The sequence below is a fragment of the Cornus florida genome, unplaced genomic scaffold (genome assembly GCF_030987335.1).
Source record: "Cornus florida cultivar Cherokee Brave unplaced genomic scaffold, ASM3098733v1 CherokeeBrave_3.0.0_Hap2_Chr07, whole genome shotgun sequence".
NCBI classification, from domain to species: Eukaryota; Viridiplantae; Streptophyta; class Magnoliopsida; order Cornales; family Cornaceae; genus Cornus; species Cornus florida.
The window spans coordinates 29353790-29425878 of record NW_026775577.1 but is presented as its reverse complement, the minus strand read 5'-3'; the positions used below and the strand labels follow the sequence as shown (position 1 = coordinate 29425878).

The window sequence follows — 72089 nt, the reverse complement described above, 5'->3', positions numbered from 1 at the left end:
CATCTGCCTCTTAAAGGAATTTTCTGACATCTTTGCTTGGACTTACAGCGAGATGCCAGGGTTAGACCTCCAGCTTGTGACACACCATCTCAGCACCATGCTAGGTTCACACCCCGTTAAACAAGCGCCTCGAGTCTATCGTCCTGAGCTCGAGCTTCAGATCAAGGCAGAAGTCGAAAACTTGCTTCTCGCAGGTTTCATTAGACCAATCTTACACCCAACTTGGCTGGCAAATATTGTTCCCGTGAAGAAAAAGAATGGGCAAATCCAGATCTGCATTGATTTTCGCAATCTCAACAAGGCATGCCTAAAAGATGATTTCCCTCTTCCGATTATAGATACGTTAGTTGATGTAACGGCTGGGCATTCACTTTTTTCCTTAATGGATAGATACAGTGGCTACAATCAGATACGGATGGCTGAAGAGGACACCTACAAGACTGCATTCCAAACACCACTTGGCAATTTCCATTACACCGTCATGCCTTTCGGGTTACAGAATGCTGGAGTCACATATCAAAGAGCTATGACTGCCATTTTTCATGATATGTTGCATCACACGGTGGAGGACTATGTTGATGACTTGGTGGTAAAGTCCAAACAGTGAGAAGATCATCTTCAAAATTTACGTCAAGTATTCGAAAGGTGTCGCATGTACAATCTACGCATGAATCCCCTTAAGTGCGTTTTTGGGGTAAGTCGAGGCAACTTTTTGGGCTTCTTAGTGCATCGCCAAGGGATTGACCTCGACCTCACCAAGGCTCGCGCAATTGCAGATATGCCCCGCCCCTTCTCTTTCAAACAGCTCAAGAGTTTTTTGGGCAAAATTTTGTATTTGCGTAGGTTCATACCAGCATTTGTAGAGGTCTCTCACCCTTTCAGCACACTGATCAAAGGCAATGCCAAATTTATTTGGACAACAGCTCATCAAGCAGCCTTTAAGAAGATTAAGGCCATTCTTATGTGATACCCCCGAATTTTCGAATGTGGGTTGGCCAGTCCCACGCCCGAATACCCGAGGATATCAAAACAAATTGATAATAAACGAACACAGAGTACAAAAGAATAAAGAAGAATAAATAAAATGCTGACAAGAAACTAAAATGATAATCTAATAATAAACCTCATAATATATTTCCATTAATTAATAAACTCTTCTGATACAACTGATCCTCCAAAATACAACTCGGGAATCCATACTGTGTGGACCCCTAGAAAATCCAAACTAAACAAATGACAGTATTCTAAAACAGGAAACTGAATCATAAAGGAACTCCTATGTAGCATCGGAAGAATGAAGTAGATTGATCCCCGCTCAGCACGAACAACCTCTACTCGTGACGAACACCTGAAAAATAATGGTGGGTCAGGCCCACAAACAAGTTCTACTCTACTACAGTCCAAGCAGAGATCCGATACATGTATACATCCTAGTCAATCCAACAGTAACTAGTAGTCCGTATATATATATATATACACACTAAAGGAACCTCACTAGACTATAGGGTTGTCTCAACCTGAATAGTAGGCAACATGCAAAATGCACATATAGTGGGCATGAGTACCTAGACCTACCAGGGTACACAACTACACTATATCTAGCTACACATCCCTGGCGATATACGCACCCTAACCACTGATCCTGAGACTCAAGCTCATATCATGGCACCATACTTATATATATAAAATCTAGTGACCATCCTATCCAGTATAAATTAATCCTCCATAAGTCATTCAACTTGTTCAGCTGACCTGACTTGAATATAAGTAGGACTTAATATTTTAGTTAAGCCATTCCCTTATATAATAAATTAATCCTCTATAAGTCATTCAACTTGTTCAGCTGACCTGACTTGAATATAAGTAGGACTTAACATTTTAGTTAATCCATTCCCTTATATAAAATAGGTAGGACTTAACTGATAAGTTAATCCGTCCCTAGAATGCCACCGTCCCATACCGGTGCATTAAACCACACAATCCAACAATTGATGTAATAATTAAAGAAATACATCAAACATTCCAGAAATAACTATGATAATATGATATCAAGTTATCACAGAATATGAATGACTTATTATTTATTTAAGCTCATATATCATATGTCCTACACAAACTGAATCTTATACATGATGATATTTTATTATATCGTCAAATAAGCATTCTTCATATCCAATTCATCCTACACATTTATTCTCAACTGCTAAAGCATTTTAAAAGATTAAATCCATTCGTTTGTGTAAACATTTAAATAGCAAGCATCGTTATGATTGAGTGTATTTAAATTTATTTAAACCCAAACCTAGTCCCTATTTAATGTTCAGGAATCCTAGGCATGTTTCTACGTTCCATCATTCCACATATATGAAAAATACATAATTCAAACATATAAAAATTCACACCAGAAATCAAATCAAAATCATGCATTTTTTAATTTATAACACAAGAACAGATATGACCCAATTTCACAAAAACCTATACTTTAATCCAATTAAACATGCATAATTATTTAATTTTATGTGTTTAGTAAATCCTGGAATTTCCTAGGCATGTACAGAAACACGAATCAAAGGGAAAGAGATAGAAGAAGAACTTGCCTTAAACTTTCGGATTGAAAGTTAAACTTCTTCTTCCTTGATCTTCTCTCTAAAGGGTTTTCTCCTCCTTCCTCCCTCTTTCTCCTTCTCTCTCTAACTCTCTCTCTAGAATATATTACGTGATATATTTTCACTCCTTTTTCAACCTATAGTTGTGTATTTATAGGCTAAATAATAACCTTATTCCTTTTCCCAATCCAAGTCAACTTAATAAAAAAAATAAAAATGAAAATATTAAAAAGGTAACTTAAAATATGTTACGTATATAATCTATGTATATCCTTATTAATTAAATAAAATATATACATTAGATTATTTAGTACTACTAAAGTTACCATAATATTAAAAGGTAACTTAAAACATGTTAAGTATATAATCTATCTGTATTCTCATTAAATAAATAAAATATATACATCAGATTATTTATTTATACTAAAGTTACCATAATATTAAAAAGGTAACTTAAAACATGTTACGTATAAAATATATGTATATCCTTATTATATAAATATATAAAATATATACATCAGATTATTTATTAATACTAAAGTTACTATAATATTAATAAATTACTTTCCTTTTTATATATATGTATATACATATATATCTATATATATACATATACAACTATCCATGGATAATTATCCATACCCATCTAACCTCCTATCCAAGCAGTCCATGGGATCCAATTGGTTGGCCAATTACCACTAACCATAACCATAAAAGAAAAATAAAATAAAATAATAAAAGAAATGAAAACATTTAATTTACAATTAATTAACATTAATCAAATACATCATTTAAGCACACAATCTAATTAAACAAATAATACAAATAACACCTAGACAAAATACAAATAACACATAGATAAGTAGCCAATTAATCAAGTAACACTTAATTCAATTAAACACATAAACAATTAGTCAAATAATCAATTAAACAATTAAAAAATATATAATAAAAATAAATAAATAAATACCGAGACTATCATTTTAAAATTAGGGGTATTACATTCTTCCCCCCTAATAAAAGGAATTCCGTCCTCGGAATTCGCCCTTACTTTCTTCTATTATGCTTGGAAACTGTGAGCGAAAAATATCATCATATTCCCAAATAGACGCAACTTCACTATAAGGGCTCCACTTAACTCTAATATACCCAGTGGTATACAGAGTTCCTATATTTTAAGAAACACAATAATCATACAATGTGTAGGTTGTATCAAATAACAACGTAATCCTCCTATGTCGACAAGGGAATGATTTACATACCTCCAAGTGCCATAGAATATACGCACAAACTCCTATGCACCCAGCGCTAATAATTTGGTAACGCTAATTCAGAGGTGACTGCCTCAATTGCGAAACACAATCGTGTAAAAGTCAATATAATAAGTAAAATTGACCTTTCTCCAAAAATCGTCTTTCTTCCTACATAGAAAACAGAACGAGCAAACTACTCCCTGATAGAAAAACTCTAGTATACGAGTTCAACTATTTACAACATCCTACTGTTGCTTCCCAACCGCGCGCAGTTCAATATAAAGGGAAGTATCTATTTCCGACATATTTTTAAATGAAGTCAAGGTCTAATTGTACAACCCTTACTTCCATTTCCAACCAACAAATGAGAGGTATGCATTGTGAAAGATACAAAACCTCCAAAGTTGTCACACTGACCTCCTTGTGCCAACAATATCACAGACAAAATTCCGACAAGTGAAGTAAATTCTTCCAACAGTCTATGAAAATCTAGGATATACGCCTCAAACATATCCTTTATGGTCTAATTTAATCTCTCGATTAATTCCCCCGTCTATATTTATGAAGTAGAGCTGCTACTCTAAAATCTTCATAAAGCTCCTTCGAAATAGCACTTTGCATCCACTAATATGGACATCCACATGCTATAACACCACTATCACTGAACTATAAAACTACTATGAAGTTCTAAAATAAGCATCACTCAAATTTATGTCCTCAAGCAATCTTTCTCAATCCACCACTCGGATTCCATATGGAAAATTGAAATTCCAAATCAATGTCGATCATTCCCACCGACTATCACTCCTGTTTAGTTCAACTTCCATATTTGGTATAGGAAGTGGCTAAAGATTCCTATGATATCTAATGATCAACTTTCCACCTTTGTAGCAGGTTTTACACTTAGGGCAATTATAGACACGTCCCTATCCGTACCTGTTCACCAAAACCGATATTTGATGTCGTGATGTACCTTCTAACCGTCTGGGTGTACCAAAAAAAAATTATAAATTTCCATCTCAGTCGCTCGACCGTCATATCACTATTTATAGAAACTACTAACTCCTCCTCCAGTACCTTAAACTCCATCTGAGTAAGGTAACACCTTCTCGAGGGTCAGCTCCGATATTCAAAATTGAACTCCTCAACTACCGTAGTAATAACAAGTGTTATTATTACACCTGCTATAAATGCATCTAATAACTCAACAACTAATCGAAAGATTTAAATATTCTATCATTTGTTAAGAGCATCCACTTCCATAATTGCTTCCACCAGACGGAATTTGATATAAAGTGTGAATTACCACTTCTATCTATCTAAACCGTCTCGTGATCCGTTATATTCGTATGAACTGATATCTTACCAGCTCGATCAAAATAGATAAAATGAAACTGATTTAATTTTATCAGTCAACCAATATCCCATCTAGAATCCTGACCCTTGTATCAAATCAGCAATCCCTCAACTAAATCCGTGAAAATGCTCTGTCATTTCCACTTCAGTATAGAAAATAGCTGCAAGAATCCAGTGATCTCTGATGGTCCATCTCTACTATTTAATAAATATTAGACTTAGAGAAAAAACACTATATTCCTCTTCCTGCCTGTCCTCCAAACATCTGCTTCATACTGTGAAGCATCATGTTTCTACTAGGGTGAATAAAGAACTAAGAGTTGTGAAACTCAGTCTTTGCATCCTCCATCCAATTTGTCTGCAGAAAGTACTGTTAATCCGGTACCACCAGTTTTCGTCTGTACCCATTATTTAAATTGGAGCATCTTCAAAAGCAAATTCTGCAACTAAATCTATCCACTACTGATCTGTGATAAACTTACCGATATTGAAAGTCAATCGGTAATTCCATTTATCAATAGTCAACTATGACTTTAACTCAACAAAAGTCAACAAACTACGACCTTTCCATATATACCATGCACCTCATCTTTATATAGGTGTTTGGTCTTACCATCTTATCTTTGACACACCCTGCTTCTTTAAGACAAGTTAGTGTCAATCCAACTTCTTTGTCTAACTTCAAAAGAATATGAAATCTTTCCATCCTCCACATAAGTCATCAATTTCCTTGCAACAACTATTTGTTGCAAATTGTGACTAAAAAAATAATTCTATATTATTTATGGAAATAAAAATACTTAGCTTCCTCTTCCATGTGCAACACCGGTAAATTCCTCCTAATGACACACCCTCTTGAATAAATTCTTGATTAAGAATTTAGTGCTGAATATTTATTCAGTCTCCTATCCTCACTCGGTGTCATTCAAATAAGTACTTAATCCAGTACTAAATCCTCCTTCCGACTTGGTAACAACTTCTAAAATTTTCAAGAAGATGTTCAGCAAATCCAGCACCTCTGATATATCATCATGGCGTTTTAGTGATCTTTATTTACCACTACCTCACGCATACCGAAACATTAACAATCACCAATATCATGGCGTTGTAATATGATACGAATCCACACCTAACGTAAAGTATATCAAATTAATCGTTCTAGATTGTTTGACTCGTAGTGATGGTTTAATTATCCCATCCCAAAACGCACCATAATGACACATGTCCAGGTCCAATAGATTGGTTAGATTTATGTGTATCTACCAAATCCTATGACCGTATGCTCACAAATTTAGCGTAAATAGCGCTATGACTCCATGTTATTAAAACAATAATCGATTGATCACACACTTATGTCCCCAACTAAACCACATACCAAATCCCGAGTAATTAACAAAAAAAAAAAAAAAAAACATAAAGCACGTATGATAAACACAACAGAACAAAATATACTCCTACTTAGGACATCGTTCTTTCTAGAAAAGAAAGTCTCATTTGAAATCAACCTTACTAGATTGTTTCAAAATTTACTTTTATAGTTTTGTAAATAATCATTCAACCTCGAAACATATCCTTTAAAACATAGCTTAAAAGCAACATTTGTTAGTCTAAGCAAATACTAAGGGCTTAACCCTCATCCTCCCTATACACGGAATGTAAACTATCTAACTTGGCTTTATAAAGTGAATTAAAACGTCACAACATAATCCATATGCCTTTTTGTATGTGATTTAAAAATTATGTATTTCGTTCTGATAAGAACACATCCGATCCCCAAACTCCTGAACAATACTTCTTATATACCTCTTTTAGAGATGATAAGAAAGCTTAATTATTTGTAGATTGATCAACCCTAATTCTACTAATAACATTCGCCATACTATTAGTAATTCAGATCACCTCGTGCGATCATCCAGCTTCAAGATTTAGTACCCTCTCTACTGAATGCACATAAATCTCCTCCATTAGGATCCTCTTCGGCTCCTACTCTTCGCTTGTCTCCTTTTTGAGATCAACTGAAGTCGTGTTGGTCCCGATATGCGGTGACCTATCACGTACACCTAAATCATTCCTTGGCTTATACTTTTAAAGTAACGCCAAACGAACCTAAACCGTCAATCCTTAACTCTGCTTTCGGGCAATGAAATCGATAACTTACTCCTTTACTTCTTTGGGTTTTTATTGCTTTCGCCCTGAACCCAATCCTCTTCCTAATGCCAACCATTCTGTAACTACAGAATCTAATTGACATCAGCTCCTCCTAACGAACCGTAAATAGAGTACAACGAATCCTAATATGAGCTCTAAGTTTTAAGAGACGCAACGCGGAAGTCACATAACGAAAGACACTCCTAAGGACACTTGAACCTAGAGTGCTCTGATACCAACTGTGATACCCCCGAATTTTCGAATGTGGGTTGGCCAGGCCCACGCCCGAATACCCGAGGATATCAAAACAAATTGATAATAAACGAACACAGAGTACAAAAGAATAAAGAAGAATAAATAAAATGCTGACAAGAAACTAAAATGATAATCTAATAATAAACCTCATAATATATTTCCATTAATTAATAAACTCTTCTGATACAACTGATCCTCCAAAATACAACTCGGGAATCCATACTGTGTGGACCCCTAGAAAATCCAAACTAAACAAATGACAGTATTCTAAAACAGGAAACTGAATCATAAAGGAACTCCTATGTAGCATCGGAAGAATGAAGTAGATTGATCCCCGCTCAGCACGAACAACCTCTACTCGTGACGAACACCTGAAAAATAATGGTGGGTCAGGCCCACAAACAAGTTCTACTCTACTACAGTCCAAGCAGAGATCCGATACATGTATACATCCTAGTCAATCCAACAGTAACTAGTAGTCCGTATATATATATATATACACACTAAAGGAACCTCACTAGACTATAGGGTTGTCTCAACCTGAATAGTAGGCAACATGCAAAATGCACATATAGTGGGCATGAGTACCTAGACCTACCAGGGTACACAACTACACTATATCTAGCTACACATCCCTGGCGATATACGCACCCTAACCACTGATCCTGAGACTCAAGCTCATATCATGGCACCATACTTATATATATAAAATCTAGTGACCATCCTATCCAGTATAAATTAATCCTCCATAAGTCATTCAACTTGTTCAGCTGACCTGACTTGAATATAAGTAGGACTTAATATTTTAGTTAAGCCATTCCCTTATATAATAAATTAATCCTCTATAAGTCATTCAACTTGTTCAGCTGACTTGACTTGAATATAAGTAGGACTTAACATTTTAGTTAATCCATTCCCTTATATAAAATAGGTAGGACTTAACTGATAAGTTAATCCGTCCCTAGAATGCCACCGTCCCATACCGGTGCATTAAACCACACAATCCAACAATTGATGTAATAATTAAAGAAATACATCAAACATTCCAGAAATAACTATGATAATATGATATCAAGTTATCACAGAATATGAATGACTTATTATTTATTTAAGCTCATATATCATATGTCCTACACAAACTGAATCTTATACATGATGATATTTTATTATATCGTCAAATAAGCATTCTTCATATCCAATTCATCCTACACATTTATTCTCAACTGCTAAAGCATTTTAAAAGATTAAATCCATTCGTTTGTGTAAACATTTAAATAGCAAGCATCGTTATGATTGAGTGTATTTAAATTTATTTAAACCCAAACCTAGTCCCTATTTAATGTTCAGGAATCCTAGGCATGTTTCTACGTTCCATCGTTCCACATATATGAAAAATACATAATTCAAACATATAAAAATTCACACCAGAAATCAAATCAAAATCATGCATTTTTTAATTTATAACACAAGAACAGATATGACCCAATTTCACAAAAACCTATACTTTAATCCAATTAAACATGCATAATTATTTAATTTTATGTGTTTAGTAAATCCTGGAATTTCCTAGGCATGTACAGAAACACGAATCAAAGGGAAAGAGATAGAAGAAGAACTTGCCTTAAACTTTCGGATTGAAAGTTAAACTTCTTCTTCCTTGATCTTCTCTCTAAAGGGTTTTCTCCTCCTTCCTCCCTCTTTCTCCTTCTCTCTCTAACTCTCTCTCTAGAATATATTACGTGATATATTTTCACTCCTTTTTCAACCTATAGTTGTGTATTTATAGGCTAAATAATAACCTTATTCCTTTTCCCAATCCAAGTCAACTTAATAAAAAAAAATAAAAATGAAAATATTAAAAAGGTAACTTAAAATATGTTACGTATATAATCTATGTATATCCTTATTAATTAAATAAAATATATACATTAGATTATTTAGTACTACTAAAGTTACCATAATATTAAAAGGTAACTTAAAACATGTTAAGTATATAATCTATCTGTATTCTCATTAAATAAATAAAATATATACATCAGATTATTTATTTATACTAAAGTTACCATAATATTAAAAAGGTAACTTAAAACATGTTACGTATAAAATATATGTATATCCTTATTATATAAATATATAAAATATATACATCAGATTATTTATTAATACTAAAGTTACTATAATATTAATAAATTACTTTCCTTTTTATATATATGTATATACATATATATCTATATATATACATATACAACTATCCATGGATAATTATCCATACCCATCCAACCTCCTATCCAAGCAGTCCATGGGATCCAATTGGTTGGCCAATTACCACTAACTATAACCATAAAAGAAAAATAAAATAAAATAATAAAAGAAATGAAAACATTTAATTTACAATTAATTAACATTAATCAAATACATCATTTAAGCACACAATCTAATTAAACAAATAATACAAATAACACCTAGACAAAATACAAATAACACATAGATAAGTAGCCAATTAATCAAGTAACACTTAATTCAATTAAACACATAAACAATTAGTCAAATAATCAATTAAACAATTAAAAAAAATATAATAAAAATAAATAAATAAATACCGAGACTATCCTTTTAAAATTAGGGGTATTACATCTTACCTCCTCGACCATAATGCACTCACCTATCAGGGGGCAACTGTGATACCCCTTGGATCCAAGACACGGGTTGATCAGGCCCAGGCCCAAACCCGTGGGAATATCAAACAATTAATATATAACTGAACACAGAATACAAATTGAAATAATTAGAAATAAATAATAAATGGCTGAAACGAATTCTAATTGAAAATCCTCAAAATATAATTATTAAAATCCAAAACTCCAAAATAACTTCATAAGGTTAACAACTCGGGAATCCCTCAAATGGACCCCTATCAATATCCCAAACTGTAAAGTAAACGAACTGAAATTATAATCCAAAGCTAAATAAAGAAAATAATCCTAAGTAGTCGGTAGAATGAATGTCTATATCTGCTCTGCACGATCAAGCTCTAACCCTGGAACTGACGAGCACCTGAAAAATTAGAGAGTAGGTCAGACCCACATGCAAGTCCCATTCTACTACGATCCATACATAAACCAAATACACAAATATATCCTAGATAGACCCAACAATATCTAGAGTAGTCCATATATGTATAAGTACACACTATAGGACGCTCACTAGTCCAATAGGTCTGTCTTAGCCTGAGTAGAGATACCATACAAATCGCACATTATGTGGTCATGTGTACCTAGACCTACCAGGGAACAATACCTCTGTCTAGCTATCCATCTTAGGCGATATACGCACCCTAACCATGGTCCTGAGACTCAAGCTCATACCATGACACCATAACCTAGGTATATAAAGTCCGTTCCAGGTGTGTCATTCAAAAGGTTTATTGACCTGACACCTAGTTATAAGTAGGACTTAACTTTTGTAGTTAATCCATCTTATTCCAATATAGGTAGGACTTAGTATTAGAACTAATCCGTCCCTAGAATAGGTAGGTCTTAGTGTTCTGAACTAAGCCATTCCTAGTATGCCACCGTCCCATACCGGTGCATACAAATCTCCACATAACATAATTGTTAAAACAATAATTGTTATTTAACTACTATTATCCAGTATATGCATCATACAGTTTAATACATATATAATGATATTAGATAATCATTACAGATCCTAAAAATCACATTCCAATTATCTAAATTGCTACCATAAGTCATAGCATTTAAATCCTTTATAAAATCCATAAATTGATACAATTAATACAACATACATATTAATTTTGTTCCAAACCAAGCATAGATGATTTCACTAATTTACTATACTTGTAACTCTATTTAATTATAATTAGACAGTAAAAGGTTATATATATCAAAAGTTGCCAGTATCTGCAGGTAATTGAAATATCCGATACAGTGTGAAATCTACAGTTTTTCCCTAACTTCAACTTGTTCCAATCCTTAATCCAATTATGAATTAATGTTTTTCCATCATAATACCAGTCTGATACAGTCCTAAGCATCACTTAAAAACAATTTAAACGAAGTGCAGACACCCAATATAGCCCAAACAGTCCCTAAAACCAACCTTGTAGCAGTTTAAGGAGAGAGCAGGCTCTCTCAAAATTGAGAGCCTGCTTTGTTACAACTAGAGCCGGCTCTAGGGCTCTAAGAGCTGGCTCCAGAGCATCCAGAGCCAGCTCCCCTTCCTTGGGATCTGGCTCTAAGGGTTTGGGAGCCGGCTCCCTCCTCTGTTGGAGCCTGCTCTCACTCCTGTAGATGCTGTCGTCCGTTTTCTCTTTGTCTTCTTCGACTTCGGTGATTTCCAGGCCTCTGTAATGTGTTTAAATCCTTGTTTTAATGTTCATTTAACATTCTAGATTAATTACAAGGCAACCATATGCATCGTTGTTCTTAAACAAGCAAACTTAAATACATATACAGAATGAACCAATTAACAGAAACTTAAAGGATTTGCAACACAGTTTCAGTAAACGAGATTAAATACATATCAAGCATGCACAACAGATTATTGAAGCATTCATTAAATCCTTGGAGTCCACCTAAGCATGCACAGAACACAGGTTCATGGGAAAGAATAGAACAGAAACTTGCCTTGAGTTTCAGTTTGAAACTCTAAACCACCGTCTCTGAATTTTCTGACGAAATTCCCGACTGATGTTCCACCTCTGTTGCTCTTGGTTTCACCAACGAACAACCTCTCCTTCCTCCTCCTTGGTCCAACCTTAGTCTAGACCAAAACCTAGCCTTCCTCTCATATCTCTCTCTGTTTCTCTCTGTATCTCAACTCACTATAGTCGTTGTACAGAATTACGGTTTAAATTATTTAAAACCCTAAACCACAGCAACATTATATATTTATAGCCTCCAAACAATAACCCTACTCCGTGTAAAATTAGAGACAAAACCCTAATTCTAATCCTACACTAACCTTAAGTCGGCTACGTTGAATCATAAAATCCTAACTTAAGATAAGTAAAACAAACCAATAATTAAATCAATTAAATAATTATCCATTAAATAATTACCATAGTTAATTAATTAATATTATTACAACAGTTAATCAATTAATTAAATCAATTAAATAATTCAATCAAGTAAAATAGTTAAGTTAAACTAATTACTAAATACAACCATTAGTTAATGAAGCAATTACGCAAATAATCATACGAAAATAAAATAAAACAATTACGCAAATAATCATACGAAAATAAAATAAAGCAATAAATCAAACACATAATTCAATTAAATCATCAATTAAGTCAAATAAAAAGACAAATACACAATTAAACAATTAAAAATACAATTAAACAATTAATTAAATAACAGGACTATCTTTTTAAAATTAGGGCTATTACAGCAGCCTTTACTTTTTTATCTTACCTTGACTGAAAAGTCCATTGCACTATTCTCGAGCAAACAGTCGAAGGGCAAGAACGACCAATCTATTATCTCAGTCGCCTTGTACGAGAGGCTGAGGCTCGCTACTCTGCCATCGAGTGCCATTGCCTCGTACTTGTATTTACAACACGAAAATTTAGACACTATTTCATGGCTCACCGCGTCTATTTGATCACAAAGTGTGACCCGTACAGACACCTCATCTTTAAGCTAATTATCTCAGGAAAAGCGTCGCGATGGCTTTTAGCCATCTCAAAGTTCGATATTACATGCTTTGCACCGCGGGGTATTAAGAGCCAAGCTTTAACAGATTTGTTCGCCCAGTTCCCCGAGCAGAGGCACAAGCCCCTCGATGACGCATTACCCCTCGACGAACTCCAGGTTGCTGCCATACAAGACAGTCACAGTGTGTGGCAACTTGCTTTAGATGGGTCTTCCACTAGCAAGGGAGGAGGGGCAGGCATTGTCCTCATCTCTCCAGCTCAACACATCATAGCCACTTTCCAACTCGCATTTCGCTGTTCTAACAACGAAGCCGAGTATGAAGCACTCATTCTTGGCCTCCTCGCAACCCTTGACAAGGGCATCTCGAGATTATGCATATGTGGGGATTCCAAACTAGTTGTTAAGTAGGTGACTGCCGAGTACGCCATACGCGAGCCTTCGCTCGCATATTATCGTACCATTATTCAAAGGCTCCTCGCTAGATTTTCCTCTGTTCGGTTCCTGCATGTACCTCGCTCCAATAATAGGTATCCAGATGCACTTGCAACATTGGCCTCTAAACTAACAATTATAAATGACATGGCTCAAATCTACATCACCAAGCGCACTGGTCCAGCTACCATCATCGAGCTTTTCCCACCCAAATTGTTACGGACAATGACTGGCGAGCCCCAATCATTAGTCAACTCAAGCAACGAACATGATCACTGCCCCTCATGTAATTGAAATCATTCCAACTCTTGTAGGGTTTGCTATACTTCCACCTACCATGCGGAACATTAGCCAGATGTTTGGGCCCTCACAATGCCGAAGCAGCTCTTAATGTGACTCATGAGCAGCACTGTGCTACACTTCTGGCGTTGTATCGACGACTCCAGCGTCAGGGTTATTATTGGCTAGATATGGCAGTACAGGCTAATACCTTGCAGCGAACCTACCCGCAATGTCAAGCCATGATGGACGAGACAGAGTCTTGTATTCTCGAGGTGGGTGATTGGCGTCACCCATTCATTAAATTCCTCTCGCATAGCACCCTTTCAGACGATAAACAAACTGTTGCAAAGATAAAGAAGAAGTCCGCACGATTCGAGATTAGGGAGGGTGAGCTGTTTCGCCGTACCCTCAATGGTACGTATTTACAATGCTTGTCTCGCAGCGACGCCATGGAAGTTCTCAAGAAGGCTCACCAGTTGGAGCATCAGGGCTCGCGCAAGCTCTTTGCGCACTTGTTGAAAAAGGGAGTTTATTGGCCCACTATTGAGCACGACGCCAAGTCTCATGTACAAAAGTACAAGCCTTGCCAACTCCATCATCAGATTTATACTCCGGCTACGCCCTTCCACCCCATTGAAGTCCTTTGGCCATTTCACACATGGGGACTAGATCTTATTGGACCAATCCATCCACTGGTGCGAGGTCATATGTGGATCCTCGTTGTACAGAATTCTTCACTAAGTGGATTGAAGCGGTCCCCCTTAAGCATGCCATCGGTGGGGCCATCCCGGCTTTCATACAGGAGAATATCATTTGTCGCTTTGAGATCCCCCAGTACCTTCTTACCGACAATAGTACTCCTTTCATCAATCATAGAGTCAAACGATTGCTCACGCAGTACAATGTCCAGCATAAACGTTCATCATCATATTACCCACAAGGAAATGGCTAGGTCGAAGCCTCAAATAAGAACCTCATCCAAATCTTAAGTAGAATCCTCGAAGAAAACCCTACCATATGGGTGGAGCAATTGCCCCTAGCACTCTGGGTTTATCGTACTTTCAGCAAGCGTTCTACTGGTCAAACTCCGTTCTCCCTTGTCTATGGAACCGAGGCTGTCTTGCCCGTAGATATTGCAATCCCTGCGGCACAGCTCGTCTCGCGAATCGGGATTCCCATGTCTCGAGATAATGAATTGGAAACCCTCGATGAGCGACGCGAGGCAGCCCTGCAGTGTCTCCAGCAATACTAGCGCAGCATAGCGCGAGCATACAACAAGCATGTCCAACCTCGACAGTTCAAACCAGGCGAGCTCGTTTTTAAAGCTGCTCCACACATTATGCGAGGTCTCTCAGCCCCCAAGTTCTCACCTAATTGGGAGGGCCCCTATATTGTCAGAACATCTAGTGATAGTGGTTATTGCACACTCGAGGGCTCTGATCATAGCCCCATTAACAATGTTTGGCTGAAGCCCTACTTTTGTTAAGCCTGGTTATCCCAAACGAAAATTTATTTTTCTTATTTAGTTTGGTGCATGCCTCAAGTTTTTCGCAAAAATTAAATCATGGCAAGGGAAAGAGAGAGAACAAACAAATCACAATTTTTTTTTTTCTCATTCAATGTTGTTTGATTACAATTGTGGAGTCTTCGACTCTTACATACATCAATAACAAAAGAGCGACCTATGAGTCTAGTCCGCATACGAGGACAACAGCGAGTAATCATCGTCGAGCTCTTGTGAGTATGCCACCATCACCGCCAAGCTTTCTCGCTCTTGTGCGAGCTCCCCCTTTAATTTTTCAATGTGAGCTTGTGTTTCCTGAAGGCGTGGTGCGAGCAGTCGCTACTGAAGACATTTCTCAGCCACATATACTTGTTTTCACAGCCATGAAACAGGAACCTCGAGCCTCTGAACATCATCCAATAGGAGTGTGGCCTCCTTAACGAGGTCTTCATTGGTCGAGCCCTGTTCGACTTCCACAAAAATCTCCAAAATCTTGCCAACGCATAAGTACATGGATTATCGTACATATGCATGGCACGATGATAGAAATTGGGACACCTCAGGGTGGTGCGTGAGAGCTGTCTCGAGAAGCTGTACATAGGCCCGTGTGAGTGGTATGCCGATCCATTCCACCTCCGCACTAGCAACATGTGTTCTCATGCCACTATAAGCGATTTGTTCACTTCCCAAAGTTGGCTCACCGAGTGGGCGCGAGGCCTGTTCTGTTTGAGCAACAACTTGTTCACTCCCTGAGCCTGTTGTAATTTGCTCAACAATGGGAGGTGTGGATTGTCTCGACTGGGTACTCACAGCATTCACCACATGGGTCTCAGTTTGAGACTCAGGGGGGTCTCTCGATGTATGCAAGTCTGTCGAGGGAGAAAGTGGGGACCCCTCCTCTATTAAAGCTTCACCTTGTGTAAGGGAGTTTTGCTCTGTCCCTTGTGTCTCCAAGGGCAAAGTTTGATCCTTGCCATCAAGAAAACCATTTCTCTCGGCAGCCTGTTCAGCCATGTTTTTATCGCCAGATGGCGAAGGCCCTCACACCTCCATTAGAGAGCTCCGAGCTATTTTTGCACTTCCTCACAAGGGCACCTCTATGTTTTCACCCCTGGGTGACCCAACTGTAGGTTCGCTTTAATGAATTGTCATTTCAGGAGTTGGGGATTCTGACTGGTTCTCAACCCTCGCTTGGGCATCATCGCGAACCATATTTTCCCCCTCATAGGGAAGTGCTGTCTCCTCGATAATGTCAACACTCGTTCGAGGTGACTCTATAGCACTCACATACTCCCGCATCATTTCTGCCACCTCAGCGGCATGGGTACGCACAGGCACGTCTCAAATGGTGATGAGATGTGAGACATCCAGCACCAAATCTTCCATTTCTTCTTCTCTTGTTCTCACTGGGGTGTCCTCCTGACCACAACAATGTAGGGCACTCTCACCTAAGGCGTGTGTAAAGTTAAAAGTAGGTAAATTTGGAAATTAACTGTCAGAAGCTAGTACCTCGCCTTAGCTTATGTTGTGGATAGTGGTGTCAATTCCACCATATCGCACCCGGCAAAGCCTGTGCGCCTCACCTCACCCCGGCCCAAAAGCTGCAGCCATTGAGCCATGATCCCCAATGAGAGGCTGTTCCCCATCATCTTCATAAGTGTTAGTATCCTCACTCTCAGATGGTTCATCCACGAGTGGGGTTCTACTTGAGTAGGCCATGGGTCGAGATGTGTTTGGCGCTAGAGGCCTCACACTCTCCTCCCTCATGGTAGCAATGGCTGGCCCTGCAGCACTCACAGCTGCTTGCTTTATGGGGGGGCAATGTTCGCACGCGAAGTGGCTCTTGTCTTGCTCCTGTAGGCAGGCGCTGGGATTGCCTCGACCTCAAGAATAGTGGTTGTCGTGACAGGCTGCGAGGATTCCCCTTGCTGCATTTCGGCTGGTGCAGGATCAGGGGCAAAGCTACAGAAGGCACCCCTATCAAATGCTATAGGGGGCCTCAATGAGTAGTCCCCCGCGTAGATCACTAATGCTTTAGCACGCTGGGCAGGACTTTGACAAAAATCTTTCCAGCTCGTTAATTCTATGGCCCAGAGTAAGCGAGCTGCCTCTGTACACCTAGGGATCCTGCCCCTCCCTCACAGGAAGAGAGCGTCAATCCCTTCACGAAGCAGTCCAATATGATCTGCTACAAATCTCACAAAGCTGCTCTCATAGGAGTTCTTGCCCTTGACAAAGATGTATTGCGAGGGCACCCATATGTCATAACCAAATTGCAGAGGCACTCTACGAGGATTATAAGTCTTCAATATTTGGCCACTTTCCCATATGGCGGACAAATAACCAGGGGTGGTCATCAGCAGAAACACCAGCACCTCGTTCACGTTTAGTCGATGAGCACCTGTTGGAATATGCTCATCGTTGTCAAAATACATGGGCAGGGTCAATGCCCCAGGTAGGATCGCAGCATAAGGGCGACTGACAAATTGAAAGTTTTGGTCCAAGGCATATCCTAGCCTTCCTCGCAGAGAGCGCCTATGCCATCTCATCCCTCGCACAACTTCTTCATCCATAGCCAAGTCTGCAGGGATGGGGGCATAAGACTGGAACCTCTCGTACAGAAACATCTGTAAGAAGAGGTTAGAGGCATATGAGCCATGAACATAGCGACCCACAGAGCGCACCATATCCTCTCACATCATATCCAGGCGATGGTATAATGTACCCAAAAATAGGGGCACGAGGGCCACTTTCACACAACTCGCTAACTTCACTACGAGTTCTAGGAGCTGCAGCAGGGGCGCATCCTCCGGAGTGCCCTCCAAAATGTATCTCGTTAGCCAGCACAGCAAGTAAGCTACGAGACTAGAAGAGTGATCAATCCAGGGACCTGAAATCCCTTTTTGCCCCTCCTCCGAGAGATTTTTCTTCGACATTGGAAAATCTCTAAAGTAGTAGCGCACCAAAGCGCCGAGAGTGGCTTTGCGTGTACCCTTGCCTCGATCAGCATGACGGACACCCTGTGCGCCCCACAAGGTCTTAAAGTCTTTGGTCTTATCCAGAGCCGCCTCAAGGTCCTGAGCCAAAGCCTCTTCAGCGGGCGAGAATCCCCAAGAGCCAGGATTCTCCACACCTTGAAAGGGTAAACCCAATAGTTGGCCCACATCTTCGATAGTTGGTGTAAATTACCCCCATGCTGTGATAAAGGTGTGTGAGCTCGAGCTCCACCGTGAGGTCAACTCCCATAAACCTGCAGTGTCGCGAGGAATGTGTATTTAGCGAAACAACTTAATGTAAGGCAATAAGCTTGTCGCTTCCAAAATTGCCTTATATGCGGGATTAGCAAGAATCGCATCAGTCTAGAATTCCCAACTATGGCCAGGGATAATATGACTGCTGAAATTCACATAAGACCATGGATATTGTCCTTACTCGACACCAAATCTCAAAATGGTATCAGCAGGGATGCAAGGAGCGAGGCTAATCTTAACTTCTTCCTCCATCAACTCCACCACCTCCAGTGGTTTGCCTGCAACCACAACCTTGTTGGCCTGATGCCAAAACAGGTCTGTTTTCCTAAAGAATGGTGCTCACCGCCATTCTGAATCTGCTAGCACTTTAGAGGGAGGACAATCTTTTTTGGCTAGTTCTTGTTTCTTGCTAACCATGATGGGAATCCCACCAATCGAGTAAATACGAATGAAATTTTAAGTTTTGCAAGTTCTCTTCGCCAGCGATAATGGACACAAAAGCAAAAGTAGCAGTTGTTACTTCTATAACCCTTCATTGTTGCCCCCCCTTTTAAATAACTCCCTCACCTCGGGAACCCTAAAAATCAAAGAGGCAACAGACGGCACATTAATGACTGGAGGCGACCTTTCACGCTCGCGTCCTTTCAACCTCCTCGAAACAATAAATGACCTAGCCACCTAGTCTTGCACGCGCAATAATTCATTCTGAATCGTCGCACGTGCAGGGGCCAAAATGTGGGTATGACTTATTAGAAGTTGATGTGGCATGTTAACAAGTCAATACAACCCTAGCCAAATCCTCTGTGGCAATTTGAAAAGTCAGAAGCCTCGAAAGATCAAACTTCGAGCACCCTAAGCCCTGGCATCGCTCTAGGCCCATCAAGCCTCGAAAGGTCAAACTTCGAACACCCTAAGCCCTGGTATCGCTCTAGCCCATCAAACCTCGAAAGATCAAATTTTGAGCACCCTGAGCCCTGGTATTGCACCAGGCCCATCAAGCCCGGGCATCGCTCCAGGCCCATCAAGCCTTGAAAGATCAAATTTCGAGCACTCTAAGCTTTGGCATCGCTCCAGGCCCATCAAGTCTCGAAAGATCAAACTTCGAGCACTCTAAGTCCTGGCATTGTTCCAGGCCCATCAAGCCTCGAAAGATCAAATTTCAAGCACCCAAAGCCCTGGCATTGCTCTAGGCCCAACAAGCCTCGAAAGATCAAACTTTGAGCACTTAAAGTCCTAGAATCGCTCCAGGCCCAACAAGCCTCGAGAAGCCGATCCTCCAGCATCCTAAGCCCTGGCACCACACCAGGCCCATCAAGTCTTGAGAGTCTAACTCTCGAATACCTCGAGTCCTGGTGTTACACCAGATAATATTACTTTGAAAGACTGGAGCCCTAGGGGGCTCGCCATTAAGGGATTGCGTATAGTACGAGACGAAGGTAGGGTCTTCGTGCTATAGGAATCTATGTTTGGGAAACTTAGGAGGATCTTGGATTGGTGGATGAGAAGTCAAGAGGTGCCTTCGCTCTCAGCAAGGCCCAATTAATAAGATGATGGGATTATACATATCATGACAGTAAATCTTAAAATCACAATTAATGCTGTGTCAGGCTTGACCAACCGACGGCCAAACAACATTTAATGCCTATGATTAAGGGAGAAGTGACATGGCAACATAGGACAAGGCTCGAGGAAATGATTAGACCCTTCAGACTTTTAAATCTCCAAGATTACTCACGTAATCCAGATTGGGAGTAATGCATGCGAGGGACCATGCACGGAAGGGACCATTGGATAATAACCAATGGAATCCAGATCTATAAATAACACTGTCCTATGAAGGAATAAACAACCCCAGAAGAGGAAGCTGTCATAAGATATTGTATACTTGCCCTACCACCATCTTTATCTTGATAGTTGGTCTTCTTCTTCTCCTCCTACACTGAGCATCTCCTCTGTTTTCCTTCGTATTTGTATTCTTGATATCACCATTATATTATTGTTTATCACCCAGTTAAAAAAGAACCCCTACAAATCTATATCATGAATACTAGTAATTCAATAAAAGAAAATTCTTGATGAGTAATGTAAAAGTATTATACTCCCTCCGTTCCATCATAGTTGTCCATCTTTTTTTTTTTTTTTCAAACTTGATTATATATATATTTAAAGGGTAACTTTGTAATTTTTAAAGGGGATAATGCAATAATTGCATGTCCCCTTAAAAAGTTCTATTCCCCACATCTATTATGGAACGGAGAGAGTAGTACTTTTATTTATTTATTATATATATATATATATATATATATATATATACACAACATAAGAAAAAGATAATGGGAGCAACTCAACCACTAAGAAGGAGTTTGCAAATTATAATAAATTACAATGATTCGTTGTGACTCCGAGATCACAATTTGAATTGAAAAACGAGCTATCGCATATGGAGATAAGGTCCTAGACTTTACATTGACAGAAACTTCGTACACTCAACTAGCCCTTTTTTTAACCCTAATACCTAAATCAACAAGTAGGGATGTAGCAAAAACCAAGAGTCAAGAATTAGAGAAGATGTTTGTTAATCATAAAAAGAGGATTGCTAATTGTAGTCGGTATGTTTGTATATATATCTTTCTTCTCTCTTACTTTTTTTATTATTTATTTTTAATTGTCTTTTAAAACTGATTCATTCTTTAATTCTTTTTTAAAACCAATCATTTATCATATGGTATCATCTATACTATCTATCACTCATTAAACTATCTTATTTCTGAAGTGTGATTATCTAATCACCACTATAATTTTTCATTGGTCTTTACTAAATCATTAACTTTTATCATTTATAAATTGTAAAAACTCAATTATACAATTTTATTTTAACTAAAATTCAATAAGTGTGATTATCCCATCATCACTATACTTCTCTCTCCCTTTATATTTACTAAACCATTCACTTCTATCTTTTCCAAATAAACTAAAACTAAATTATACAATTTTATTTCAAAAAAAAAAAATAATTCTATAATTTACTTGTAAATTTAAAATCTTTAGTTTATTTATTTATTTCTAAAAATGTACTAAAATAAAGCCAAAACTCCCCTCCCCCGTTCACACGCACACACAAACACACGCACACGCACATGCAAACACACGCACATGCACAGTTGTAATAAGATGCCAAAATGTCTTCATCATCTTTAAAACTTGTTGAAATGTGTTTCGTTTCCAAGGTTGACCACAATTTTTGCTAGACCTATCCGTGACTTTCTCTTTGGTCACACCTCATGGCCAAATGCAACTAACTGAATTTTTAATTGTGTCATGTGCCGGTAATCATCCGATGCTATGCCCTAATGATCATCACTTTTTGACTTTAATTGAGGGTATACCCATTGTCATACTACGACCTTCTTAAGTCAAATGCCTTCCTAAATGCCACACACTATAGGACTCTATTTTCTCACATCCCAGTCAATGCATGCATGCTCCATTTCAAATTTAACATCCATCTTCAAATATCTCTCTCTCTCTCTCTTTCTCTCTCTATATGTAGTATATATACACACACATACATTGATACACACATGCTTATATAAGGGCCCAAGTTAGTATGTTCCAGCAAATCTGACTTTCTTATACTTAGGATAGTTAGGACCTAGCTCTATTACCAACCCTACATTAATACTATGTTTTTTTCAATTTACCCTGAAAATGTGGCATGATTTTTGGTCTTTTTGTTTGACTCTCAACTCTCCTAAATCTAAGGTCTACGATACTAGCTAGTGAGTGAAAATCTAAAATTACTAATTTAACCACTGTTGGTACACTTTTTCTTTTTTTTTTAATGACGTGAGAATTCTGGCAATTATCCACACTTTTGACTTGTAGCTACCAAGTAAACCCGGTTACTCACTCCGACCCCACAATGCAAGCAGTATTTTAAATCAAAGATAATAATTGAAATGGACGGATTCGAACTTAGGATGTTAGGGCGTCCAAGTCATTACCTACTTGTTAAGTGAATGTATTATGTGCATTTAGGTTGCATGATTTGTACAAAAAAAAAAAAAAAATGTTTTCTAATTTGAATTTTTGTTGTCACACTTTTCAATTAAAATTTAATACTAACAAAGATAATGATAAGGAGTTCGAATCTGAGTCTCACAGTTGAAAAAATTTAATTAATTTTATGTGAGTAAAGGATGATGTCGTTATCGTACCATGTGAATTAACATTATGATAATGTCAGTTCTCATATAAATAAATCACATGGAGTAGATCGACTTTTGAATTATAAATCATCTAAATCATTATTCTAAGTGACAGACAAGTGAATTAGGGTTTTTTCTTATTTTTGGGAGAGAGGTAAATTGATATGACAACACCATAAACTAATAAGGAATGTGTCTGCGAATCATAATGTCACCATTCATATTAATTGTACATGTCTGCAAGAATGTAAGGATTGTAATGCTACACATTCACACCATTGGACTAATGCATCAACACGTTACCTTTTTTTGCGCGCGAATAATTATCAAGTAAAAGAAAATTTGAAAACGAGCTCAACTATTTAAGTAGTACGATTTTATATTTGTGACATCCGTTCTAACCTGATTTAATATTAATGGTATACTAATTAGGGTCTGCTAAATATACTCAATAATTAAGTGTACAAACCAATCTTTAAATTCTGTACTCAGAGCATATTAAGGGTCATTGCATATAAACCGTCATCTCACAAGTGCGATGACAAGAGTTTGAATTCGAAAATAATTAAAAGTGTAATGACGCGAGTTTGAAGTGTGATGACAAGAGTTTGAATTCGAAAATAATTAAAAGCATAATGACGCTAATTTGAATTTAAAAATAGTCAAAAACCGTAATGACGCAAGATTTAATTTGAGAATAGTGGATTTATTCAAATTATTGCTAGAAGTTAATTTAGTCTCCAGCCCTTTTTCAGCAACATCCTATGCAAGAAGAACATGTATTAATGGTACGATGGCTCTATATAACATATTATTGAGGCTGCTGCATTTGTAAGAATGAGGATGGATTTAAAATATAAATTCTTAGAACTTTTGTTAATTTTATTTTAAATTCAAGTCTGTACTTGATATTTTATTTAATTTGAGAATGACAACTACACAAGGGGTCAATATGACTATATAAGGTAGTTGTTTGCTCCAAATTCTCTAGTCTTTGAGAAAAAAGAAAAAAAGACCATAATATATATGACATTTATATGAAAGTGGCAAGTCATATATACATATCTATGTACCATGGTATGGATGGCCATGGCCAGCTACCCTACAGCAGGAAGTGATGCTGACTAAAACAACCCATTGCGTGAGTATACATATATTTATATATATATATATATCATATGTCCCATGAAAAAGTAACTTTTCCATAAGTATAGCAATCATTAATGCTTATAGGATAGCACACAAGGGTTGTCTTACTTTTTTCAGTTTTTTTATTTTTTTATTTTATTTTTAATTCCAAAGATTTGACCAAGCGCTTCCATCAGACACCAGTAAAAGTCCTATTACTGAGTGAATGAAAAGGAGATTAAAAATATTCTCACACCCAATAATATAAATATCATAAACTATATTATGTAAAAAAAATTAAAAATTAAAATTTTTTTTTCTCATTAAATCATTGTAATAGATTGCTTTAAAAAGAAAGGTGAATGGTGGATTTAGTGTACTACAAGTTTATCAGTAGATGAACATAACAATATAGTTTAAGGTACGAAATCTACAATTATAATTATCACATAATTAAAAGTGATTTATTTCCAACTAATCAAGGCCATTAAACTATTCAAAATTGTCACAATTATATATTTCTATTATACTTTAATTTTAGATGAATCCAATTTGTAAAATTGAAATGCAAATAATTTTTATACACTGCATATCGATTCGATTCGGATCATTCTATCAATTCATTTTTGGTTCCATTTTAATCACTAGACAAATAAAAATGAACTCAAAAACGTGACATATATGCTTGATTTGTAACTCAGTTTTTAAACAACAATAAAAGACAATTATCTGAAACATGTCTTTTTATAATTGAATTTCCAGAAAACTGTTTTTAGAAAATTGAACTAAATAGAATTTTTTGTACAATTTTTTGTTTTTTGGTTTTTTAAAAATAGAAAATTATTCTCAGAATTACAAACCAAACAAGCTTACATTTTTATAACGTTTTCAAAAAACTAAATCAAGTAGAGTTTTTTGTACAATTTTCGAGAACAAAAAACTGTTTCAATAGTTACAAACTAAGCAGACCCTTCACTTATCATATACAAATATTGAGACATAGTGCCTTCAAAAACCAAAATCCTACGCGCCACTCACACATTTAGAAGGTAAAGAAAATATTATTAAACCATAATGCCTTTGATATTTAATACCATTCGGGATTCCTTCTAAAGCCTATTAAATATAGTAATTTTTACGGACCGTATTAAATAACCAATATTTTTTAAAATTATTTTTATTATTATTTTTACAGTTAATCTCACAACGCAGTTGGAATACTTAAACTATCTGCCTTTCACCTTGAAAGAAAATAAAATTGTCAAATAAGGAGCTAATAAATGATTAATCTCCCTTTTGTTACACAATGCAAATCTTAAAAATATAAAATTAATTAAAAGTTACACATATCATTTAAACATAAAATTTTTGCGCCAGGTGGGATTCGAATACAAGACATCAGTTTGCTCATGAAGACCGAGTTCTTCCAAAACTTTCCCCACAAATATTAATAATTGAATATACAATTGTCAATGTATAATTGCTCCACTAAATATCATCTATGATTAATAAGTGCTTCTTCTTTAATTCTCTGTTTGTTTACTAATGTTGGCATCACTAGTCCGAAATCACCAACACCACCTCCACTCAGCTCACAAGACAACAAATCCACAGGGGCATACCAGTCATTTCACCATATCGTTATTGCTAGGGACGAAAAGTCAAGTTGTAGAGGTACCTGTCCATCCACCGACCACCGACCTACCTTCCACCTCATTATAAAAACCTAAAAAAAAACTATAATATATATATATATATATATATAACAATATATAATCACTTTCTCTCTCCTCACCATAGAGCAAATGACAAATGCTTGTCCAAATTTGAATTCCATTTTTCACTAGCCCACAAACTCCACAACCCATCAACCCTTTCAAACCTCTCCATTTCTTTCTCTTCCTTTTCTTTTTCCTTCCATCCAAACAAACAAAAGAAACCCAGTTCCAAAGCGGCAAGCCGGTCACCTACTATATATAAAGATATACAATCGAATTGTATAGAGATTAGAGAGAGATTGTGTCGGTGCACACACACATATATAATTATATATATATATATATATATATATATATTATATTTTCTCTTTCAATTCAATTGAAGAAAAAAACGTGGAGGCTTGAGCAGATGACAAGAGAACCTTGGCACCCAAGAAGTCACAACACAAACCCATCGATTTTTTTTTGATGGGTTTTCTTCTTTCTCTCTCTATAATTTCTTCTTGAAGTCTGTACGCATATATATATATATATTATAGAGAGAGAGAGTGGGGTTTTAGAGAGAGAGAGAGAGAGATAGATGGAAGGGGGAGGGGGGAAGAGGAAGAGCGAGAGGCCGTACAAGGGGATAAGGATGAGGAAGTGGGGGAAGTGGGTGGCGGAGATCAGAGAGCCCAACAAACGGTCAAGAATCTGGTTGGGTTCATACTCGACGCCGGTGGCGGCGGCGCGTGCATACGACACCGCCGTGTACTACCTCCGCGGGCCGTCAGCGAGGCTCAACTTCCCGGAGCTGCTGGCGGCGGAAGGCGGCGTGGGACTCCACGACATGTCTTCGGCCTCAATTCGGAAGAAAGCCATAGAGGTGGGTGCAAGAGTTGATGCAATAGAGAGCACAACCCCTAATTCCATGGCGGTGGGTGTCCATGAAGAACCACCACCACCAAGCTCTACCGGATTCAAACCATGTTGGTTCGAGGAGAAACCCGACTTGAACAAGAAGCCCGAACCCGAGGACCCGGATTGTTGCGATGATGATTGGTAAAATCCACTTTTAATCAAATCCCAAGTACTCTCTCTCTATCTTGTAATATGTACACATATGTAACTATATTATGTAAGGGGGTGTTTTCGCTATTTTGCTAGCTAACACACACCAAGACACTTAATTTGGTGGAGATTACTATGTTTTTCATTTTTTTTTTCTTTTTTTTAATATGGATAAAGAAGTTTTGTTGCTATGTAACTTGTAGCTGGAATTAATTAGTGTAGTATTTAGTTTTCTCATTTTATTTTTTTGTTTTCGTTTGCATATACATACATATATACAATTGCTCTACTCTACTCTGACTTATCTATGTGATTCAAACGTCACATGTTCGAAACAGGAGACGACCTCTTTACTGTTTTTAATCTTAGCTTTGTAGCTGGACTAATCTGTTTTAGGCATATATGTGTGTGTGTGTGTATATATATATATATATATATATAATTTGGATATAGAGTAAGTGAGAGGGAATTTATTAGGGTTTTTGTGGATGATTGAGGGGGTGGTAGAGTGGTGGAGGTTGAGTTATTGGTGGTGGAAGGCAAAAGGGGGTTGTGTGGGGGTGGGAGAGAGGGAACATCAATGGGCCTACATTTGTTTTTGAGTTGATGCAAGTGGCCTGTATGTACTAACTACTGGAGTATTAAGTGATAAGATTTGAGTTAGGTATTTTTCTGGTTTCCCACTGTAGCTAAAGACTAGATTGTGGGACCCCCACACACACAAACACACACTTCCACACACTAGAGAAAGGGAGAGATGTTCCCTATTAATGGATGTCTTTGAGGTTAAGTGACTTTGTATTTTGTCATGATTCAATTTTACATCAAATAAAGTGTTTTTTTCTTTGCACCAATTGGTTAGGTGAGGCCAATTGTATATGGAGAAAAGGGTTTCCATCAAAATATTGAAGATGCCATTGTTCATGGGTACAGAGTACAAAGACACTCATGCCTTGGCATTTAATTTTGTGTCATTTTCATTATGAGAGTAGTGGCTACTTAGCTCATGGTTCACTTCATTTTATTTGCAATCCGCCGACACTGAGAATGATAGGTTGTGAGCCTTACATTAGGTGAAGTTACAATTTAAAAACTCCGGCTCTCACCTCACATCTTGAAAGTTCGAAGTTGGAATCTCTCTTATCATTTTTAGAGAGTTTTTTTTTTTTTTGACATTTAGTTGGTTCATGCAAGGACGAAACAAATACATGTGTCTTATACAAGGTGGTCTAAGAAGTTCGGTCGACATTAATATCGTCGACCAGGGATGGTGAACTATAAGGTGCTGCTTTAAGGAGTTCAGCCGACATCACTATCTTCAACCTGAAATGGTGAACAGGAATGATGAATTATAAAGTGTTAACGAATACATGTGTTTTATACGAGGTGGTCTAAGAAGTTTTGCCGACGTTACTATAGTCGACCAAGGATGGTGAACTATAAGGTGCTGTTCTAAGAAGTTCAGCTGACATCAAGGATGGTGAATTATAAGGTGTTGCTCTAAGAAGTTCAGCTGACATCACTATCTTCAGCCCGAAATGGTGAACATGAATGATGAATTATAAAGTGTTCTAAGAAATTCGGTCAACGATCAGGGAAAAAAGAATAAAAAAACAGATGCCGGTTTAAATAAATTGTAAAAACAGATTATTGTTTAGTGAGACTTGGCAGGTCAAAAGGTTTGTGTTTGAACACAAATTTGATTAGAAAATAAATTGTGATGCCATGGTATTCAATTAATAGTATTATTAAGAAAGAAACAAAGAGAAGACGTGCATCATCTTTTACTTTAGAATTGTAAATAATACTGTATTGAGCTCACCTGACAAGGACAAAGAGAGAGTCAGTCAAATGTAGATTTTAAGTTCTCAATTTCTTACTATTAATTATTTTTATTAAAAAAAATATAATCACCTGATTTGAAGGAGCCTGAGAATCCCTTATATATATACATATATGTCACTCTAGATTTAGACCTAATTATATACAAAAGATACAGAATCATTATGAATCAATATGCTTAACAAACCCTTAGAGCACCCCCGGAAAATTTTCAAGGCGAGAATTCTCCCGGTGCATATGCCCGTGGTAAATTATTGGGTGTTCTAAGAGGCCCAACACCATCATCATCGACGAAAGAAAAAAAAAGAGAACTCCCAACTATGCATAAAATGGAAACTGAAAGTGAAGGATCATAGAATGCAACAAAAGGGGCGATTTTCGAGCCTGCAAACAGCCAGCCGTGGACTATGCATAACATGGAAACTGCAAGTGAAGGATCACAAGGGGCAATTTTCGAGCCTGCAAACAGCCAGCACGCGCGGCAGCTGCAAGAGCAAAGACAAAGCCAGCACCTATTTTCTTGTTCAGACTTCGTCTCGTCACATTCCAAATTTCATACTGTTGTAAAGAATATTCTGTTCAAATTCTAAACAATCACATCAGGCAAACAAGCATCTTGGGATTTCAGTTACAGAAAACCCAATGGTCGGTTTGGCAGTTTATGGGTACTACGTTAATAAGTAGTCATGCTACAGTTGGATGGAACATGAATTTTGGAATGTAGCCAGCAAAGGTTACAGTAACTTGAAAATTTTAACAAAAATAACTATTTTTGTATCAACCCGAACACAACCAGAATATAATCCACAAAAAAGCCTATTATTTTAGCTAATAGAATCCATGTAATTAATTATGCCAAGAAACTCTGATGTTTTTCACATAACCAAAACTTTTTACACATAAAACAGTGGAGATCGATCGATCTTTTAGAAATATAAATGGGAAAAGCAGTGAGTTACTGCTGCAGCTATTAATGTTAATGATAGCTCGTTCCTTGATCTTCTCAAACTAGAGGAAAGGAAGTGCCATACCTAATCATGAAGAGAGCAACTAAATCTTTTGGAAAAGTGTGTATAATAAGCATGAATCCTGCTTGCCGAGTCAGAATGCCCCAATATATCTGAACATGAAGCTAGTTCTGGATGTTATGCTTCATTTCCACTAGCGCGTTTTATGACAAGGGCTGCTCTAACAACATTTCCTCTTGTAATTATCCCGACCTTCAAAATAGTAAAGTTGGCTGATTAAAACACAAAGAAGAAAGATGACATATAAAGTTGAAGGGGACAACAAGAAGCAGCAGCATGGATCTCACTTACCAGCTTACCATCGCCATCTACAACAGGAAGTCGACGATATTTTGTTTTAAGCAATAATCTGACAACAAATGAATCATTCCACAAGTCAAGTGCAATTATTTTAGTAAAGATGGTAAAACAGCTGTGGTGAGTAAAGAAAGTAGAAGATAAAAAAGAAAAGGAGAAAGCATGCCAGAACCTAGCAACGTCTTCAAGATTGGTGGATTCACGAACGACCATTGGAGCTGGTGTCATAAGATCACCAACCACTTTCCCATTGGTTTTACTGAGCAGCTTCTGTACCTCGTTGAAGGTCTGCAATGGTGGGAAACATATATACAAAAAATTATGTAGAACTGTGATATGAAAACATTGTGTGAAAGTATGATTTACGAAATATGAATAAACTAACATTTCCCTCCCCATTGGAGTCACTAAAAATGTGTCTAACTTCCCACTTATTGGGAGTTGTTCTGTGTAGATAATACTCCATAGTCCTAATTCTTTGAATCAAATTCTCAAAAACCTTAAGTGGACAATCTACAGCTGATTTTTCAGCCAATTAGCAACCAGGAAACTACACCACCAAGAGAGAGAGAGAGAGAGAGAGAGAGAGAGAGAGAGAGAGAGAGAGCATGTAACTTCTCCAATCTACTTTATTACTGATTATATCAATACATAGATAGAGTACATAATGGTTAATAAGTCTCAGAATTTCACCATGTTGCTATATGGTCAATGAATCACATAATTCCACCATGTTGCTACGTACCAGTGGAAAGTCAGAGACTCACAATAGAAGCATTTTATGCTGATCTTGCAATTTATTTCAATACTTAGGTGCTACACACATGGCAATAATTAAATAGGGATATCACACTAAGCTACTTCTTAAACAACTCCATTCACCCATCACCATCGACCCAAAAAAAAAACCACCATTAACTGGTTAAAAAATAATAATAATCCACTATTAAGAATTCATCAAGGAGTATTCCTTATTTAAGCAAGGTACCTATTAAATACTGTCCTGACATAAATGTCACTTTTCCTTCTTAGGATGTCTCAAAAAACTTCTCTCTTTTCGAAAAGACTCCCATATAAAAAAAGTAACTTTCCAGAAATCCTCCTTGGATTTTGAAAACTTTTCCAAAATTAACAATCTTAAATCATTATGTTTTGAAGGTTCTTTTTGAAATTTAAAGAAAAGAAATGCATGTCACCTTAAACAGTTGCAATCTACAATTTTTACTATTCTTCTAAAACCTTTTAACTTTTCAAATCATAAACATAAACATTGTTAATCATTTTTAAATATTCATAGAGATAACAAACATTTCTGAATCTGTCTTAATCATTCAATTAGAATTCTTAAAGGAAAATAATGTTGAACCACATAAAAAAGCATTGACGTATGGAGATTTAACCAACCAAACAGCCCACCCCACCACCCACCCCACACCTCCCAACCCCCAACCCCCAACCCCCAACCCCTCATCTTCTCAAGACCAACAAATAAAAAAAGGCTTAAATTCTGTAAAAGAAATAAGAGCGAATCATAATTAACCACCCACCATAAGATAAATATACACATACATACATATATATATATATATATATCTATATATATATATAATCCTGATGTGCAAGTGGTGATATTTTGACTACAAACATTTCTTAATATGCCTTAATCATTAAATTAATTTTTAAGCAAAAAAATGTTGAACAACAAAAGCTTGAAATTCTGTACATGAGAGTGAATCATAAATAACCACCTAGCACAAGATATCTATATATATGAATCCTGATGTGCAAGTAGTGATATATTGACTACCATAAAGAAACTACTTCAAAGCAGAGATGGTTTCTACATACTTTCCAAGTGCTGTCGACTTCTGGGAACAAGCTTGTATCAGTTTGTCCACCACCTAACAGAAATTTCATATATTAAACAATTAGCATCAAGTCAGGACTAAGAGACCATATTTATGCAAACACCAATTTCATTCTTCCATAAAATAGTTAAACAATGTGAATAAATGGATACCCTTGATAGATGTAATCAAATGCAGTTGAGAAGTCAGTAAATAAACTGTCTTGCAAATAAGTCAATAACAGTAGGAAAAAGAGGTGCACTCTTTTCACCCAAGAGACATCACTTCAGATTCTTGCTCAACCTCACAGTTAAAACACCACGAGGCAAGTTGTATTCATGCATGGATATTTTTCTTTATTATCCCTTACTAAAAAATCTCAATTAAAGGTGGTCCTGGTGGCAGCAAATCTTGCACAAACCACCTTCTGAAAAAAAAAAAATCTTGCAGAAACCACCAAGTCATGGCACAATGGTATGGAGACAAGGTACCTGATATAACTTATAGACCTTCAACTACGTAATAACATGTTGATACCATCAACGGTCAAGTAAGTAAAATGTGAGGTATTATCTTCAAACCTTCCAATATGGCTTAAAGATGCAAAACAGAAAATTTCACAATTCAAACCAATAAAATAAAAGGTTATGGAGTCTCCAATTATAAGCATAAAGACAGTTGCAAATCAAAGCCAATACTTGTTCTTTACCCAGCACTGGCCAAAAATGACCCTCGTCCGCTGCGATTGTTCAGAATAAGTACAGGACTGTTAATCACATTTGGGTTACGTTATCTGGCTTCAACCATAAGGCTTCTTCCTAAAAGATCAACAATTGATATGCTTGATACCAATTGAAATTAAAAGCATTGCTCAAGACCAGAAAACACTATATCCAAAACAGATCTAGATTATTTTGTTCAATTTTTAACTAACTGGTTTTCTAGAAATTTGTACTGAAATTCAGTACAAATGCAACAATATAAATTATTTACACTATAAAAAGCCAAACTAAAACAATCAAGCAATCACACATAAACACATGATGTTTCCTTGCAAAACACCAATTGGGAAAATTACCCAAATAAATTAAATCCACTATACAAAGAAAGGCAATAAAACCCTAAGGATCAAATTCTAAACCCCCATAAAATACCTAGTTACCACTTAGTTATCTCTAATCCAAACTAAAGTCAGATGTTCTTCTCGAACTCTGCTATTGCCAGTAAACAAATCCGCTCCTCACGCGATCCTCTTCTCCTTGTAGTGATCTCCTCGACTAGTCGTCCAACCTTCAAGTTCTTTGTGTCATTTAAACTCAACAAGTTAATAATCAACGTTTTGAATTATAACTCACCATCTGATGCAAGATGCTAGATAGTGGGAAAAAAAAAAATGCACTGTGTCTAAATACTCTTTGTAGAACTCTCTAGATGTGTACTCTTATATATTAGTTTTAGAGCTCTAGGGGTGTTTATATATTACTTCAATCCAAAAGAACTAGGGCCTTAGAGTTGTGATTAAAAGATGAAACTATATTCCGCACCACTTGATCAATCTATCTTAATTTTGAGAGATCGAACTCCCTCCAATGGCCTTCAAGCGATGTGCCCAACAGGATCGGGCGATCCACCCGTAACTCGATGCTTTTTGGAGTTGGTTCAAATGATGTTTTGACCAATCCGTCTATCACTTGAAGCTCACTGTTTTTCAATAAGAACTTGTCTAAAAATGTTCGATTGAATCATCACAATTTCGATCGTTCGATCGATGAGTTGTACTTTGATGAATTAGGTTTTCTTGATAAAAAAAGTTTTATGACTTTAAAAAATCTATTTAGTAAATCAAAACATGTATACAATGAGCCCTGAGCCCTGAAATGATTAATGATATGAATGCATAAAATAAAAAACCCTAATAGGCGATTTAGTAATTCAAAAGATAAATTTAGTTTTTTACCTTCTTGATCTTGTACCTTTCTTCAGAGTCCATGAATCCTAGATAAATTCTATCTTTTACCAACTAAACCAACTTTTGAATTATATGTGGTAAAAATAAAAATTACAGACTTTTGTCTTCTGTCACTGAATTTGCCAACACTAAGTTCTAATATTCTCCATCCTCCTTAGAACCCAAGGACACAGGTAAAAAATGTAATGAACAAACCATGTTCAAGTAAGTCCAAAAGCTCATACTCAATGACGTTGCACAATAATTTTTTGGTAGGGAAATTACATATCAACCCATGGATATAGACCCTGTAACATGGACACTCCTCAACACTACAAAATGTGACATTAGTACTGTTGGAAAACAGGTCTCTTGCGGAAGCAAAATTAATTTCCACTCGTTTTTCCAAATCATAAATTAAAGAAGAACAATATTATACGACCTTTGGACGAACAGTAGATTATCTAATGAAAGAAATCTCTTTCTTCAAGGAATGGGCTGGCACTTTAGTAGCGCTTCTAAACACCCCCAAATCTTCACTCCTATGACCTTGAATGGAATCCACAAGCTTTGGAAGAGTGGGCTCCAAGAGAGTATAAAAACCTTAGAGAGAGAATATGTCTTATGAGAGTACAAGAGATTATGAGAGACAACACACATACATATAGGGAGAGGGGTGGGCCGCCCCCATCTCTCTCCCTCTCCTTGTTTCCTTCTAACTCCCGTGCTTGAACTCCAAGTTAGGCTAGGAGTGGGATCTAGTGGGGCCTAAATACTTGGCTCGAATGGGGCTATTAAATGTCTAGTCAACTCTTGACCCAAGTAATTAGCCCATAAATTATTTTTAATTCCACTAAATAAAAAAAGGGTTAAAATCATAAAATCCCCCTCTACTTTCAAAATCATGCATAAGACCCCAGTAGAATTTACGAAAAAAAAAAAAAAAAAAAAACTTATCAAGTTACCCCCAAACCCGTGACCGACCCGTTAAATGGATTGTGAAATGTCAAATTTGACCTTATTATTTAATTTAATATTAAATTAAAAGCTATAATTATTATATTAAAATTATTAAAATAATACTGGGAGCGAGAAATGGGTCATTGATCGCACCCGAAGAACCCTAGACAGGGGGTAGGTAGGCAAAGATCCCCGAGTGGTCAATGCTGAATCGCCTACCAAGTCAACAATCAAATATTCCTACTTTTCCGCCCATCCACTTTCATTCTTCATCTAAAAACTCACGGAGTAAGCAACTAGACACCATTTTCCTTGAGATCGAAGATCAACAGGTTCTATTGACCTCAGTAAGATAACAACCCATCTAACATTAAATAATATTATTATAAAGGGGCATTTTAATAATTTTAAAGTATTAATTATAGCTTTTAATTTAATATTAGGGTAAAGTACACCAACACCCTCTGAGGTTTGTCAAAAAGACACTCAGATGAAAGTTACATATTTTTGGGACAATGACACCCCTTGAAGATTGAAAAGTGGACAAAGACACCCCTTGAAGCCAACTGGCATGAAAAATTGACCAAAATACCCTTTGACCATTTAGTTGACCTTTATAACTTTAGAAGCTAATAAATTGGACGAAACTACCCTTATAAACAAACAGCCACAATCTTAGGAATTTTGCAATAGAGTGATCCAAATGACACTTCTGGAACCGCTCAATAATCTGCAGCAAGCAGGAAGATTGAAAAATTTGTGTATAAAAACATTTGCCAACCTTTTGCTTTCTTGCATACAAAAAAAAAAAAAAGAAGCAATTCCTCCAACAAGAAGAAATTATATCACAATGAAATTTGTGGTTTCTGAAGCAAGAGGCGGTTCCCAAAGATTTCAACTAGCATTTATTTACCAGGACAGAGAAATATAATAATTAATCGGGCTTCTCATCTTCACTGAAGATAAAAATAAAAAGGACATCAGGAAAAGCCAAGAGGCAAAAGCAAAAAAACAGCCAACACCACTTTAAGGAGAACAAATACAATTCCTTATACAATATAATAAGAATGGAAAAGAAAAAGAGAACTTCAACATTCATATGGAATAAAAAAATAAAAATAAAAAAAATAAAAAAACCTCATAGATCGAAGGAACAAGAAGAAAAAGAGAACTTCAACAGGAACAAAAAAAAACCCCTACCATATATGGAATTATAGATCAAAGGGTTTTAGGGCTTGCCGAGGCCTATGAAGTTCATGGAGGTATCTCGGGAGGTTGGGACTTCGTTCGTGTCGCTGGGCGACATAAGACGACGATGTCTCCGCAGCTTGCCTTACGGACTGGGGGTGGACCAGATCTTCGAGTAGAGAGAGAGAGAGAGGCAGACGATATGTTAGATGGTTAGAAGATTAGGGATTAACATTCAGGGGCAATTGTGTCATTTTGATAGCTTTGATATTTTGCAATAAATCTGAATTTAATATTAAGGGGCAATTTTGTCTTTTCATATGATTTAAGGCCTTATTTGGATGAAATTTTTTCAAGGGGGTGTCATTGTCCCAAAAATTGGTAACTTTCATCTGATTGTCCTTTTGACAACTCTCCAGGGGTGTTAGTGTACTTTACCCTTAATATTAAATAAAAGGTGAAATTTGACATTTCACAACTCATATAATGGGTTGGTCATGGGTTTGGGGGTAACTTGATAAGTTTTGTTAGTTCAAGGGGTTTTTTTAATTCTACTGGGGATTTTATGCACGATTTTGAAAGTAAAGTGGGGCTTTATGATTTTAACCCTAAATATAATTGCACTCTAAGTGATGAATAGTAAAAGTCACACCACGTTAAATTACGAGATAACCCCTCCATGCATAATTAGTGATTGGATAAATAATGTCATCGATCCAATTACTAATTTACCCTTATTTTGACTTCTTTGATTTATTCCGTTTGACCACATAAAAATTTATTTTCAGAAAAATAATATATATTTAATTAATAAGTATAAAATAAAACAATTGCATCAAAACCACTGGATCCAGATTTCTGTGATCAAACTAATCAAGTCAAAATAAATTATCTAGCATAGAAACCATCTTGAGAATATATGTTCCAATGCCAATAATTAATGATTATCCAAAATACCCAACTATAAACCCTAAAGTCTATTACTCTCTCGGGTTTAAGGGTTACTCGCTATAACACTAATAAGTAAATAATTACTATGAAGACTATTGTAATTTTTTCACTTATCCTTTATCCAGTTCAATGTGTCCAACACATCACATGCATGATTTTGAGTCTTCCACTCAAATGACTGAGATAAGCCATCATATCTCAAAGAAACTAACATGCTACATTCTTTCAGACAGAATGTCCAAGTTCCATCATTGAATGCTGTTGAAAGAAAAATAGAAGTTAAAGAGAGAAATTAAAACATGAAGAACACATTGATATAACGTGGTTCAGCCACTAGGCAACACACAAAACCGAAAGGGATACGTCTCTTTCATTACATTATATCTTAATTTTGTTTACAATAACCACCTCTATTTATAGGTGAATTCGGCAAGATTTGTAGCTATAATAAAGGAATTACACAGAAAGTCAAATACAACTATGGCAACAACTTGTTGCCCAAGTATAGCAACTTAACATTCTGTCAAGGAGTGATTTAAGGGCTTATATCACTCCCCCCCCCAAGTTGGTACACGGATATTTAACTTAAGCGTCCAACTTGAAATTAAATATAAAGTTGTCGAGGGTCTGAGACGAGTTGATCCAGAGATCCGAGACTAGTAGAGTATAGAGTAGGGTATTACAAACCTCCTCTGATACCATGTTGAAAGAAAAATAAAAAGTTGAAGAGAGAAATTAAAACATGAAGAACACATAGATATAACGTGGTTTAGCCACTAGGGCTTACATCCACGGCACACAAAGCCGAAAGGCCTACATATCTTTCATTACATTCTCTCTTAATTTTGTTTACAATAACCACCTCTATTTATAGGTGAATTGGGCAAGACTTGTAGCTATAATAAAAGAATTACACAGAAAGTCAAATACAAATATGGCAACAACTTGATGCCTAAGTACAACAACTAAACATTCTATCAAGGAGTGATTTAAGGGCTTAAATCACTCATATAATTATTCTCCAACAAATGCGAACCAAGTTTATAATAATGCAATTCAATGATTAATATCTCCTATGCACACAAATCATCATTATATAGCCAAAGAACAACTTAATTAATCTCATGAATTAACCAATACAAGCTTACACCAAATGTATGTAAAACCTTTGAATAACACATAATTCATTGACAATAAAATGTCAAATATAATCAAATATTTGCTCTGAAGGGCATATAATCCCAACAAGTACCCTTGTGATAATGTGTTAACTGAAACCATCACATATTCCATCCAAAATAATGTGTCAACTCGCTCATGAATCATCTTTCCCTTCATCATTATTTTATTCTTTATTTCTCATTCTTCCTCAACTACCACCGCACACAAGCACCACAAACATATGCCACTCCCACCACCCTTTAACTTTCTCTGAATCTAGAAGGCACGAAAATACTCACGTTACAAACCATCATTATCTCTTAACCCACCACCGCTCACTTTCTCTCAAAACTTTCCCACCAAAATATTTATCATTGTTGTAGGGTCGGTAGAATTAGGACCACACGTTTCTATGTTTCTATAGGAATTCCACAAGGATTATACCCTTGTGGATTTTGTTGTAAGATCAAGATCGATTAGGTACTTTTGGATAGTAAGATAAAGGATTATACCCTTGTGGGATTTTGTTGTGAGATCAAGATCGATTAGGTACTTTTGGATAGTAAGATAAAGGATTATACCCTTGTGGGATTTTGTTGTGAGATTAAGATCGATTAGGTATATTTAGATAGTAAGATCATATTATCATAATCCAGGCAAAGATTTAAAAAACAAAGAGCGCATAAAGAAAGTGAACTCCAACTCAAGGGTGTTTCTAATGTTCAACTCATTCAATTTCATTGTGTTGGCCAATTAATGTGGGTTTTAGGACATATTTAGTGGTCTTCTATTAGGGTCAAACTCAAGCACAACACTGCTAAGTATCATCCTTTGTGATGCTTGAATGTATATAAGCTACTACGACCAAGCCCTGTGGGAGTCATGTTTTGCTTAGGACGCCATTCCATTCTCTTTTGGACCAGCTGAATCATCCAGCCGCCACTTTCTTGACCTCTCAAAATGGGGAGCCACCTCCACTTCAGCTGTCAAATAAGAATCTTAGACATGTTAAGCAGACGGCATGGCAGAGACCGGTGTTGCCACAAGCACCGGACCACTACCTAAAGAGAGTCCTCAGGCACAACCTCTTACCTTGAGCAGATGTAGAGTTTACGAGTGCCTTCTCCTTAAGTTCTATATGGAGAGTGATGGTTTTCTGGACAAGGATAAATAAAATCAAGCTTAATGAGCCCTAAGGCGTAACTTAAGAGAGAACAAGCTGTGATGCAACCTTCCATTAATGTACATGTGGCTTTCAGAAAATGATTCACATGAGCTTATGTCATCAGGTAACCACATATCAACACTGTTAAATTAAAATCACCACTTCCATTCGCATCAGATATGTAGTCCAGTGCTAACAATTCAAAAAGAATATTGTTCTACCAAGAATAACATCAAGAAGAAGAAATTGATTATGTTAAGTATTCCAAAACAAGATCATATGACAGGGTTGAAATCAGTATTTTGATTCACCTGATATGGAATCTAGTGCTAACAAGTCATAGTCTGAAACAAGGCCAACCTGCAGAAACAAATAAACTTATTAACCCTGTCAAAGCACAAGAAGTTCACTTGCATAAATTGTGTTCTAACATACATCGCAGATCATCGAGGGGGAAAAAAAGCACAATTGCTGCATAAACAAGTCATTGAATATAATGATAACATGATTAATTGGATCTTTTTAAAAGGAGACATGACTTTACGCCATTATGTTTAAACCCCTGATGGCAGAGTACCGTCATGAACTTAGCCAAGCAGGTTATGCCGATTATTCTTTAATGAGTGAACTGCTAGTGATAGAAAAAACAAGACTTGAAGAAATAGTACTCCGCTTTGTTTCGATCTGAAATTAGAAGTTGTCAAGTGAATGCTTGTGATCATTAGTTTCCTTCACTTACATAAACTTTCATCAATTGGTTCCCTTTCAAGGTGGGTGGAGCTTTCTCAAGTTGATGAAATTTTCATAGCTCCCACAGCAACTCAAAATCAACCTGCTATTTAATCGACTAGTATAAACTTGCACAAAGGAATTACTCTCCGCCTACATAGTTATATGACTTTCAAGGTGAACGAAGTTTCCCTATCTGGAATGTATTTCCTTTAAGAAGCCATAGCTATGACTTTCAGAAATGGAACATAAAGATAAAAGAAGAAGGGAAGGATTCCTGTAGTTTGAATCATGAACAAGACAACATAAAAACATGCAGAATTCTAAAATCAGGTTAATGGTTCAGAATCCCCCACCTCACGCGGATAAATACACACACACACACACACAGCAGGATGATAATTTAATCAACAGCTTACCACAAGAAAATTGGGAAAAACTTACCAACTTCCAGTCATCATCAATCACAGGAAAACCAGTTATTCTGTTTTCAACAAGAGCGTCCAAAGCTGTTTGCAGGAGGGCTGATGCATTAGCCATTGGGAAGAAATGTAATCTGGGAAACAGAACTCAAGCACTAGAGATACCTTCATCTACAGTTGTTGTAGGCTTCACCACATGTAAGTCCTCTCTTCGGGTCATAAAATCACCCACTGTGTATACTCCACTTTTAGGCTGCAAAACAACATATCACTGAAACGAGTCTCATATTGGGAAAAAAGGAATCACATAGGATAAAATAAGACTAACATGCCGATATTAAAAATATATATATACATATAGCAAAACTGCACAAATACATATATGATTCGTTAATCAAGACTGATGGGGGAGGCTGACAGGGTATAGATTTAGCTCTTGGCTTTATTTGCACATAGTGGCTGGCACTAGACTTGAACCTCCATTGTCACGCTTGGTGGACCAGGCTTTTACCACTGCCCCAAACAATGGCCTCATATTGGATGCCAAATAGATATATAACATACAGATTTTTCAGTTACTTGTGTTCACAATGTAACATAGCCATTTTAATAGTTCAGTATGGCTTGGTTACTCTACATGCATCACAAATCATCATTGGAAGTTACAAGATTAACATCATAGAAACAGCAAAGTGAAATTTCTGACAACAAAAGATATGAACAGAAAATAACTTCTACCACTTTTTCAACTCCTAAACTTCTACAGGCAGAAACAAACCCAATCAATGTGAAATAAGTTGTTACCACAAAGCAGTCACTGTAACCTTTTCAGAACCTCTTTCTTAGTGATGGTTTATTGTTTATGATTCTAGATGTCCCTTCGTGCATCAATTCCAGTGAACACACATGCATATGCACATCATTCTAAATCAGCAACATTCAGTGACATGATTAAGTTCTCACTTGACAGGGAATGCTTTCCATTCATATTTTTGGAAAACTCACCATACCAAAAGACAATGGAATTCTAAATCGAGGGATAATTATGAAAAAAAGCTTTGGTCAAATTTCAATGCGCTAGAAACCTTGGACATTTCAACAATGGTAATGACCTTGGCACTCTATCCTCTACATTAGGGGCTTGTTAAAAAAAAAATTAAAAAATAAAAATCTTTAATTTTTTCAACTAACATTTAAGTTTATACAATCACGTTCAAATCTATCCCACTCCCTTTTGTCTGTTGGATTGAAAGCTTTCAGCTGTTAATACCAACAAGAATACACGTAATCTGGTGATGGGTGTGTCTGAGACCCAAAAAGGGAGAATTAATAAGCTGATAAATTTCTGATCATTAACAGTTCTCATATTAATGGAACAACTTACTAACAAATTTAAGTTGGAGGCTCCGAGATGGATAAAGAACACCCATATAACCGAAATCGTGACCGAGAAAACACATCTTTGTGCTTCGGTTCAAGTACAAACACCAATCGCTTGTAACTACACTAAGTATCTAAAGGTTTTACAAACTAATTTGACCACTGTTTGACCATAACCTGCGTCAACTACAACTATTTCCCCTTTTGTAGAACTGAAAAGAAAGCACACCAAAATTCAATTCCTTGAAAAATGCAATACTCCAAAGAATATCCTAATAATGATTATTGATTTTGTGTCCTTACGATTGAGTTACCAAAACAATAACTAAAATAATTTATCAAATTTAATCAATTAGGACAAAATATAAATACAAATCTATATGTGTGTGTAATGAATAATGAAATGGATGAGGTGACAGACCGGTACGGTGTTGGCAGTCAAGGTGCTTCCGGCGGCGACGGTGAGGGTTCTGCGAGGTGCAGAGGAGCGGTCGGATGAGTGGAAGCATCGGGAGGAAGAGGTGGAGACGGCGGGAAGCCTAGGGCTGGGACGATATAAGAGGAGGCAAGGAGGCTGGTGGTGGAAGGCGGTGGCGGTGGAACGGAGGAGGGAGAGAGAGAGGTGTTCCGTCGGAAGAATTGAGGTCATGTTTGGCTTTTTCTCTCTCGTCTCCTTCCTTGCGCCTTCAAAATCGAGGAGTGAGAGTGGATATAGAGATTAGTTTGTGCCTTCTCTCTCTTGATAGTTACTGGAAAAGATCACAACAATGAAGTGAATTTGTCAAGCTGGAAATATGAGTCACAATTATTCAAAAGAAAAATTGGAATTTGTACAATTTTTTAATTTTTATATCCACAATCCAAAAATTATAATGTAACTCTGAAATTTTTATTTTGAGTGTCTATCCACGATGGAATTACTTTGTGTCACCATTTTTGAGTTCTGATACCAAAAAATGAAGTAATAATTAAAGTTACATAATTCTTGTCAACAGATATCACCATTTTTTAATTCTGGTACCAAAAAATGAAATAATAATTTAAGTCACACAATTCTTGTCAACCAATATTACACGCGTTCTACCTCAAATTTTTATTATTTATAACTTAATTTTGCGGTCTTACGACTCCTTAACTTCGAATTTGCTTTAGCTTTGACTTTTTCGCTTTTGAATTTGCTTTAGCTTTGACTTTAGTTTTATGTAATTTAGGAAATAACCACAAACCAATTCATTCATTATTGAAAATATTATACATATTTATAATATAGTAGTAAATTTGACATGTATAATGATAAATCATTGAATAATGTAGATAAAGAAAATAATAAACATTTTACATAACAAATGAACTTAAAACAATAATAGTAGTTATTTCACAACAATTGAACGTTAATAGTATTTACTTAATGACAAATAATAGTAGTTATTTCACAAAACAATAATTGACAAATCATAAAAAATTTCACTCGAAACCACATAATGAACCTACATTTTTCTTTTAAGGCAAGAATATATATTATATAAATCGATTTTGGATAATACATCAATAAAAAAACTTCTTCACAAATGAATTAAGGCAACCCTTGAACAAATAAACGTTTAGTCTTATATCTTAAAACTATTTTGCCAAGGTGATGAGCCACCTCATTAGCTTCACGAGGAATGTAATTCCATCACTTAAAAGCAAAGTTTTTCAGTAACATCTTGATTTTTATTCCCTTTTTTTTTTCTTTTTTCTTTTTTTTATAAGGAATATTAAGCAAACTCACATATTCATGTTTCCATTGAGATTCAAACTCTCGACTTCTCCTTTGAAGATGTGAATTTGTACCAGCTGGGTTATTGTCCATTTGATATTCGGTTCATTATTTGCTTCTTATTAATATGTATTTAAATTTTAATTTGCTCATCTAGTTGAGTTTAAAACCAAATAGATTTATTATTATTATTATTATTATTATTATTATTTTATAAACATATAATTATATGTAATAGATTTGTTTGTGCATTTATAGTTGTTGGAGTTGCACTGCACAATTAACCAAATTTAATTCCCGTTGTTGTGGCGGAAACGCAAAATAACAATGCACGTTGTTCGAGGAATAATCAAGCAATCACAAAGAAAAAAAATCACACACAAGAACACAAGATATATATGGTTCACCCAAATCTTAGGGCTACGTCCATGGAGCACACCGAACAAATTCATTATGAAAAAGATGAAGAATTACAAGGAGATTTCTCTCTTAATCTCTCTCAATTGCTCTCTCTTGTATTGGCACAAATTTTTCTCTAAGTTTCACACCCTCTAAAATCTTATTAGAGTTGATATTTATAGAGTCCCAAACTTGTCATACAAGAACTTGCCTTTTGTAGAATCCAAAACCAATAAGAAAGTTAAATCAGATCAGGAAACTAAATTTTCCTTAAACCAATAAGTAAGTTAAATCAAATCAGGAAACTGAACTTTCCCTAAAATTCAGTACTCTTGAAATTTCCAGATAATTAAATCTCCCTAAAAAATAATTACCTAATCAGGCTTCACAAAACCACAACAATCTCCCACTTGGAGGCTGGAGCACTTGTAAAACTATTCCATCTTCTTCTCATGCATGTCCTATGCATGTTGGTGCGCTTCTCTTTGTCTTCAAGCTAGAAGACCGACTGAAGTTGCGCACAACTTCAGTTTCTCCATGGTCACTGTCTTGGTCAACATATCAGCCGAATTCTTGGTGCCAAGTATTTTCTCAAGTGTCAACACCCCATCTTCTAACAAAGATCTGATAGAGTGATACCGAAGTCCTATATGCTTGGTCCTTGAATAAAATGTTGAATTCTTTGCCAGATGTATCGGACTCTGACTATCACTGTGTTATACCCCTCGATTCTAGAGTCACAGGTGATCAAGTCCGAGCACAGATCCGAGGGATATCAAACAATTAATATGTAATTGAACACGGAATACAAAAATGAATTAAAGAAATAATTAATAAAGCGGAAAGAATTTTAAACTAAAAATCCTCAAAATAATATAATAAAAATCCAATAATCCAAAACCTCCATTAATGAAACAACTCGGAGAATCCATCTAGTGAACCCCTAATAAAATCCCAAACTGAAAAGAAAACAACTAAAACAAAATCTAAAGCAAAACATGGAAAGCAGTCCTACGTAGTTTAAGGAATGAGTGACTGTATCTGCTCAGCATAATCAAGCTCTAAGCCTGGAACCGACGAACACCTGAAAAATAATAGAGTGGGTCAGGCCCACATGTAAGTTCTGTCCTACTATAATCCATACAGAAACTCAATACGCAGATACATCCTAGATAGCTCATAATAACTAAAGTAGTCCATATATGTATAAGTACACACTATAGGACGCTCACTAGCCCAATAGGTTTGTCTCAACCTGAGTAGAGATACCATACAAATCGCACATAACGTGGTCATGTGTGCCTAGACCTACCAGGGAACAACAACTATGTCCAGTTATCCATCCTAGGTGATATACGCACCCTAACTATGATCCTGAGACTCAAGCTCATATCACGGCACCATAATCATAGATATATAAAATCCGTATAAGCCTACTATAAAATATCATTCATCTGATACAGTGGCCTGACATATGTACAAAAATCCATCCAGAAACTAAAGTATGTCATTCAATGGTTTGTTGACTTGACACCGATATGAGTAGGACTTAACCTTTATGGTTAATCCATACCTCAATCCAAATTAGGTAGGACTTAATGTTTAAACTAATCCATCCCTAATATACCACCGTCCCATACTGGTGCTTACAATCCTCCAAATAGTATAATTGATAAAACAGTAATAAGTATTCATCAACCATACTCCAAGACATGCATAAATAAAGTTTAATACATATATGACCATATTAGACATTCATTATAAGACCTAAAAATCATGTTCCAATCCTGTAAATTGCTAAGATACAGCTAAGCATTTAAATCCTCCAAACAGTCCATAAATTGATACAGTTTACAACAAATTAATTATCAATTTAATCCAATCCAAGCATAGTTAATTGCAGATAATCTACTATACTTACAACACTATTGAAATATGATTAAACATTATTAAATCATATACTAAAGATTTGCTAAGTTTCAGTAAGTAAATAAATCAACAAAACAATATTCAACATGTAGGCTTTTCTGTAACGTCATGTTGCTCCATCCCATAATACATTAATGTAATAATGCTTCCTAGTATTTTTATAGGTCCATAGTAGTTATCTAAATCAGTTAGTGTAATTTAAACAACTTAAGAAAACCCCAGACAGCCCAAACAGACCATAAAAACACTTTATGTGCGTTTCAAGGCGAGAGCAGGCTCTCAAAAGTTGAGAGCCTCCTTCGAACACATGGGAGCTGGCTCCCCACCCTTGGGAGCCGGCTCTCTCCATGTGGGAGTCGGCTCTGACATTGAGGGAGCTGGCTTCCTCCTTTAGGGAGCCGGCACTCTCTCCCTTAAGAGGCGTTGTCCGATTTTCGTTCGTCTTCTTCGCCTCCGGCGATGTTCAGAGTATCTGTAATGTTTTTATTAAGCTTTTTAGGGTTCAGTTAATGTCCCAGATTATCCAGAAACTCGTTGACAACCAGTACGTATCGTTAACAAGAATTAAACACAAACTGAAACAATTTGTTCATTAAAGCAAATTCAGTTAATCAACTCAATAAAATTGTTTACAGTCTGAATTAACATGCATATAAGATATGTCTTAACATTAATTTAAACCCTGGAGTCTACCTAGGCATCCACAGAATACATGTTTAAGGGAAGGAGTTAGAATAGGAACTTGCCTTTAGGTTTTAGTTCAAAACCTTAAACCGTCTGCTCTAGTAACTTTGGCAACCTTAATTGCTTTCACCGACCACTGTTGCTCCTGGTTCAACCCACGAGCAAGCGTCAACTATCTCTCCTTGGTTTAGTCTTTGTTCGTGACAAAAACCCCCAACTCTTTCTCTTTATTTTTCCTCTCAAGCCCTCTCTATTTCTCTCTACCTCTAGTTACGGGAAAAGGGTTCTAAAACCTTTGTAGACACAAAACGATATATATATAGGCTTCTCTCATAACCTAATATTTAATTATACTTAGAGAAGGAAACCGAAACTAAAAAAATTAAAATAGTAAAACCCTTTCTCTAAGTCGGCTAACCCACGATGTCATAAAACATAAAACCCTAATTTCACATTATAAATAATAACACTTATTAAATCCAATTAATTCATTTAAATAAACTAATAAACCCTTTAAACAATTAAAACTAATTTAATCCAATTAAAGAAAATAAAAAGACAATTAAATTAACAATTAAACTTTAATCCAATTAAAGAAAATAAAAATACAATCAAATTAACAATTAAACAAACAATTCAATTAAAACAAACAATCACTCAATAAATTAAAATAAACACGCAACTAAACACATAAACAAAAAAAAAAAAAATGTAATAAAATAAAACTTAAAATGCTGAGACTATCCTTTTAAAATTTAGGGGTATTACATTCTTCCCCCCTAACAAAAGGAATTCGGTCCTCGGAATTCGCTCTTACCTTGTTCCAATATTTTAGGAAACTACGAGCGAAGGATATCCTCCTGTTCCCAAGTAGACTCAGCCTCATTGTGGGGACTCCATTGAACACGCACCAAAGGAATAACCTTATTACGAAGAATTTGATCCCGACAATCGACAATACGACACGGTGGCTCCAAATATGTTGCATCCGGCTGCAACTCAATTTCTCTAACATTGATATGCTGATACCGATCCTCATCTCACAGAAATTTCTGCAACATGGAAACATGGAACACATTGTGTACGCGATCCAAATTATCCGAAAGTGCCAACTGATAAGCGACAACTCCAACGCGATTCATAATCATAAATGGATCGACAAACTGTGGGGACAACTTCCCTTTCTTCCCAAAGCACATTACTCCTTTTATAGGAGATACTTTGAGTAGAACCTGATTCCTAACCTGAAACTCCAAAGCACGAGTGCGACGATCGGCATAACTCTTTTGCCGACTCTGGGCAGTGCGCATGCGATCCCGAATAAGAGCAATCTTTTCAGAAGTATCCTTAATAAACTCAGGACCCAAAAATCTACTCTCTCCAACCTCCATCCAACAAACAGGAGATCGACACGGTTGGCTATATAATGCCTCAAACGGTGTCATACCAATAGTCTTCTGGAAACTATTGTTATATGCAAACTCCACAAGTGGCAAATAATTCCCCCAGTGGCCCTTGAAATCAAGAACACACGAACGAAGCATATCCTCCATGATCTGATTAACCCTTTCAATCTGTCCATCAGTCTGAGGATGATAGGCAGTGCTAAAATGCAACTCTGTACCTAAAGCCTGCTGAAAACTCTTCCAAAATCCTGACATAAAGCTTGAATCCCTGTCTGATATCATAGATAACGGAATGCCATGCAGCTTCACAATCTCTGAAATGTAAAGTCTCACCAACTGCTCCGGAGTGAAGTCAGTGCGAATAGGCAAAAAATGAGCTGATTTAGTCAATCTATCAACGATGACCCAAATGGAATTGTGATCCTTAAAAGAATTAGGCAATCCCTTCACGAAATCCATAGAAATGCTCTCCCATTTCCACTCTGGTATCAGTAGTGGCTGTAGAGCTCCTGACGGTCTCTGATGATCAATCTTGACCATCTGATAAGTACTACATCGAGAGACAAAAATAGCAATGTCTTTTTTCATATCTGCCCACCAAAACTGCCGCTTCATATCCTGAACATATTGTCTTTTCTTGGATGAACAGAAAACTCAGAGTGGTGAGTCTCAGTCATCACATCCTTCCTCAAATCGTTCGTAGAAGGTACTACTAAATGTCCCTTGTACCTCAAACCTCCATCAGTCCCAACATAGTAAAATGGGACCTCCCCAGAAGTGATCTCTGTAACTTTGTCAATGCATTGCTGATCTGTGAGTTGCACCTTCAAAACTTAGTGAATAATAAAAGGTGTAACTACCATGCAAGCCATGAAAGCATCCGACAACTCATCCACTGTCTTCAAAGCATTCCACTCAGTGGTGAATAAAACAGAAATACTAGCTGCAGGTCGGCGACTAAGTGCATCTACCACCACATTCACTTTTCCTGGATGGTACTATATAGAGAAATGATAGTCTTTCACAAACTCCAACAATCGACTTTGTCTCATATTCAGCTCCCACTGAGTGAACAAATACTATAGACTCTTGTGATCACTAAATAACCTGAAGGATTCTCCCAACAGATAATGCCTCCAAATGCGTAAAGCAAAAACCACAACTGCCAACTCCAAATCATATGTTGGATAATTAAGCTTATGAGGTTTAAGCTTTCGAGATCCATATGAAATCGGTCGTTCCTCCTATATCAAAACACATCTAAGACCTTGCAAAGAAGCATGTGTGTAGACAAGATACTCAATTCTGCTCTGTGGAGTAGATAGAACCAGTGCAGAAGTCAACCTGCACTTTAGCTCATCAAAAGCTTTCTGACAGTGTTCATCCCACACAAACCGTACACCCTTTTTAGTCAGGTGAGTGAGTGGTCCCGCTATCTTTGAGAACCCCTGGATGAACCTACGATAATATCCTGCCAATCCGAGGAAACTCTGAATCTCGGTAGGTGAAGTAGGCTGTCCCCACTTAACCACTGCTAAAACCTTGGCTGGATTTACCACTATTTCCCTTTCTGGCACCACGTGACCCAGAAACTTCACTTTCCGCTGCCAAAATTCACACTTCTCAAACTTGGCATATAATTGGAGCTCACGAAGCGTCTGTAACACTGTGCGAAGATGTCCGGCATGATCGTCCTCTGACTTAGAATAAATCAAAATATCATCAATAAAGACGATGACACATTGATCCAAGTAAGCCCTGAACACTCTGTTCATTAAATCCATGAAGACTACTGGTGCGTTAGTCAATCCGAAAGGCATGACCCGAAACCCGAAACCCGAAACTCATAAGAACCGTATCTAATGATAAATGCTGTCCTTGGAACATCTTGCTCCCTAACCCGAAGTTGATAATATCCATAATGCAGATCAATCTTAGAGAAGTATGTAGCTCCCTTCAACTGATCAAAAAGATCATCAATCCTAGGTAAAGGGTACTTGTTACGAATAGTAACCTTGTTTAACTCCCTGTAATCTATACACAGGCGAAGCGAACCATCATTCTTTTTCACAAACAGAATTGGTGCTTCCCAGGGTGAAGTACTCCTACGAATAAAACCCTGGTTGAGTAATTGCTGAATCTGATCCCTCAACTCTCTTATCTCCACTGATGTCATCCTATATGGTGCCCTAGCAATAGGCGTGGTACCTGGAGTGTAATACCCCTAATTTTAAAAGGATAGTCTCGGTATTTAATTAATTGTTTTAATTGCATTTTTTGATTTGGTTATTTGGTTATTTATTTAAATTGAATTATTTATTTAATTGAATTATTTGTGTAATTGTTGTTATTTAATTAAATTAATTGTTTAATGGTTTATATTGTGTTAATTAATTTATTTATATGCATTATTTGATTTATTCATTTAAATTAGTTTATTAATTATTTAATTGTATAACATATATTTTTTTTTAGGGTTTCATGTTTATAAGTTCTTGTGGGATAAGGTAGCCGACTTAGAGTTAGGTTTAATTAAAGCTTATATATATACCGTGATAGTCAGACTTTGGGTGAGACGCCTATATATATTTTATGTTTATGTTTGTAAGGGTTTTAGAACCCTTTTCCCGTAACTGGAGGTAGAGAGAAACAGAGAGGGCTTGAGAGGAAAAACAGAGGTTGGTGAAAGCAATTAAGGTCGCCGGAGTTACTAGAGCAGACGGTTTAAGGTTTTAAACTGAAACCTAAAGGCAAGTTCCTATTCTAACTTCTTCCCTTAAACCTGTGTTCTGTGCATGCCTAAGTAGTCTCCAGGGTTTTAAATTGACGTTAAAACTGATCTTTTAAGCATGTTTGCATTGAATTTAAATGTGTTGAATTAAACTGTTTGATGTTGATACATGTTTTTGTTAAATCTTGATTTGGTTAATTACAAATTTGTTTCAAATTCATGTTGGTCATGCACGGAGACTTCTTATAATTAATTATGGGACATAAATTGAACCATAGGTATTTAAATAAAACAGTATAGAGGCTCTGAACTTCGCCGAAGGCGAAGAAGATGAACATTTTAGGCATTACGGCTCTCAGAGGGAGAAAGCCGGCTCTCCAAAGGAGGGAGCCGGCTCTAGGGATAAGAGAGCCGGCTCTAGGGATAAGAGAGCCGGCTCTCACAAGGGTGGAGCCGGCTCTTCCCTTGTAAGTTGTTTCAGTTGCAGTGAATGATGTATATACCTGTTACAGACATGTAAAAACTACTGGGAAGGATGCTAATATTAATGTGTTGAAGCATGAAACAACATAAGGTTAAACAGTAAACTTGCATGGAAGGTTGGTCAATTAATTTAAATTGCTTACTGAAATTTTTAGTGATTCATATTTACATGATTTAATACTGTTAATCATGTTGCAGCACTGTAATAAGCATAGTTGATCATCTGAAATACTTATGCTTAAATTGGAGCACTTGATGTTTTAATTTATGTAAACTACATCAATTTATGGACTGTTTGGAGGATTTAAATGTTTAGCTTTGTTTTAGCAATTTAAAGGATTTGAATATGATTTTTAGGTCTTATAATGAATGCCTAATATGGTCATATATGTATTAAACTTTATTTATGCATATCTTAGAATATGGTTAATGAGTATTTATTATTGTTTTATCAACTATGTTAGTTGGAGGATTGTATGCACTGGTATGAGACGGTGGCATATTAGGGATGGATTAGTTCAAACTCTAAGTCCTACCTATTCTGGATTGAGGTATGGATTAACCATAAAGGTTAAATCCTACTCATATTGGTGTCAAGTCAATAAACAATTGAATGACATACTTTGGTTCTGGATGGATTTTTCTACATATGTCAGGCCATTATACCAGATGGATGATATTTTGTATTAGGCTTATACGGACTTTATATATCTATGATTATAGTGCCATGATATGAGCTTGAGTCTCAGGATCATGGTTAGGGTGCGTATATCATCTAGGATGGATAACTGGACATAGTTTTTTTCCTTAGTAGGTCTAGGTACATATGACCACGTTATGTGCAATTTGCATGGTATCTCTACTCAGGCTGAGACAGACCTATTTGGCTAGTGAGCGTCCTATAGTGTGTATTTATATATATATGGACTACTTTAGTTATTGTTGAGCTATCTAGGATGTATCTGCGTATCGGGTTTCTGTATAGATTTTAGAAGGATAGAACTTGCATGTTGGCTTGACCCACTCTTTTATTTTTCAGGTGTTCGTCAGTTCTAGGGTTAGAGTTTGATTATGTTGAGCAGTTACAGTCACTCATTCCTTCGACTACGTATGACTGTTTTCCATGTTTAGCTTTGGATTTTGTTTTAGTTGTTTTCTTTTCAGTTTGGAATTTTGATAGGGGTCCACTAGATGGATTCCTGAATTGTTTGAGTAATGGAGGTTTTGGATTATTGGATTTTAAGTATATTATTTTGACGTTTTTAAATTTAGAATTCTTTCAGCATTTATCATTTTATTTTTATTTCATTTTTTTTGTATTTCGTGCTTATTTACATATTAATTGTTTGGTATCCTTTGGATCTGTGCTCGGACTTGATCACCCGTGGCTTTAGAATCGAGGGGTATCACATGGAACCAAGTTAATCACAAAGTGCCTATAACAGCGACTTTTTGCACCGCGCCTTCAAGAAACTAGAACTCCCATCGAACAGTTAGAGGGGGAACTTTTACAGGAGCGAGAGAGTCTAGCAGTGATGGAGGCATACTCACAGGAGCTCGATGATGATTATTCACTATTATCCTCATTTGTAAACAGACTTGTAGCTCGTTCTTTTGTTATTGATGTATGTAAGGGTCGAGACCTCACCAATTGTAACCCAAACATTTAATGATTGTTTTATTTTTTATTTTATTATTATTATTTTTTTGTTCTTTTTCTTCCTGTTATGTGTTGTTTTTGGTGAAGAACATGAGAATGTGCCAAGGAGTAATATCTTTCAAAATGAACAAACTGCTGCACATACTTAACAAAAGTAGGGCTTTAGCCAAACATTGTTAATTGGGCTGTGATCAGAGCTTTCGAGAGTGCAATAGCCACTATCACTAGATGTTCTTACAATATAAGGGCCCTTCCAATTAGGTGAGAACTTGGGAGCTGAGAAGACTCGCATGATGTGTGGGGTGGCTTTAAGAACGAGCTCACCAGGTCTGAATTGTCGAGGTTGGACATTCTTGTTGTATGTTCGCGCTATGTTACGCTGATACTGTTGGAGATATTGAAAGGCTGTCTCCCGTCGTTCATCGAGGGCTTCTAATTCACTATCTCGAGACATAGGGACCCTGCTTCGCGAGGCGGGCCGTGCCGCGGGGATTGCAATATCTACTGGTAGGACAACCTCAGTTCCATAAACAAGGGAGAACGGAGTTTGTCCAGTGGAGCGTTTGCTGGAAGTGTGATAAGCCTAGAGCGTTAGGGGTAATTGGTCAACCCATGTGGTTGGGTTTTCTTCAAGGGTCCGACTTAGGATACAGATGATTTTTTTGTTAGATACTTTGGCTTGGCCATTGCCCTGTGGGTAGTAAGGCGACGAGCATATATGTTTGATGTTGTATTACGCAAGTAGCCTTTTAACTTTGCAATTAACAAAAGGGGTACCATTGTTAGTGAGAAGACATTGAGGAATCCCGAAACGATAGATGATATTCTCTCGTATGAATTCAGTGACAGCTCCACCAGTTGCGTGCTTGAAAAGGATGACCTCGATCCATTTGGTGAAGAACTCTGTTACAATGAGTATCCACATGTGACCTCGCACTGGCGGGTGGATTGGTCCAATGAGATCTAACCCCTATGTGTGAAATGGCCAAGGGGCCTCAATGGGGTGGAGGGGCGTAGCCGGAGTGCAAATTTGATGATGGTAATGTTGATAAGGCCTGCACTTTTGTACATGAGACTTGGCTTCGCGCTCCATAGTGGGCTAATAAACTCCTTTGCGCAGTAAATGCGCGAAAAGCTTGCGCGCGCCTTGGTGCTCGAATTGGTGAGCCTGTTTTAGGACTTCCACGGCCTCGATTTGGGACAAGCATTGTAGATATGCACCATTGAGGGCGCGCCAAAAGAGTTCTCCTCCCTCAAGTTCGAACCATACAGGTTTTCTTCTTATCTTCGCAGCAGCTTGCTTATCGTCGGGGAGAGTGCCATGCGATAAAAACTCGATAAAAGGGCGTCACCAATCAGCAATTTCGAGGACACAAGACTCTGTCTCATCCATCATGGCCTGACATTATAAGCAGGTGCGCTGAAGGGTATTGGCCTGCATGGCCATATCTGGCTAATAGTAGCCCTGACGCTAGAGCCGTCGATACAGCGCAAGGGGGCCTGCGCAGTACTGCTCGTGAATTGTCTTGAGGGCTGCCTCTACCTCTTGAGGCTCCAAACACCTAGCCAATGTTCCACATAGTAGACGGAAGTACAGTAGCCCTCGCATGAGTTGAAATGACATCAATTGCGAGATGGGCAAAGGCCTCTTGTCATGTGCTTGAGCTAATCAATGATTGGGGTCCGCCAGTCATTGTTTGGAATCGACGTGGCTAGAAAAAGATCAGTGATTGTGGCTGGGCCAATGTGCTTAGTAATGTGGACTTGAGTCATATGACGTCCCAAGTTTTTCAACCCGGTGCGTCAGTGATGACCTGAAAGTTGACCTGATAACGGATCCGAAATACGGAAGCAAAAGATGAAACCATAGTCCTTTGAGATAAATATCATCTCTAAGACACCAATGTGACATTCCATGATGTCACCGAACTTAAGGAGAGCGAAACAAGAAACTAGAGTTAAAACGGGTTAAATCTGTCAATCAAAGGCAAAATGATCAATTCTCAAATAAAAGGAGAAAATTGACTCTAAACGAGTCAAACAAGGTGAATACAACCTAATCTAATCATTTTATAACATTTCAAGAGGTTTAAGAACTTTGGACAAGAATCCCACAAAATGCCCTTTCCCGGTTTAAGCGAAAACTGACACTACCTCACTAAAACATGAATAACTCCCACTGTGATTGGAATCTGAGAATGGCATAGGTACCATTGGAAATCTGACTCAAACAAAATCCTTGAGTTTACTCAAGAATCACCCCATTTGGATTAGAAATGAGGGAGTTATGACCCTTTGAAGTTGGAACTTCAGTGCTGAAACAAATCCTGGAAGGCAGGTGCATGAGAGCTATTTCGATCGATCGAAATAGAGTTTTGGTCAACCAAAACTCACAAAAACTTTGCTGAAGTTTTGTTTTTAAGGTGAGGTTGGTTCGGTAAACCGAATTGGGCCATCGGTCGACCGAAATAGGCCATCGGTCGACCGAAATGGTCTTGAACAGTGAAAAAGCCTACTGAAATTGATGATTTACTGTACAATGAAGCTTCCAAAAGCCATCGGTCGATCGAAATGGCGAAACACCTCGAAAACCTGCTGTAAGACCTGCTATATGTCCAATGTGTTAAGGTTCAACCCATGCTTTGAATCCCCTCATGAATTGGTTCAAAAATGAAAGTTTAAAATTGATTTTCAATGTGGTTTGAGTATGTGAGCATGTCAACAACCTTGAAATGAATAAATGAATGTATTACAATAACTCATGGCCCTTTACATGTCCATTACAAGAATTTCACATGTCAAATCCCCAAGGTTGGTTAAAATACATTTTTGTAGTAAAAATTGGTACTAAATGAACACAAGTGCTAAAATAAACATGCTTATAATGTCAAAAGTAAATACTTAAGTATCATTACACATCAAAGAAGTTACATTAGCTTCCAGAATACCATACACCCATGTTATGCAAAAATATAACATCAAAAGTAAAACATGCTAAACATTTGCATGTTAATATATAAAATGCTTCAAGTTGCTCATAAGCCCCTAAGGATGATGAGTATCCAAGAACATAGTCTCTTTACCTGTAAAACAACCTAAGCCACTAGGGTGACTAATCAAGTTACTCATAAGAAGAAGCATATGCGTATACCCTAAAGTTTCAATATCATTGCAAGATCAATATAGATGATTACAAGGGATCATTGCACTTAACGTTTATGTTCAAGGTGTTCTAAAGGATCATCTTAAACTAATACAATGATTCTTTAACAACACATATCAACATCAATGTACTTAACAACATCATTTTGCTAATAACAAAAATTACAAGTTACAATTAAGCATTGGTTGTCAACTTGGAATTGAATGCGAAATCAATTAGTGAAAAACTCGGACATCACGTTTCTGACTAAACCAAGATCAAAATGGTTATTCTGGGCATTAACCCGATGGGAAGACCACCCTAGTGCACACTATCTCAATTGGGGAGAACTCATACCTCCCGCACTAGAGCCAAACTCTAGCCATATCACTTGTAACAATGTCCCAAGAGAATCCAAAATCATAATCATGTTCAAAACTCATACACTATAATTAAGGCATATAAACCACCTTCCATGCACAAGTATTTTGAAACCACACAAATCATATCTTAAGATTCCAAGCCTAAAATGGCATACCAAATGACAAGTCCTCATCGTGATATTATGCACAATACCATACCACTAACTTATTATTTTAAATCATGCCTCAACAATAAGCTTTATATACTAGATTACAACATTATAGTAACAAGCTTCTAAAATAATTACAATTACCAATAGTAATCAACTAGAATGTAGGATTAATATCACAATAGCATGGTAATTCAAATCAATAAGAGTTCTATACAACATTAATAATCATACTCAAGATACATACACAATATACATGCTTAATTCAATAAATTCTAAGTCAATCATAAGGATTTCCTATAGTACGCAATATTACAATTCTAAAAGCATGTACACAGTATATATTAAACCCCAAAGGATTATAAAACACTTAGAATATAAACATACTACCACCCCTACCTCAATAGAGAATTGAATCTCTATAATCCAAGCAACCAAACTTAAAAATGGAAAACAATTGTAGGGTTTTGAAGATGAGAGAAAGAGGAAACTTTTGTCTCCCAAGGTTTTAAGTCTAAGGTGAGTGGAAGGAGGCCAAAATGAAGAAGAAAGCTATTAACCAAGCTTTTCTCCAATGGTGGCTAGGTTTAGGTTTATGAAGAACAAATGAAATGAAAAAGATAAAGTGTAAAATGGTAAGTGGAAGGTCTAGAAATCCTCCACTCACTATGTGTTCTTACACTACCTCTCACACACACACAATGCAAGACTTATTTTGGTGCCTACACTTGTCACAAATCAATGGCTCCTTCCTAGGCTTAATCTTAAGCTTACACTTGTCAACCATCTAAGCCAACAAGTGCACCTATCCTAGACCAACAAGTGGGTGAATTTCCACCGTCCAAATGTCAAGAGATTATGCATCCAAATCACTCCACCCCATCGCCAACAAGTGGCACCATGAGAATGTGACACTTGTCACATTTTTCAAAAATTGCAAAAAGGTCATTTTTCAAAATATCTTACAAATTAAATTATAAAATGGCCCCTAAGATGAAAAATAATTAGTTTACATAATTACACTAAAATCCCAAAAACCAAGAATAATTACATTAAGTATGTATTTATGCCCTTTTACGAAAAAGTAAGCAACTAGAATGTATTTTCTATAAAAGTAAAAATACAAATGTCATGGAAATCAAATATCATGAATACATGCAAAACCGGAATCAAATCTGAGTATAAAAAGTGAGGTTATGCAAAGAAAAATGATAAACGGGTAAAAGACGAAATAGGGAAAAGACAAAATAGGAAAAAGACGAAAAAAGAAAATCACCGAAAGAGGCAAAGGAGGAAAAATATTGGGTCATTACAAGTCATATCATTCGCGATTGTCAGTTTAGAGGCCAATATTGCGAGCGCGTCCGGAAATCTATTGCTAGAGCGCGGTACATGGGCGAAACGGACGAAAGAAAACTTAGCGAAAAGCCTCTGGATGATGGTTTGGTAAGATGCGAGTGCAGGCTCGTGGATAGCATACTCGCCTGTGACTTGCTTGATAACCAGTTTGGAATTTCCACACATACATAGTCTCAAGATACCCTTATCGAGGGCTGCAAGGAGACCAAGAATTAATGCCTCGTATTCAGCTTCATTGTTAGAACAACAAAAAACGAGTTTGAAGGCTACAGTGACCTGCTAAGCTAGAGATGTGAGGATGATGCTTGCTCCTCCTCCCTTAGTAGTGGAGGAGCCATCAAAAACAAGCTGCCATTCATCATTACTGCCCTGTATTGCCGCGACCTGGAGCTCGTCAAGGGATAATGCGTCGTTAAGCGGTTCGTGCCTTTTCTCGGGGAATTGGGCGAGCAAATCAACTAAAGCTTGGCTCTTGATACCTTGCGGTATATGATATATGATATCGAACTCTGAAATGGCCAAGAGCCATCGTAACGCTTTTCCGGAGATGATGGGCTTGGAGAGGAGATGTCTGTACGGATCGCATCGTGTGATCAAATGGATGGAGTGGGCCATGCAGTAATGTTTGAACTTTTGTGCGACGAAGACAAGCACGAGACAATGACATTCAATGGTCGAGTAATGACTTTCAGCCTCTCAGACAAGTCGGCTAAGATAATAGACTGGGCGTTCCTGTCCCTCGACAATTTGCGTGAGAAAGGCTCTAATAGACTTGTCAGTCAAGGTGAGGTATAGTAGCAATGGCTAATCGCAGATAGGTGGGTGCATTGTGGTTGAGCAGCTGAGAATAGACTTGATCTTCTCGAAGGCTACTTGATGAGCTACTGTCCAAATAAACTTGGCATTGCCTTTGATTAGTAAGTTGAAAGGGTTAGAGACCTCTGCCAGTGCTGGTATAAATCTACGCAGATAGGAAACCTTGCCTTAAAAACTCTTGAGCTACTTGAAAGAGCAAGGGCGGGGCATGCCCGTGATTGCGCATGCTTTGGTGGGGTCAAGGTTAATCCCTTAGCGATGCACTGAAAAACCCAGGAAGTTGCCTAGATTTACTCTAAATACGCATTTAAGGGCGTTCATGCGTAGATTGTACATGCGGCATCGCTCAAACACTTGGCACAGGTCCTAAAGATGACCCTCTTGTTGCTTGGATTTCACCACCAAGTCATCGATATAGTCTTCCACTGTGTGATGTAGCATACCATGGAAGATGGCGGTTATGGCTCTCTGATACATGGCACCTATGTTTTTCAACCCGAAGGGCATGATAGTGTAATGAAAATTGGGCTTTGTGCTTGGCAAAAGGCTTATCTGAGAGAGCTGTTGCTAAGTGGTGATCAAGTCTGGATCGAGGCTTCAAAACCATCTGTATGCGAGCCCTGTGAGGGACTTAGAGAATTCCTAAAGGCATAGGACCTCATCGTGGTTATGCTGGCCTAGAGACTCTACGAATCTCTACAAGTGCTCATCAGCATCACCTTTGACGCCATCGTACTTGGGAAACTTCGGTATGATGTACCCCTGTGGGTACAGAGGCTGAGCGAGACTTTTTAGATACGGAGGCTCCGTACATAGTGCTAAAGTGCATGCAGTGGACGGGGCATGCTTCATGAAAAAATCACGTAGCATGGATTCAGTGATATACTCCGGGGAAGGGTTTGCCGGAGGAACAACTTGAACCGGGGTAGGCTTTAGGGTTGCTTGGGCCTGCGTCGGTGGATAGCACAGTGGTGGCACATGAGTGGATGAACTGCCTGGCTGGTTGTGCTCAGGCAGGGTTACCTTGGCAGGGGAAGCGGTTCTGGCCAGTGCACTTTCCATAATCAGGGCCTCCAGTCTATCCAGGTGATCGTTAAGGTTACGGTTGGACTGTAACAACTTGTAATACCCCTAATTTTAAAAGGACAGTCCTGGAATTTAATTTAATTATTTATTATGTTTTTATTAAATTAATTGATTATTTGCTTGTTTTAATTAATTAATTATTTGTTTATTTGATTTATTTTATTTTTAATTCAATTAATTGTGTTTTTCTTTCATTAATCGTTTTAAATTGTGTTTTCTTTAATTAATTGCTTAAATTGTATTTTGGTTTGTTTCATTAATTTAAATGTATTTCTCAAGTTTAATTAATTATGTGCTTATGTGATTTCACTGTTGTGGTAATAAGGGTTTCATGTTTTACATCGTGTCTAGGATTGGAGCCGACATATAATTGGTTTAGGATTTACTTTAGGGTTTGGTTTAGGATTTAAATTACGGTTTCAATTAAAACCTATAAATACATAAGTATAGGTCTGCCAAAGGTTTTGTTAACCTTATTCACGTAACAGAGAGTTGTGAGAGACAGAGAAACAGAGAGTGAGTCTGACTAATATACAGAGAGGCTCAAGGTGGAAAGAGTGGAGTGCTTCTGGGTTAAACCAAGAACACTGGAGGAGTGGAGCGATAGTCTAGGACATTGTCGAAAACTTTAGAGACGGTGGATTACAGTTTCAAAATCTGAAACTGCAGGCAAGTCTCTGTTCTTCTCTTTCCCATTAATTCGTGTTATGTGTATGCCTTGTTAGACTCCAGGGATTTAAACAAGGATAAAATGGACTTAAATAAACTTTATAACAAGTTTTATATGCATGTACAAATTTCGTTTACTATTGTGAATTAACTGCTTTGCAAAAATTGTTGATATTATGCTATTTGTTCTTGTTGTGGTTTACGGTTAAGCGTTATTTTAATTGAGATTAGTAGGATGTTTGGATGCCTTGGAATCACTCTAGGACTGAGTTTGAACTCTAAAACAAGTGCTTGGAACATGATTTAATTTCACTAAATTAATCTGAATTAAATCTGTTGTAATTTGCTTAAAATTTCTAACGGAGGTTCTGTAAACGTGGCTTTAAAGCTTGTGTTCTTACACATGTTAGGATTGGATCTCAGTGGTTTAAACTTATCTAGGACTTAGATTGAACCTAGAACAAGGATTTAGAAGTACTACAGAGGACTGGTACTCACAGAAATCGGAGAAGACGAAGATGAAACGGACGTAGGCTGCTAAGGGGAGGGAGAGCAGGCTCCCAATTTCCTTAGAGCCGGCTCCTAGGAAGGTGGAGACGGCTCTTGGTGGACTAGAGCAGGCTCTAAAGATTCTAGAGCCGGCTCTAGATGGAAAAGAGCAGGCTCCAATTTTTCTAGAGCCTGCGCTCTTTTAAAACGCACTGAAACTGAGTTTTAGGGACTTTTTGGCTGAAATTGGTTTTTCTAAAATTATTTAAAGGCTACTGGATGTTGTAATTTAATGTTTAAGACTTATAAAAATGTTGGGAAGCATGATTACAAGTAGGAATTGAGAACGGAATTAATCTAAGATTAAACAGTGAACCCGTGGGTGGATGATTTGAAAATTAATTTTTATTATCTACTGTTTTTGAAATTTTATTTCTCTGCAAAATCTTAAATTGCGAGATATGTTTTTAGCTGTCATATAAGCATATAGTAGTTAAATATGTGTATGCTTAGTTGGAATTAACTGATGTTCAAAATCTGCCATACAATGCATCAGTTATGGTACTATATGGAGAAGTAAATTGTATAATCTTAATTTATCAATTTAAAGGACTGGAACTGGGATTCTAAAGTTGTTATTGGATGCATAATTTAGCTATACACATGTTAAACTGTATTTATGCAAATTCTGGAGTATGGTTGATTAGTAACTAATACTGTTTTCGTTAACTATGTTAACTGGAGGAGTTAAATGTACAGTCTTTTCATTTATATAAAGAACTCTAATGAGATATCTAAATGTTATATTGGATGCATAAATTGGTTGTATACATGCTAAACTATATTTATGCTTATTCTGGGATGTGGTTAATAAATAATTATACTGTGTTATTAACTACGTAAACTAGAGGATGGTATGCATCGGTATGGGACGGTGACATACTAGGTATGAATTTGTTCAAGCACTAAATCCTACTTAATATGGAATGAGTTGGATTAACCATAAAAAGGTTAAGTCCTACTTATATGGATATATATGAATCGGTATGGGATGGTGTTATATTAGGGATGACTTAGTTCAAAACATTAAGACCTACCTATATTGGGAAGAGATTAGTTCAAAATACTAAGTCCTACCTAATTTGGATTAAGGTATGGATTAACCATAAAGGTTAAGTCCATCACCTACTTGTGTCTTGTCAATCAAATAAATTGAATGACCTATTATGGTTTCAGGATGGATTTGTTATACATATATCAGACCACTATACAGATGGATGATATTTTGTATTAGGAATACGAACTTTATATATTTATTATATGTGCCATGGTATGAGCTTGAGTCTCAGGACCATGGTTAGGGCGCGTATATCACCTAGGATGGATAACTGGACATAGGTGTTGTTCCGTGGAAGGTCTAGGTACTCATGCCCACCTTCGGGTGCGTATTCGCATGTTGCCTTCTATTCAGGTTGAGACAGACCTACTGGACTAGCGAACGTCCTATAGTGTGTACTATATATACATATATGGATAACTGGACATAGGTGTTGTTCCGTGGAAGGTCTAGGTACTCATGCCCACCTTCGGGTGCGTATTCGCATGTTGCCTTCTATTCAGGTTGAGACAGACCTACTGGACTAGCGAACGTCCTATAGTGTGTACTATATATACATATATGGACTACTTTAGATATTGTTGAGTCTTCCTAGGATGTATCTACGTATCGGATTACTGTTTGGATCGTAGTAGATCTGGACTTGCATGTGGGCCTGACCCACTCCTTTATTTTTCAGGTGCTCGTTAGTTCCAGAGTTAGAGGTTGACCGTGCAGAGCAGATACAGATATTCATTCCTCCGACTATGTAGGTATCTTCTCTATGATAACTTTAGATTTTATTTCTGTCATTTCAGTTTCGGTTTGAGAATTTTAATAAAAGGTCCAATGGATGGATTCCTGAGTTGTACACTTATGGAGGTTTTGGAACATCGGATTGGACTAATTATGATACAAGGTTTTTTTCTTTTAGTTTCTTTCAGCTTATTATTTTATTTCTTATTTCACTCTGTATTCCGTGTTCGATTTAAAATACTTTAATTGTTTGATATCCCTCGGGTTTGGGCCTAGGCCTGATCAACCCGTTTCTCAGATCCGAGGGGTATTACAGTTGGTATCAGAGTACTCCAGGTTCAAGTGTCTCTAGGGTGTTTCGTATTAAGTCTTCCGCGTAGCGTTATCTCCTTATTAGAGCTTAAGTTTAGTATTCGTTGAATTCCTTTGCGGTTCGTTTAGAACATACTGATGTCAAGTTTATTCTATAATTTCAGAATGTTTGGCACTAGGAGAAGGATGTGGTCTGCGATGAAAGCAAAGAGGGATCAAAAGAAGAGGAAGGTTACTTCGATGATTCCCCTGCGAAGGCCGACCAAGAAGACAGAATTGGAGACTAAGGAATTGGTTCCCATAGGTGTTGTTGCGGAGTACAAGTCAAGGAAGATGTCTAGTGTGCGAGATTGGCCACCATACTGTGGACCTAGCACAACTTCGGTGGTACTTGAAGCTAAGTCAAGTGGAGAGGACGACCCTGAAGAAGATTAGGATGGGGGAGATACCGGAGCGTCTAAGATGGAGGTTACCGGGGTTCAAGAATAAATGCTCTTCTAGGAGTGATATGATTTTCATTACTAGTAGGAGTGAGAGTATTATTTAATGAGTAGTACTGTTCAACTGTCATACACTAGTATGTTTAAAAATATTTTATGATTATTCTTTTGACAGTTTATGATTTAAAGAAGTTTTTTTAATAAAGTAAACTAGTGGTTTTGGCTATCTCTGTTGTGGATTATGATGGTATTGTTGGATTTATACACCTATGGTTTATTTAAACTATAGTGGATTGTGTATGATGTGATAGTAATGGAAAATCACAGTAGAGTGATTTATTTTTGAGCAAGCATACAAAGCTTTGCTTATAGGTTCCTTGTGTTAAAACGGAATGATTACCAAGGAGTTTATAAAAGAACTTGTGTAAATCAATATGATAAATTGGATATTAAAGGAAGAATTCTCAAAATAGAGTGCCGTTCTAACTATGAGTTGATTTTGGAGTATTTTGTGTACCCTTTTGTGCTTTGCTCTACGGAGTATTTAGCATTGCGTTTGGATAGTTTGGTTGGGACACTGGCTATTTGCAGGCTCGGATTCCTAGCCAATCTAGTGGTTTTGGACATGTACACTTATACGATGTTACTTGGGATGGATTGGTTATCACATTACCATGTCCAAGTTAATGGTTGTGATAGGTTTGTTGTTTTCACCATACCTGGTCAGGATATGTTGTCGCTATGCCATATTCTAAAAAGCTAGCACTACATGTAGCTTACGGAAAAGGAAACGGAGGAAGGGATTACTGTACCATTGGGTTGTATACCAATTGTGCAGGATTTTTCCAGATGTATTTCAGGAAATTCTAGGGTTGTCTTTCTGCTTTGTTTCTGGGTCACGTGGTCTCAGAAAAAAGGGAATAGCAGTAGATCCAGCCAAGGTTTCAGCTATGGTTTAGTGGGGACAGCCTACTTCACCTACCGAGATTCGGAGTTTTCTCGGTTTGGCGGGATATTATCAGAGGTTCATCCAGGGGTTTTCCAAGATAGCAGGACCACTCACTTATCTAACCAAGAAGGGTGTATAGTTCGTGCTGGATGACCATTGTCAGCGAGCTTTTGATGAGCTCAAAAGGAAGTTGACTTCTGCACCGGTTCTGACTACTCCACAAAGCGGGATAGAGTATCTTGCCTACACAGATGCTTCGTTGCAGGGTCTTGGATGTGTTTTGATGCACGAGGAACAACCGATTTCTTATGGATCTTAGAAGCTCAAGCCTCATGAGCTTAATTACCCAACACATGATTTGGAATTGGCAGCAATGGTCTTTGCCTTACGTATTTGTAGGCATTGTCTATTGGGTGAGTCCTTCAGATTATTTAGCAATCACAAGAGTCTACAGTATTTGTTCACTTAGCGGGAGCTAAATATGAGACAGCGGGGATGGTGGGAGTTTGTAAAAGATTATCACCTTCCTATACAGTATCATCCAGGGAAAGTGAATGTGGTGGCAGATGCACTCAGTCGCCGACCTGTTGGTAGCCTTTCTACTTTATTCACCCCTGAGTGGAACGCTTTGAGGATTTTGGATGAGTTATCGGATGCTTTTATGGCTTGCTTAGTGGTTACACCTTCTATCATTCGTAAGGTTTTGCAAGCACAACTCACAGATCAGTAGTGTATTGACAAAATTGCAGAGATAGCTGCTGGGAAAGTTCTATTTTACTATGTTGGGTCTGATGGAGGCTTGAGGTACAAGGGACACTTAGTGGCATCTTCTACTGACGATTTAAGGAAGGATAAGATGGCTGAGACTCATCACTCTGAGTTCTTTGTTCATCCAAGAGGAGACAAGATGTATCAGGATATGAAGCGGCAGTTTTGGTGGGCAGGTATGAAAAGGGATATTGCTATATTTGTCTCTCAGTGTAGTACTTGTCAGATAGTTAAGATTGATTATTAGAGGCTGCCAGGAGCTCTACAGCCACTACCAATACCGGAGTGGAAATGGAGAGCATTTCTATGAATTTTGTGAAGGGATTGCCCAATTCTTTCAAGGGTCATAACTCCATTTGGGTCATTGTGGATAGGTTGACTACATCAACTCACTTTCTACCCATTCATACTTACTTCACTACGAAGCAGTTGGCAAGGCTTTACATTGCAGAGATTGTGAAGCTATATGGCATTCCATTGTCTATCATATCGGACAGGGATTCGAGCTTTTTGTCTGGATTTTGGAAGAGTTTTCAACAGGTTTTGGGTATAGAGTTGCATCTTAGCACTGCTTACCATCCTCCGACTGATGGACAGACTGAGAGGGTGAATCAGATCATGGAGGATATGCTTCGGGCCTGTGTTCTTGACTTCAAGGGCTACTGGGAGGATTACTTGCCACTTGTAGAATTTGTGTACAATAATAGTTTCCAAAAGACTATTGGTATGGCCCCATTTGAGGCATTGTAAGGTCGACCGTGTCGATCACCTATTTGTTGGATGGAAGTTAGAGAGAGCAGATTCTTCGGTCCTGCGTTTATTAAGGATACTTCTGAGAAGATTGCTCTTATTAGGGATTGCATATGTCCTGCTCAGAGTAAGCAGAAGAGTTATGCTGCTCGGCGTACTCGTACTTTGGAGTTTAGGGTTGGATCGCCTATGAAAGTTGTTATGCGCTTTGGGAAAAAAGGGAAGTTGTCACCGCGGTTTGTCGGTCCATTCAGGATCACGGGTCGCGTTGGAGCTGTTGCTTGTAGGTTGGCACTTCCGGATACTTTGGGTCGTGTTCACAATGTGTTCCATGTTTCCATATTACAGAAATTTCTCCGAGATGAGGATAGGTATCAACGTATTGATGTTGGGGAAATTAAGTTGCAACCGGATGCAACCTATTTGGAGTCACCGTATCGTATTGTCGACCGTCGGGATCAAAACCTTCGCAACAAGGTTATCCCTTTGGTGCCTGTTCAGTGGAGTAATCACAATGAGGCTGAGTGCACTTGGGAACGGGAGGATGTCATTCGCTCATAGTTTCCTGAATTATGGGAAGAAGGTAAGAGCGAATTCCGAGGACGGAATTCCTTTTGTTAGGGGGGAAGAATATAATACCCCTAATTTTAAAAGGATAGTCGTGGAATTAATTTTAATTATTTGTTTTATTTTTATTAAATTAATTGATTATTTGCTTGTTTTAATTAATTAATTATTTGCTTATTTGATTTATTTTATTTTTAATTCAATTAATTGTGTGTTTTTTTCATTAATCGTTTTAAATTGTGTTTTCTTTAATTAATTGCTTAAATTGTATTTTGGTTTGTTTCATTAATTTAAATGTATTTCTCAAGTTTAATTAATTATGTGCTTATGTGATTTCATTGTTGTGGTAATTAGGGTTTCATGTTTTACATCGTGTCTAGGATTGGAGCCGACATATAATTGGTTTAGGATTTACTTTAGGGTTTGGTTTAGGATTTAAATTAGGGTTTCAATTAAAACCTATAAATACATAAGTATAGGTCTGCCAAAGGTTTTGTTAACCCTATTCACGTAACAGAGAGTTGTGAGAGACAGAGAAATAGAGAGTGAGTCTGACTAATATACAGAGAGGCTCAAGGTGGAAGGAGTGGAGGCTTCTGGGTTGAACCAAAAGCACCGTAGGAGTGGAACGATAGTCTAGGACGTTGTTGGAAACTTTAGAGATGGTGGATTACAGTTTCAAAATCTGAAACTGCAGGCAAGTCTCTGTTCTTCTCTTTCCCGTTAATTCGTGTTCTGTGCATGCCTCGTTAGACTCCAGGGATTAAAACAAGGATAAAACGGACTTAAATAAACTTTATAACAAGTTTTATATGCATGTATGAATTTCGTTTACTCTCGTGAATTAACTGCTTTGCAAAAATTGTTGATATTATGCTATTTGTTCTTGCTGTGGTTTACGGTTAAGCGTTATTTTAATTGAGATTAGTAGGATGTTTGGATGCCTTGTAATCACTTTAGGACTGAGTTTGAACTCTGAAACAAGTGCTTGGAACATTATTTAATTTCACTAAATTAATCTGAATTAAATCTGTTGTAATTTGCTTAAAATTTCTAACGGAGGTTCTGTAAACGTGGCTTTAAAGCTTGTGTTCCTACACATGTTAGGATTGGATCTCAGCGGTTTAAACTTATCTAAGACTTAGATTGAACCTAGAACAAGGATTTAGAAGTACTACAAAGGACTGGTACTCACAGAAATCGTAGAAGACGAAGATGAAACGGACGTAGGCTGCTAAGGGGAGGGAGAGCAGGCTCCCAATTTCCTTAGAGTCGGCTCCTAGGAAGGTGGAGCCACTCTTGGTGGACTAGAGCAGGCTCTAAAGATTCTAGAGCCGGCTCTAGATGGAAAAGAGCAGGCTCCAATTTTTTTAGAGCTTGCTCTATTTTAAAACACACTAAAACTGAGTTTTAGGGACTTTTTGGCTGAAATTGGTTTTTCTAAAATTATTTAAAGGCCACTAGATGTTGTAATTTAATGTTTAAGACTTATAAAAATGTTGGGAAGCATGATTACAAGTAGGAATTGAGAACGGAATTAATCTAAGATTAAACAGTGAACCTGTGGGTGGATGATTTGAAAATTAATTTCTATTGTCTATTGTTTTTGGAATTTTATTTCTCTGCAAAATCTTAAATTGCGAGACATGTTTTTAGCTGTCATATAAGCATATAGTAGTTAAATATGTGTATGCTTAGTTGGAATTAACTGATGTTCAAAATCTGCCATACAATGCATCAGTTATGGTACTATATGGAGAAGTAAATTGTATAATCTTAATTTATCAATTTAAAGGATTGGAACTGGGATTCTAAAGTTGTTATTGGATGCATAATTTAGCTATACACATGTTAAACTGTATTTATGCAAATTCTGGAGTATGGTTGATTAGTATCTAATACTGTTTTCGTCAACTATGTTAACTGGAGGAGCTAAATGTACAGTCTTTTCATTTATATAAAGAACTCTAATGAGATATCTAAATGTTATATTGGATGTATAAATTGGTTGTATACATGCTAAACTATATTTATGCTTATTCTGGGATGTGGTTAATAAATAATTATACTGTGTTATTAACTACGTAAACTGGAGGATGGTATGCACCGGTATGGGACGGTGACATACTAGGTATTGATTTGTTTAAACACTAAATTTTACCTAATTTGGAATGATTTAGATTAACCATAAAAAGGTTAAGTCCTACTTATATGGATATATATCAATTGGTATGGGATGATGTCATATTAGGGATGGCTTAGTTCAAAACATTAAGACCTACCTAGATTGGGAAGGGATTAGTTCAAAACTCTAAGTCCTACCTAATTTGGATTAAGGTATGAATTAACCATAAAGGTTAAGTCCATCACCTACTTGTGTCATGTCAATAAAATAAATTGAATGACCTATTATGGTTTCAGGATGGATTTGTTATACATATATCAGACCACTATAGAGATGGATGATATTTTGTATTAGGAATATGGACTTTATATATTTATTATATGTGCCATGGTATGAGCTTGAGTCTCAGGACCATGGTTAGGGCGCGATATCGCCTAGGATGGATAACTGGACATAGGTGTTGTTCCGTGGTAGGTCTAGGTACTCATGCCCACCTTCGGGTGCGTATTTGCATGTTGCCTTCTATTCAGGCTGAGACAGACCTACTGGACTAGTGAACGTCCTATAGTGTGTACTATATATACATATATGGACTACTCTAGATATTGTTGAGTCTTCTTAGGATGTATTTGCGTATCGGATTACTGTTTGGATCGTAGTAGATCAGGACTTGCATTTAGGCCTGACCCACTCCTTTATTTTCAGGTGCTCGTCAGTTCCAGAGTTAGAGGTTGATCGTGCAGAGCAGATACATATATTCATTCCTCTGACTATGTAGGAATCTTCTCTATGATAGCTTTAGATTTTATTTCTGTCATTTCAGTTTCGGTTTGAGAATTTTAATAAGGGGTCCAATGGATGGATTCCCGAGTTGTAAACTTTTGGAGGTTTTAGAACATTGGATTGGACTAATTATGATACAAGGTTTTTTTCTTTTAGTTTCTTTCAGCTTATTATATTATTTCTTATTTCACTTTGTATTCCGTATTCGATTTAAAATACTTTAATTATTTGATATCCCTCGGGTTTGGGCCTGGACCTGATCAACCCGTGTCTCGGATCCGAGGGGTATCACACAATTTCTCATGGACGGAAGGGGCTGCTGAGCTCTCCAATGTTGTGATGTGTGGTGCACAAACATTAGAAGCATGTGATGACACCTGAGACTGGAGGGGAGAGTCACCACCTCCCCCAACAGAGGGCTCTGAATGGTGAGTCGGCATATCCTGTTATTCCATCTGCTTGTACTGATATCCCTAGTGAAGTCGCCAAAATGTAGGGGTTCTTTTTTAATTAGATAGTAAACAATGATATAAAGGTGATATCAGAAACACAAACATGAAGGAAAATAGAGGAGATGCTCAGTGTAGGAGGAGGAGAAGAAGACCGACTAACAATATAAAGATAGTGGTAGAGCGAGTATACAGTATCTTATGACAGCTTCCTTTTTCTGGGTTGGTTATTCCTTCATAGGACAGTATTATTTATAGCTTCGGATTCCATTGGTTATTATCCATTGGTCCTTTCCGTGCATGGTTCCTAGCATGCATTACTCCCGATCTGGATTACATGAGTAATCCTGGAGGTTTAGGAGCCTGAAGGGTCTAATCCTTTCCTTGAGCCTTATCCTACATTGCCATGTCACTTTTCCCTTAATCAGGGGCATTAAATGTTGCTTGGCCGTCGTTTGGCCAAGCCTGACACAGCATTAAATATGATTTTAAGGTTCGCTGTTATGACATGTATAATCCCTTCATCTTGTTAATCGGGCCTTGCTGAGAGCGAAGGCATCTCTTGATTTCTCATCCACCAATCCAAGATCCTCATAAGTTTCCCAAACATAGATTCCCTATAGCAGTGAAGACCCTACCTTCGTTTTGTGCTATACGTAATCCCTTGACTACGAGCCCCTTAGGGCTCCAATCCTTTGAAGTGATATTGTCTGGCGTAACGCCAGGACTTGAGGCATTCGAGAACTGGTTTCTCGAGACTTGATGAGCCAGGAGTGGCATCAGGACCTAGGGTGCTCGAGGATTGGCTCCTCGAGGCTTGATGGGCCTGGAGCAATGCCAGGGCTTAAGGTGCTTGAGGATTAGCTCCTCGAGACTTGATGGGCCTGGAGCGATGCCAGGGCTTAGGGTGCTTGAAGTTTGATCTTTTGAGGCTTGATGTGCCTGGAACGATGCTAGGGCTTAGGGTGCTCGAAGTTTGATCTTTTGAAGCTTGACAAGCCTGGAGCGATGCCAGGGCTTGGAGTGCTCGAAGTTCGATCTTTTGAGGCTTGATGGGCCTGGGGCGATGCTAGGGCTTCAGGTGCTCGAAGTTTGATCTTTCGAGGCTTGATGGGCTTGGAGCGATGTCAGGGCTTAAGGTGCTTGAAGTTTGTTCTTTCGAGACTTGATGGGCCTGGAGCGATGCCAGGGCTTGGAGTGCTCGAAGTTCGATCTTTCGAGGCTTGATGGGCCTAGAGCGATGTCAGGGTTTCAGGTGCTCGAAGTTTGATCTTTCGAGACTTGATGAGCCTGGAGCGATGCCAGGGCTTAGGGTGCTCGAAGTTTGATCTTTCGAGACTTGATGAGCCTGGAGCGATGCCAGGGCTTAGGGTGCTCGAAGTTTGATCTTTCAAGACTTGATGGGCCTGGAGCGATGCCAGGGCTTAGAGTACTCGAAGTTTAGTCCTTCGTGACTTTTGACTTTTCAAACTGTCACGGAGGATTTGGCTATGGTCGTATTGACTTATAAACGTGCCATGTTAGCTTCTAATAAGTGACACCCACATATTCAAATTAAATTGCTTGAAGAAAAAAAATCTACTTCTACTTTAAAACTGTTTGATTGGGGAAAAGAATCCAAGGCGGCAATGGTGATGTTGGATTTGTTGCGGTGGCTTTTTTATTTTGATTTTTGATTTATTTATTTATTTATTTATTTTTTTGTGGGTTTTGACTGTGGTGGTTGTCGGGGTAGAGATTGTGGTGGTGGGTTAGGGTGACAGGGTGAGGATGGAGGTGGTTAGTGGCTGTTCATAGACAGGGAAAGGGAGGCCAAAATTATTATTATTATTATTATTATTATTATTGTTATTATTGTTATTATTATTATTATTTTTTTCACCCAAAGATAGATGACTGATTAAAACAAAAAGTAAAACAAAGAGAAAGAGAAAGGAGAAAGAATTTGTTTGACGGGAAGGGCAAATTGGGCTGCAACGGATCGAGATTGGAAGTGGGTTTTGAACCCAGAAGTGCCATCCTTCAGCTTGTGCTTGACGGATTAATTCTCTCAAAATTTTCAGCTTTTAATCCCAATGCTTAAGCAAAGAAGAGACACACAGAGAGAGAAAGAGGAAGTGAGGTGAGGGTAAAACAAGAGAAGGATAAAGTTGGGTTAAGGGT

General features: G+C 37.3%; 2 protein-coding genes across 2 annotated transcripts; one reads left to right on the top strand and one right to left on the bottom strand.

Moving 5' to 3' along the window:
* The first annotated feature begins 25867 nt into the window (after positions 1 to 25867).
* Positions 25868 to 27111, top strand: LOC132266912 (ethylene-responsive transcription factor ERF011). Its single transcript, XM_059767930.1, has one exon. It carries the CDS (start codon positions 26400 to 26402, stop codon positions 26862 to 26864), a length of 465 nt encoding a protein of 154 aa, XP_059623913.1. The 5' UTR covers positions 25868 to 26399; the 3' UTR covers positions 26865 to 27111.
* Positions 27112 to 29511: 2400 nt separating this feature from the next.
* On the bottom strand, positions 29512 to 42545 carry LOC132266911 (CBS domain-containing protein CBSX1, chloroplastic). Its single transcript, XM_059767929.1, has 8 exons — positions 42209 to 42545; positions 40573 to 40660; positions 40430 to 40494; positions 39568 to 39616; positions 31885 to 31937; positions 30209 to 30324; positions 30031 to 30088; positions 29512 to 29931 (listed from the first exon to the last, which is right to left on the bottom strand). Exons 1-8 carry the CDS (start codon positions 42434 to 42436, stop codon positions 29857 to 29859), a joined length of 732 nt encoding a protein of 243 aa, XP_059623912.1. The 5' UTR covers positions 42437 to 42545; the 3' UTR covers positions 29512 to 29856.
* Positions 42546 to 72089: the final 29544 nt, after the last annotated feature.

What these genes read in the sequence shown, in the direction of transcription:
- LOC132266912 (XM_059767930.1), top strand. Translation starts at nt 26,400, where the DNA reads ATGGAAGGGGGAGGGGGGAAGAGGAAGAGCGAGAGGCCGTACAAGGGG.
- LOC132266911 (XM_059767929.1), bottom strand. Translation starts at nt 42,436, where the DNA reads ATGACCTCAATTCTTCCGACGGAACACCTCTCTCTCTCCCTCCTCCGT. An exon ending in TTGATGATGACTGGAAGTTG is followed by an intron (nt 39,617 to 40,429) that starts GTAAGTTTTTCC and finishes TTGTTTCTGCAG; the next exon opens with GTTGGCCTTGTTTCAGACTA. An exon ending in AATCTTGAAGACGTTGCTAG is followed by an intron (nt 30,089 to 30,208) that starts GTTCTGGCATGC and finishes ATTTGTTGTCAG; the next exon opens with ATTATTGCTTAAAACAAAAT.